Genomic DNA, 72,089 nt, shown 5'->3' on the forward strand with positions numbered 1-72,089 from the left:
AACTTTTCTTTATAGTGATATTGTGATTATTTAATCAGAACTTGTTCATGTTCAGGAATCTTCTGAATGCCACACGTACAAAGACATATACAAAGCTCAGCTAATCTTCCACTGACACTGTTCCCTGTTGAAAACCCTATTTAGGAGGACTTCTATGCTCAGTATGAAAGTAAAGAAAGTTGGACAGAGAAACAAAAAAACTATACAAATGCCTCATGTTTTGACCTTTTAAAAGAGCAGTAATGAGTAAATGCTTGAGGCATCAAATGATGAAAGATGGTGGCTGAAACATTTCAGGGACAAATTTGGAGTGTTCTACTCTCTTATATTAGCCCTGGGAGCTTTGTCTTGACGGCAATGCTCTGCAGTAACTTCACAGCATCTTTGTTACTGCTCTTTCCCTTGAGCTACTAGTCCTGCCTATAAGTAGAAATTGGCATTCTGACTCTGCTTTTTAGATTTTATTTATTTATTTGAGAGAGAATGATCATGCGTGGAGAGGGGCAATGGGGGAGGGAGAGAAAAGGAGAGAATCCCATGCTGATTCCGTACTTGCAGAGTTGGTCACAGGGTTCGATCTGACAACCCCGAGATCACTAGCTGAGTGAAACCAAGAGTCAGATGCTTAACCGACTGAGCCACCCAGGCGCCCTCTAACTTTTACTGTAAACCCTCTCATTACATTACAATGAGAGGACAATGGTTCTGGGTACATCACTTTACATCTTTGCAGACAGGTTGATCTGAATTGTCTGACTTAAAATTGGAGTGGGTGGGGCACCAGGGTGGCTCACCAGGGTGGCTCAGTTGGCTAAACGGCTACCTTTGACTCTAGTCATGATCCCAGGGCCCTGGGATTGAGTCTGCGTGGGGCTCCCTGCTCAGAAGCAGAGAAGTCTGGGGGCTCCTGGGTGGCTCAGCCGTTAACCATCTGCCTTCGGCTCAGGTCATGATCCCAGGGTCCTGGGATCAAGCCCCACATTGGGCTCCCTACTCAGCAGGAAGCCTGCTTCTCCCTCTCACACTCCCCTTGCTTATGTTCCTTTTCTTGCTGTCTCTCTGTCAAATAAATAGATAAAATCTTTAAAAAAAAAAAAGAAGCAGAGAGGTCTGCTTCTCTCTCTCCCTCACCCCTCCCCCACTCATGCTCGCATGCTCTCTCTCTCACACACTCTCTCTCACTCTCTCTCTCTCAAATAAATAAATAAAATCTTTAAAAAAAGAATAAAGTTGGAGTGGGTTTTTCTGAGAATTTTCTGACCATCATTTGTGTAGATATTGCCTGAAATTAAGTAACTCTCACCTCTGGCTTTGATGATGTCACCATTAATTTACCTACCGATTCTCAATTCACTTCATGGGAACTCCTTTCCTCACCTTTCTCTCAAACTTTGTTGTTACCAAACATCCTATCTCAGAAAGTTCCCCTTTTCCTACCACCTTTCTTTTCATTGTTTCTTTCTTTCTTTCCTCTTTATACTAAATATGTAATAGAAAATTCAGGAAAATAGAGGTAGTTCATAAAAATTGCTGAATTCAGCTATAGGCATTTTCATCTGAGTATCTGTTGTTGTTGTTGTTTTTCTTTGTTAGAGAGAGACAGAGGGAGAGAGAGAGTGTTTGAGAGTGGGGACAGAGGCAGTGGCAGAGGGAGAAAGAGAATCCCAAGCAGGCCCCATGCCCAGCACAGAGCCCAACATGGGGTTCCATTTCAGGACCCTGAGATCATGACCCTGAGCTCATGACCTGAGGCAAAATCAAGAGTTGAACGCTTAACCAACTGAGCCACCCAGGTGCCCTGTGTATTTGATGGTTTTTTAAGAAGAAAAACCTAAAATTCAGTGGGAGATGATAGTCTCATCTTTTAGGCTGTGCTGCTATGACCAACAGTAAAGTATTAAGTTTTGCTGGTGATGAAAGTTTAACTTGGTTACAGTTATTGTAGCTATCAAACAAGAGAAATAGGCATGGTGTAATCAGAGGCTCCAAACATCAGCAACTTTTATCAAATATGGCTGATATGGTGATGGTATCATTAGCACCTGACATTAAGTCAAGCAAAAAAAAAATGCTATTTCAAATGCAAAATATGAGGTAAGATTTAGTTATCCCTCAACTTGAGGCTCACAGCTAAGGAGAGAAACCAGAAAGGGGAAGCTAAGGGAGATAGATGGGCATAAGAAAGGGGAGAGGAATTGTGGAAGATTCTATAAAGAACTAGAAACTGCATCAGTACAAAGTCAGTGCTAAATTTTTCATTTCTCATCACTTTGAGATGGCCTGTCAGTTGGCAAATCCACACAAAAGGATTTGAAAGGTTTGTATCACTGTTACACCTGACACGTAGTAAATGGTGAACAAACGCTTGAAATTACTACTATCATTCCTATTGTACTAAAAATAAAACTTCTTTAAACAAAAGCAAACCTTTGTCAGTATCATTACAAAAACTGTCATTCTACTTTTCAAGAGCAGAAATGGATTACAGTGCTCACTGACTCTTGGAAGAAGTCAGCAGCTGTCACCTGTCAGTCTGGGGCTCAAGGATGGGGAGATTTTTGAGCATCATGCCACATAGTTCCTGACATCGGAGGCAGAACTCAGAGGCAGATGGTGGGTGAGCCACAATCCCAACTTCCAGATCACTGTTCCGCACAAGGACAATCTGACAATTGGAACATCTCACCGTGCAGCGGGTGAGAGTATTCTATTTGCACTGATATTAAATTTATCACTTCTGTGCTAAAAGTTTCCATTTTAAGTTTATAAATTATGTATAAACTTCAAACATATGCAAATATGCTTTAAGGTATTCGTAATGAAGGAAGGTAACAAATCTACAATGAGGTACCATTTTTATTAAACTGGTTGAGGGAGATCAAAAAGGTTCACAATATACTACGTGGTTGAGGTTACAGGGAATTCTTATATATTGTAGGTTTCTAAATCGATGTAACATTAAAACATTAAATAAATAAACACTGCTACACTGGCCCTGTAACTTCGCTACTAAGAATGTGACCCATTGGCACGTTCATATACGAAAGTAGCTATGTACGTACAAGTCAAATCATTACAGTTGGGTTTTTTTATTTTTGTTTGGTAATAGCAAAAGCTTAGAAGAGGCAAAAATGTTTTTTTTAATAGGAAACAGTGTATGAAACGTTTACATAAAGAAATACTGCACACAAAGAAATGTCACCTTAAATTACTGCTTTAGAAAAGTCTCCAAATAATATTTTAAGTGAATAAAGCAGGTTGTTGAAGAGTATGTAAAGCATGTTACTAATTTGATGAAGTAAGGAAAATCAGACACTGACGGAGAGATGATTGCACATATATGTATGTGTGTTTAAATATGCATATATATTTTGCGCATATACACACAACACACACACACATACACACAAAGAAGACATAAGAAATTGCTAATAGTAGTTGCCTTTTGGTGTAGGGGATTACATGGTTAGGAAACAGGGGAAGGAGAAATGCTTAATTTTATCCTTTTTGGATTTTGTACAAGGTATTAGGGCTACATATTAAAAATAATTTTTAAGGGGCGCCTGGGTGGCTCAATCAGTTAAGCAACTGCCTTCAGCTCAGGTCATGATCCTAGGGTCCTGGGATCGAGCCCTGCATGGGGCTCCCTGCTCAGGGGGGAGTCTGCATCTCCCTCTTTCTCTGCTGCTCCCCCTGCTTGTGCTCTCTCACTCTCTCTTTGATAAATAAATAAAATCTTTAAAAAAAATAAAAATAATTTTTAAAATAAAGATAAAATAAACAAATCATTTATTAACTACTTTGGGTATAGAGGCCAGAACTAGGGATTATAGAAAACAATTTCATATACTATGCTTCCTGCCTTCCTCTTTGCTTTAACTATTAGTATGGCCAAGATAACAGAAAGTGGGGACTTCTGTCAAGCATTTCACATGTATTAGAATCTCTTGGGCTCTTCAATGTAAAAAATTACTTTCAATTCAATTTAGGGCTTTAAAATGCTAGACTTAACAATGAATGCCATACTTCCTTAAACATTTCCGGCAAGCACTACACTAAAATCTGGGGTGAATGCTGGATAATCAGTGCTTCTAAGGATCCTATGTCCTATTTCTCATTTTTCTGAAGGAAGTTGCCAGCAGCTCGCAAAAAGAGTATTTGCTGTTTCGTTTAATACTGTGCCAGTGTTTGTTTTCATGTTATATATGTGTATACATACTTTCAAATGACATTGCAGAATTTGGCAACAAAATGGTTTACTTGTGTATAAAAGCAACATTAAGGTCTTTTTGCTGCTACACATACTGGTTTTTAAAAACAGAAAATAAGCATTAAGCAACTCTTCCTCAACATAGAAGCAGCAAAAGAATTTAAACAAACATGATAAAGAAAAATAAGATGGCAATATTAAAGGGGAAATTAGTCATGATACTTGTTGAAGACATTAAAGCAAACTTTATTCAAGGGGAGTCATGGGGTAGATGTAGGGACCACTGCGATGGGGCAGAGAGATTGGACTCACTTCTGAATACAGCATGGGCAAGTGGGAATTTATCATCAAGGAGCAGGGAGGGGTTCAACGGATGGAAAATTACTAAGAGGGAACATCAAGGGCAAGGAGAGATTCTGATTACACTGACCAAACAGGATTGTTGCTGAATACAGGCCGGGGTGATCAGACATCATGGGGAGGATGGAGGAGGAGGATAATCAGATATGGAAGATGGAGTTGGGGGTTTCTTACTAAAATGGCTTAGCAGGGTTCTTTCTAAAACTGGATTTTACCAGAGAAGTTTCAGGAACCTAAAGCAAAGAATCTTTGTCAAAACTTCTTTTTTGCAAGGTAGTAAAATTCTATGGTCTTTTTGATATTAAGGAATTAATTCCTACATATAAACAACTCTCTAAAAGCAGATAAATAACTAAAGATACTGGACTTTCTAGAACTTTTTTTTTCTTTTTAAGAGCAAAATAAGGAATGGTGTCTTCCATTTATTTATTAAATATAATTCAAGGAGTTTATGTAACTTTTCAAGGTCTTTTAAAATTTATTATATTTTTATGTCTTAGTGTTTTATGAGTCCCCAAATAAGTGTTAGCTATAATTGAGACTGTACTTCTAAGTACAATACGTTGAGCTTAATTTCCGTTTGACCAGCATCTCTTGCAATACTACCCATTGCTTCCTTCTTTGAATCACAGAGCTGTTTAACTAAATGTAATTGGAAGAATGAAACTTCAACCTACTTTGCTTCCCTAAGACAAGAGACAAGGTAAAAGAATGATGCCTTACCTAAAAGCTTAATGAAGTTTTTGAATTTTTTTGCAAGTTTTAAATTAATCATTTAAAAATTTATTACATTTTTAAAAACATGTTTCTTCTGTTTGGTTGTTTTTAAAGCTAGATCAAGGAGCAGGCATGAAGGTATGTATGGGCCAGCAGTTTCCAGTAGGGTATTGTTTTCCGGAATCAATTTTCCTCAGTAGTTGCACATCTGCTTAGGGGCGTGTGTGTGTGTGTGTGTGTGTGTGTGAGAGAGAGAGAGAGAGAGAGAGAGAGAGAGAGAGATAAAGGAGTTCTGGTCTGAACACCAAGCATTTTTTAAAGTGAATGAGTCCTACATAACAAAGGTGCTGCCTTGTGAAAAGAAGTGGATTTTGAACCAAAATGAACTTCTGTGGGTAAGAGTGGAAGGTCTCTCACAGTGAAGGTCTGAAGAAGGTGCACCTATAAGCAGGGCAGTGAGTGAAAGGGTGGGATAAACTTTACAGAACCATTTGTGAATAAGCTATAAAAAGCAATATTAGCAGCCAATTCTGAATATATTTTATGAATATGGTGGTTTTCTTTACTTTACCTCAACTATTCAGTATATCCAGGATACAACCATGGCAATAAAAGTAGACCTCAGGTCACAAAAAAACTTCAAGCTTTAATATAATATGTAGATTTGGCATTTCATTATTATTTTGAAGTAAAGCAGAATTACAAGAGGCAAAAGGCCAGTGCAAGAGATAGAGAGAGGATAAGTACTGCATAAAGTGAATAAATATAAATTGATATAATTTAACCACTCTTTGTGACTAAACTACCTAGGTATTTGTGGCAAAATAATATTTACTTTCTTACTTGTCAGGCAGTTCACATCCTGTGTTCTTCGACCACCTGATTTTGGGACTCTTTCTAGCAGTCTACACCTATCATACATTATTGCTAAACGGACGCAAAAATTTCCCACCAAATCCTTCTAAATTACCGTAGATCAAGTTACCACAAGGACATTTAAGAAGGACCAAATCTGAGGGTTGGACTTATCACTAGAAACAAAGATATAATTATTTTGACTACTTTGCTAATTGTAAGTATTCACACAAAAGCAAGTAAAAAATTAAGGAAACCATTTAGACGCATTCCACACCAAAGTGACACTTTCATTCTAAATCTCTCATTCCTTTTTTGTTGTAAAAACTTTTGGTTTGATTTAATTTGATTCATCAAGATAATTAAATTATTAGGCATGCTTTCTGGGGTCTTAAGGGGAGACAAAACAATTGGAAGCGCCCTGACACCTTCCACACTGAAAATGCAATGGTTGCTAGATAATTCGTATACAATCCATGAAAATAACATGACAACACTGATATACGATAATACAGAAAATTCACCAAAGAGTAACCTCAGGTTTTGGTTGCATATATTAATTTTTAGACTTTGCAAATGTTTACCTTTTTAAATTTGGCAAACCAAAAAATTATAACATACAGGTATCTTCAACATCTCAGGGAATCAGTCATTTTTTAACACTAATTTGTACCTGACACAGATAGTAAGGATGTCAATTTTATGCTGAAGACTTTGTTTTTCTGACTCCCTATGGATCAATACTGAGACTGTTCCTAATTTTACTTATGTACTATACATGGATTGTATCTTTCTTCTAGTCAAATACAACTTTCACTGACATTTCTGGGAATAAAAGAGTTAAAAACATTTCCTAATAGAACTACAGTGCTTGTGACTGCAAAGCCAAGGGCCCTGAGTAAAGTGGATAAGGGCAAGGGGAGCTATTTTGAAGGTAAATAGAGAGAAAAAAATTTTTTTTTTTTTTTTTGAGAACAGTCCTTTAATGGTCGTTTGGGGAAAGACTTTTCTTACTAAACAATTTTACTAAAGATGTGGGGTTATCTGCAAACATCAGATTTATACTTCTTCATGGTGTTCTTAGGGAGAAAATTTCTGGCAAGAGTCTGCATAGAACATGCCAATGACCCTTAAACATAGTGGCCAGACATCCAGAATGGTCAGGAGTATTCTTAGTCAATACAGACCCCACAGCCTATGGGCCATTTGCATCAGGGAGCAGCCTGAAAACACCAAGTGGGGCCACAAAGCAGAAGGTTCCCAAAAGTCTCATGTTGTGGGCAAGTAACATTCTGAAAATATTTAGAGGATTGTTAAAAAGTACATATTTTCTTTTGCCACCCAAGAGAATTAAAAAAGTAAATAATAAAATCTTAGAATCAGTTGGTGAAATATTGGGTAATAAAGAGAGCTTTTGGGATGGTTGCAGCATTTTCTTCCAGTTCTGCTAGCTCCCTCATCCTTCTTTCTTTGGTGTCCCCCAAATGCTTTCTTTTGGGAATTCCGTCCACACTCAGTGGCACTTGCAGAGCTGTAGTCATGTCCCCATAGCTCACCAATCACAGAGCACGGTACATGAAGCACGTAAGGCCACCTTGAACTCTACTCCCAAACTTTTCAAATTATAGGTAGACTCTTTCCCTACATCCTAGATGACAAATTCAAAGGGTTTGGAGTTTGGACCTGAACTTGTCAATGGCTGTTTCCTGCTACATGTGAGAATGATAAGTATAAAGAATTAGAGATTAGTAAAAGCTAGAGGTAGACTAGTGATGGCAATGAAATACTCTTTGAGGCCCCGATACCCTGATCTCTTTCATTCTATGAAGATTCCTCTCAACTAAACAAGCCAATAAAAACCCTTTTAGCTCAAGGCATATTGAAGAGAGCTTGTGTAATTTTCAACCGAAAGAATTCTGATTTATAGAAAGAACAGTGTGTCAGAAAAAAAGAAAAATTTTCCATAAAAAAGGAAGTTATCAAATTTACAAATATTTTATTATATATGAGAAAATCAGTTGGCCATAAAAGAATGTAGAGAAGCAAAACAAACAATGCTGTCATAAACTGTGTCACTTATTAAATTTAAAATAACCCAATAATGCAACTGCACATAATTGTTGTCTTGCAAATTATTTAAGTAGCACACATTCACAATCACATTATACTATAGAAGAGCCATTGCTATATGAAAATTGAGGTAGAATATGGCTACATTTGCTTCAATGATTGAGATGTGGGTGATTCGTATGTGAAACACAATTTATAAAATTTTTAGAGATTAAATTTTGAAAAATTTTAGAATTTAATATTGTTGATGAAAATATGTCCCATTTTATAATAGATTATCTAACCAAACCATATCAAACTAACTTAATAATAAGGAAGGCAACTAACAGCAGGATATGACAAGTAGAAAGAACAAAGCAAATATGATCCACAACATGTAAAATCCAAATTTCTGAAGCGCCATTCCTGAAATTGAGACTAACAATACTCAGTAGAAATGTTGCAACATTGCCAAGAATTGCAGATTGTAGAGCAGCCTGACTTTTTAGTAGGATATATAGAGTCCTCAACAAAACCTTCCAACTTGCTTCTTTTAGTTCACAGATAATTTATTATGACTTTTAATTGCTTACTAGATAACTATAAGATAACTATAAGATTTTTAATAGCTTATGTGGTAAATGTAGGCTCTTATTTAAAAATAAGAGCCTACAAAACCATTTGGTTATACAAACAAAAAAAGCATATATTATAATCAATTTCAATTCATTTGGTTAACATCAATTCTGATGGAACTAAAAAAATAATTTTAAAATATTATATTAAAAGATTCTCTTAGAGGGTAGAAGAATCAACTTAGCTCAGAACCGAACTTTTCCAACAAGGGCTTAATGTTCCTATCCTTTGGACAACACGAGCTATTCTTTGTTCTAAGAACTGACTCATCTAACCTTTTGCCAATCTGGGATGAGTTTCTCAGAATCACAATGAAGCAGACCTGACATAAAGTCTCCAGAAATATTTTCACTTGTGAAACCCTGCCTGGACAGTTTCAGTTAGAAGCTTTGAGGCTAATCGTTTTTCTAGTCTATGTCATTCTTGGTCCCCATCCAAAATATGAACCCACAGAACCTAAACCTACTTCATCTCCTACTCCCTTCCCTTAATGAAAACATCACTAAGGTTCCTACTAAAGCACTTTCCCCACCCTCCTTCTCTCATTTTAAGTTTAGTTATATATCTGATTTGTAACAAAGTCACCCTATTCTCTCCCTCTTTCCTCTCATGCTCTCATCTGCAAACTCTGCTTATGTAAATCTAATTTACTCTTGGATAATCAGATTCTGTATCAACTCTTGCAGAACTCCTTCTTTGATTCTCATTCCTTCATTGGCTAGGTTACTCTTTTAATAACTGTCTTAACAGTCCATGTCTACCATTTTTATACTTAGTAAAACTGTGTTGTAATTGCTTCTTAGGTTGCACTGTAGACTATAAGCTCAGTGAGGTTAATAACTATAATACCATATTCATCACAAAACTATTTTTAAAATAGTTTGAATAGAGTTGCTTCATAAATATTTGTTAATGGATAAATGGTGGAAGGAAGGGAATAAGAGAGGGAGGAAAGAAGGTGAAATTGAGCAAAAATAAAACAATGGACACAGAGGCAGAAGAAAGAAAATGCAATGTAGTTATGGCATTTGATAGTAACAAGACTCAGTACTAGCTTCATAACTGAAAAAAAATATCGAGAAAACGTGCAACTCTTTGCAATCGACCATTGAGAACTTATAAGGGATGTTGATCAGAAGAGGAAAAAATGATAAGGAAAGAAACTCAAACCATGATTAGAAAGGCACCAGTCTGAGGAAGGTGTCATATGTGCATTCTAATTAATTATGTTTCAAAAGCAAATTTGACTGAAAATAGATTGAAATGTATTCTTCTCACAGTATTGTTGTAGTAGTTACATATATAAAGTCCTGAGTCAAAGAACATGTTTAGCTAAAGAACACATTTTGAATTTATAAACCAGAAACATCTGAAACAGAAATATCTAAAATCTCCTTGTAAAACTCCCTGAGTGGTACTAAAACTTGTATTGCAATGCAATTGCTCCCACTTACATGGGTATTTGAAAAAATAACTCCAGTTGGGGAATGATCTTCACCTTGAATATGCTATGCAAGAATTGTTCATTTATTCCAGGGACTGTTTCTGTGATATAATGAGTTATTTAATCAATGTAACATTTTTTTCAAAACTTTATGTTAATATATATTAAGTTTTTTATTTTCCTCGTTCCAATTCTATTAACTATATTTTTTTATGATGTGAATTAAAAATACCACCTTAGGGTCCATGTATCCCAATGTTCATAGCAGCATTATCAACAATAGCGAGACTGTGGAAAGAGCCCAAATGTCCATTGACAGATGAATGGATAAAGAAGATATGGTATATGTATACAATGGAATATTACTCAGCCATCAAAAAGAATAAAATCTTGCCATTTGCAACCATGTGGATGGAGCTAGAGTGTATTATGCTAAGCGAAATAAGTCAGTCAGAGAAAGACAAATACCATATTATTTCACTTGTATGTGGAATTTAGGAAACCAAACGGATGAACATATGGGAAGGGCAAAAAAAAAAAAAAAAAAGAGAGAGAGAGAGAGGGAAGCAAACCACAAGAGGCTCTCAACAATAGAGCACAAACTGACGGTTGATGAAGGGAATTGGGTGGGGATGATCTAAATGCATGATGGGCCTTAAGGAGGTCACTTGTTATGATGAGAACTGGATATTATATGTAAGTGACAAATCACTAAATTCTACTCCTAAAGCCAATATTACACTATATGTTCACTAACTAGAATTTAAATAAAAAATTTGGAAGAAAATAAAAATAAAAATACCACTTTTAAAACTGACTTATTTATGCATTTTTATACTATCTATTTTCCAAAAGGCAACCTGCTATTTCTAGGGCATTATGGCAAACCTTTCACTGGAAAAACTCTAGTTTTAAAATACTAGAGTAGCTGAAACCATTGCTATATTTGGCTAGTGTTAAAAAATTTACTGCTGTCACTCAACCATTTACACTACTTACTATGGACTACTCAGGTTAATAATTTAATAGTTTATGGTTAATAAAATACAGTTACTTTAAAGAGGCAAATTAGTGCCAGAACAAGGTAATTTATCTTTCAGATATTAGACATGAGAAGATAGTTGTAAAATAAGGCACAATGAAAAGGTATTCACCTTATAAATACCTTCTTTTTTCAATATATTGTCTTTTCCTAGGACAGTACAAACTACCTTTTTGAGCAACTGGTATGAGTCTTGTTTCAACAGCACAACATACAAATTCCTAGAAGAACAAATATATCAATGTTTAAATACATATTTCAAGTATTTAATTCATACTGTTGGGGAGCAAAATTTTTTTCTGTATAAGGTTCTTCTAGCTAGACCAAGAATTACATTTACAGAAGACAGTTTAACAGGATGAAATCAAATTTAATTCCATACATAGGGGCAATCCACAGAGACATGAAATTCCAAGACAGACAGGCAAAATGAGGTACATATGTCATCCTGAGCTAAGAAGACTGGACTAGGAATTTAAAGGGGAGTTAGGCTATCAGCAGGAAGATGAGAGATGTTTGGAAAACAAAGGTTTCCCTTTCATGCAGTTAAGTTTCTTAGGGAAAAAGGAATCTCAGTTAATAGTTCTCTTCCCAAGTATGTGCTCTCCTTTCCAATGTGAATCTAAGCATTTGAGAGGACACTGAAGAACTTTCTCTAAAATTGCTGGGTTTTGACGACTTTTAACTCAGAATAATCAAGTGTCTCATCTTGGGGCAGCCTCCCTTGGCCCCTACAATGTGAATTTTATTTTCTCTTAATATAGTTGTTTTCTTAAAGTGTTGTTTTGTTCACAAATGAGAGGCTGTAGATGTAGCTAAATTTTCCCCAAATAAGAACATTTAACCAAACGTATGTTAAAACTATTTTAAACATTTCTGACACACCCACTTGCCATTTTTTAGGTTATTCTCTTTTTTAAAGATTTTATTTTTCTTTATTTGAAAGAGAGAGACAGAGAACATGAGCAAGAGGAGGGGCAGAGGGAAAAGCAGACTTCCCACTGCGCAGGGAAACTGACCTGGGGCTGGATCCCAGGACCCTGAGATCATGACCTGAGCAGAAGACAGTTGCTTAACTGACTGAGCCACCCAGGCGCCCCTTTTAGGCTATTCTCTTATGTTCAAATGGAGTCATATCTCTTCATTAGTAATTTCACTGTGTTTTGATAGGTTTTTCTTTTCCCCTCTAGGCCTTATTTTCTTTTACTTTAATTTAGTGATGAAATGTGATTCATGTGTTACTTATTATTGTCCCAGTGATATTCATAGGACATTAGGAATCTAAGCTCCTACTAGTTATTATCTGTGATAATCACATGTTATCATCATTTAATATACAGGAATACATAATTCTCACGATAGCCATATTGTAATCTGTAATGACAATGGAATGCTTATGTCTGATAGGAAGAAAAGAATAAAGTATCAGGGGTAGAATTTGCTGAAGCAGCAAGGATCATAAATCGAGGAGTACTCGCTTGTTAGTGGCATGGCCTATTAGGTGTCCTGACTGATCCAAACTTTTCATCTGAGTATAAACAACCAGTCATTTGGTTAAACTATATCTGTTTAAAAGTATCAGTGAGCTAGAAAGCAAATAACACTTAAGGGTCCAAAATGAAGAAAAAGCAGAAAACTAGAAATAAAATAGAGCATTAAAACTGTTATTGTCCTTGAGATGAAATTGGACTTGGATTCAGGGCCTCACAAGGCATAAAGAATCGGAGAAAAAGTCCAGGGCTTGCACAAGTTAAAAAATCTGCAGGAGACACTCTCTATGAAGTCAACCTCTCCCTGCACAAACTGGAATTCCAATGTAGTGCACACATGATATATGGGGAAACTATAGATAAATCCAATCTATTAAACCACTGCAAGGGAAATTGTCTGGCATATACTTTGGTGCCGAGTACGAGAGCTAAATGGGATTCAACATCAAGATTTCTAACCACATGGTGGTTCAGCAAATTTGCTAGGAAAACTTATCTAGGTGGTAAACAATCTAACAAAAACAAAATAAGATAAAACAAACTAAAAAAAAAAAATCAAAACAAGAATTTAAAGTGATCAAGGGGATCCACTTCCAACATGGTCAAGTAAGCTTCCCCCAAACACATCTCCCCTGCAGATAAAAACTATTAACTAGAAAAAAAAATTTGCAAAAACAAAAAATGAATTGAGGGCACTATAGAGCAAAACATAAGGCAAGTTAATTCTGGAGGGGAGTTAATATTCAGCAAAAGAGAATGACATGGGTGAGTTATTCATTTTTATCACCATTAGCCTTTAAGCTTTCCAAAGATGATACTGCAGAGAAGCTAAAATTGTGACTGAAAGCCCGCAGTCTTTCCAGCTTAAAGAACTAGAGGACAGAGTTCAGGGCAAGCAGAGCCAATGCAAAGTGAGGAAAGAATAGCCCCAAATGATTAACACTGATAGAATCTTTAGGTGACCCCTGAATCATGTGTAGACTCAAGCTGAGCCATGTGAGATAGACTCAAGCTAAGAAAAAATAATTTACCTGAGATTTGAGTTGTGGACTAAGAAATGGAGTTTGCAATTTGAGTCTGTCCAAATTAATTGTCTGCTACAAAAAGATTTCATCATTCTTTAAAAGAATATGAAATAATCCAAAATCTCCACCATGTAACATTTACAATGCCCAGAATTAAATTCAAAATGACACAACATATGAAGAACCTCTTTACAAGAAAAAAAAAAAATAATAATGGAGACCAACCACAAAATAACTTGGATTTGGGACTTGGTATACAAAGATCTTATAGAAGTTGTTATGGTAGGCTTGGTGACATAGGGGAAATGCTTATATAAATGAAAATCTGGGAAATTGTAGAAAATAGATATTGCAAAAACTTGGTGGGCTGACATTCATTTTGTTGGTGAATAGAGAACCTAAATTAAAAAAAAAAAAAAAAAAATCCAGGTCTCAGTAGCAGGAATACACCTAGCACCCAGATCTTGGTTTCAGTACCATTTTCCAATAAAAGGAACCAGAGCTCCTTGGAGAAATGGCTGATTCTAGGATTTGGAGAATCTTATAGTGTCTGAAAGCAAGGGTTAAAAAAACAAAAACAAAAACACCCACCCTTCAGTAATGTGGTATGTCAAGGGACACAGAAACCAACTGAAAGAGCTTCCAATGACTAAAGCAAGATCAATTTGAGCAACAAAATAAATAAAGTAGTATCAGATTGCAACTCAAATCATGAAATAAATATCTATGAGTTCATATGGATAAAAATACATGACTGGACAAATATATAAATGGGAACGAAGAGACAAACTTCCCATGCAGGAGAATTTCAAATAATTTTTTTAGATCTTCATCTTCAAAGAAGTAGAGCCCCTTAGTGTGGGCTGCATATAGTGTTTTCCTTCCAAAGAATGTAGTATGTGCATAGGTGAGGCGTTTACGAGGTACAAACTTCCAGTTATAAAATAAATAAATCATGAAAATGAAAAATACAACATGGAAATATAGTCAATAGTAATATAGTCAATAATAACATTGTATAGTGATAGGTGATGACTATACTTATTGTGGTGAGGGTTGAATAATAATGTATACAATTGTCAAATCACTATGGTGCATACCTGAAATTAATATAACACTGTGTGACAACTATCCTTACAATGCAGAAGACACTGTGTATTTCAATAAGAAAGATGAACAACATACTAAAAACTGAGATCATAAAATTATGTTCATTTTCACTGTATAGAAAAAGAAGAAATTAGATCTTCTCAGATCAGACCAAGTTGAAAAAAAAAAAAGGGAGACCCAGGGACAATATTTTAAAGTACTAAAATAGGCTCAATTCATTTAAGTTGTAATTTTTCTCATTTCCTCTCTTGAGATCATCAAATGTAAATGTTTTCATAATACCTTTTGTATTTCCTCTCCTTTTTACCATTACTGCCAACACATCATCTCATGAAGTTGATGTCAGTAACAATAATAATGATTAAACACTTAACCACAAACATGAAACAGTGCTACGCACTTCACATGCAATGTCACTGTTACTCGTCAAGGTATCTTTCTAAATAGATTTGGTTTTATACCCATTTTACAGGTATTCAAACACCTAAATAATACTTAGGTGTTAAGCATAGTTTTAAATACTTTTTAAAATTTTATTTTGTTTAGAGAGAGACAGGGAGAGTGTGAGCAAGGGGAAGGGCAAAGGGAGAGGGAGAGAACCTCAAGCAAACTCTGGGCTGAGCACAGAGCCTGAAGTGGGCTTGATTTCAGGACCCTGAGATCATGACCTGAGCAGAAACCAAGAGTAGGATGCTTAACTGACTGGGCCACCTAAACCAACCTGTGCCCCTAAACACTTTTAATAGATTAACTCATTAAACCTCACAACAATCCTATGATATATGTAGGGGTTTTTTTGCTTTGTTTTGTTTTTTGTTGGTTGGTTTTGCCATTTGACAAGCAAGGAAACAGTTACAATGATGCAAAATAACTGAACTAAGGTCATACAGTGGGTAAGTTCTAAGCTAGGTTAGAAGTATTTTTTTTTCTTTTGTTTTATAAAAAGTTATGTGTTCAAATTTGCTGACCTTTTCTGTGATGGTGAAAGACTATCAATAGAATGTGCCCTGGCAGATATTTAAAGAAAAACAAAACAAAACAGTTAATCTGTCCTTTCCAGAAAACAAAACAAAACAAAACAAAACAAAAAACATTTATTGATGGGAGAAAGAACAACCACTTTTGGTAGAATAAACTTCTGCTACGGAAATAACATTTTAAAAATATTGGAAGTATTTTCATTGATGTGTGATTCTATTGGGAAAAGAAGTCTGATTTTTGAAAACAATTATGTCTGCAAAGATAAACTTGAAAAACAAATTGTCTAACTTCCAGTCTTCCAAATGAAATAGTGGGATTTTGGACTCATCTGTTTTCTAAAAGCTAATTTTCAAAAAAGGTCAAGTCATGATTCTCATACACATATAAAAATGAATTTGTTTTTAAGCTTTTAAACACATCAGTGAGGAAACTGGTGAGATGTTGCAACCAATTCAAAGGAGAATCCAAGAAGGAAATACGTTTATAGATTAAGAACACAGAAAGGAATGTGCAAAAGGAGGGAATGCTGATTTTTCCATGGCAGCAACAGAGATAGGAGGCTTGGCACCACGCAAGTCAAAATTCATGCAGCATGTCTACAGACATACATTATTTTTGTATTGCTACCAATTATCTATAACTTAAGGAATTTCAAAATAGCTCCCATCAATCAGAATCAAATAACTTGGAAGTGTTCGCTATGGACAATGCATATTTTCCAATGAAGGACAAAATCTCCCCTACATTTTAGAGACAAATAAATAACTTTTCAGGGGCACCTGGGTGGCTCAGTCATTTAAGCATCTGCCTTCAGCTCAGGTCATGATCCCAAGGTCCTGGGAGCCCCACATCAGGCTCCCTGCTTGGTGGGGAGCCTGCTTCTGCCTTTCCCTCTGCCACTCTCCCTGCTTGTGCTCTCCCTCTGCCAAATAAATAAATAAAATCTTAAAAAAAAAAAAAGAAATAACTTTTTAAATAGTTTGCAACTGGACATGAAAGTAGATGGAAATACATCCCACACATTTTATCAATAATTTTTCAATGAATAGAAAGTGGGTATCATGATTTAGTAGGCTGTACCGATATTGAAATTCTTTCATTGTGTATACATTTCTTAGTGAGAAAATATAATTTTTGATGACAGCATTTAAAGCAATGCAATGAACTGAACCTAGTAGCTAAACCTCATATCTCTGGATCACAAAAATCTCAAATCAAATTTTAAAAAACTACACAATCACACACACTTTTGTAAGAACAAGATGTTGTTTGAACTGTTAAAATAACGTATAATACATTGTTTATTTCATGTATAAAACACACACACAAAAAAACCCAAGACTCAAACACTTCAGCTAAACTGATCGTATCACTGACTTAAAAATTCAGTAGTTGGAGGGAAGCCTGGGTGGCTCATTTGGCTAAGTGTCTGCCTTCAGCCCAGGTTATGATCCCAGGGTCCTGGGATGGAGTCCTGCAATGGGGGGGAGGGGTGGTCCCTGCTCAGTGGGGAGTCTGCTTCTCCCCTTTCTTCTGCCCCTCTGCCTGCTTGGGCTCTCTCTCTCTCTCTCTTTCTCTTGTTCATTCTCTTTCTTTCAAATGAATAAATAAAATCTTTAAAAAAAAATTCAGTAGTGGGGCACCGGGCGGCTCAGTCTATTAAATGTCTGACTCTTGGTTTTGGCTCAGGTCATGATCTCAGGGCTGTGAGATCAATCTCCACATGAGGATCGTGTTCAGTACAGAGTCTACTTAAGATTCTCTGTCCTCTTCCTCTGCCCCGCTCCCTGCTTGCACACACTCTCTCTCTCAAATAAATAAATGAATAAATAAATAAATAAATAAATAAATAAATAAATAAATAAAATTTAAAAAAAATTGGTGGTGCTCCCTGCTTTCTGCCACTTTCCTGCATCTGTCATGGCTCCTCATCTCTCTGTTGTGAAGTCAACACAAGCTTTCCCTCTGTGAAATCTTCCATGACTGCTCTAAGGTCTCTGAGGATTACTCGTCTCTCTGTAACCAGGAGCCCTTCTTGTCATTCAGCAATGAAACAAATATATGTTATGTTGTATCATCTATGCATCAACCAATTGTTCCTCCTTGCATTCAAATCATTGTTTGTGAGAAACCCGTGTGTGCATTAGTACCCCTTTGAAACATTGGGTTTAGTCATAGTTCTTTGATCAAAGGAAAGGTCTTAAATGTTGGTGATGATAATGCATTTGATGTCTAGATTTTTTTTTTTTAATTAAGGAAATATGTGGCACTGTTATTAGGCCTGATGAAATTAGCTTCAGGAAGTCCTAAAAAATGACCTCTCTTAAACTCACGTTTTATTTAGAAATGTCAGGTAATATTTTTCAGACAGGAACTAATGTTCCATATTATCTTGTTAGTGTTCACCATTAATCATAGTCTGCTTCCGTGATAGATTAAAAACTCAGTTATTAGCTGTCTGAAAGTGGATTAGTCAAACAAACTGACTTGAATCAATGTTAAATAATGTTTAACAAAAATAACAATGATAGCTAACAATTTACACATGAATATTATTACTCATAGCAAGGCTAAGATATGGGAGAATCTATAAGAAAACACACAATATGAATGAAACAAAAAGTATCTACAAAAATAGTTGGACTGTATAAAGTAGGTCATAATTATTCACTCTCCTTTATACCTTGATAAGTCATCTTTTTATCACTTCTGTATATATTTATATCTACTTCTGTACATACAACTGAGGCCAGGGATTTAAAATAAGATCACTTGCCCCCCTGGACAGTACTAACAAAACATTTTTCATTCTCCATTTCTACTAATTCTACTTTAATTATATCTATCTATCTATGTTTTTTTGCATTTTTCTACATTGCTAGATAGAGTACATATTTTTTTAAAAATATTTTATTTATTTTTCAGAGAAAGAGAACACAAGCAGGGAGAGTGGCAGGCAGAGGTTGAAGCAGGCTCCCTATTGAGCAAGGAGCCTGACAGGAACTCGATTCCAGGACCCTGGGATCATGACCTGAACCAAAGGCAGATGCTTAACCAACTGAGCCACCCAGGTGTCCTAAATAGAGTACATATTATTCCTATTGTAATCAGATATGATTCTCCATTTTTTGAGAGTTTATAAGAGCAAGACTACCGCTTCCTGTTTTACTCATTAATGGATTCATAGTTCCAAAAACAAAATTTCTGAACCCCTTACTTGACTCAGTCACAACTCAATCTTTTTAAAGTGAAGAAACATTTGCACCCAAAGACAGGATCTCATTTTTTAAATTGTGGCAGAATGCAGAAAGGATCTCAGAATTCTCGTGATTTTCAATTGTCACCTGTGAACATAAAGATTATTTCTTTCTGCACTGGGTATTCTTCTAGCCAATACCTCCAGGGTATAACAGAGGAAGAAGTAGCAGAGATCTTACTAGAAAACTAAAACATAATTGGAGAAAATCTAACCTATAGTTGTTTGGGATATGAGGGGTAGAGAAGAATTCAAAATAACTAAGTGAAGCTTTATAAATCACTTAATTTTCAATTTTAATTTCAGGATCGTAATAACCTTATTCCTAGCCTGATCCAGAGAGTTGAGAAATTGGGCTTCATAATGAGGTTTGGTTACTTTTTTGTGGATTGGACCCTGTCTTTCATTAGCTTGTTGAAGATAAATGAGTTAAGGTTTAGTTTGTTTAAGATGAAATTAATGTCCTTCTCTATAATTGCAAGGGACGGTGAAGTAGAGTTAAAAATTTATATTCCTTAAAAATACGCCAAGTCCCACAGTTTTTTAAATGAAAGAATGAATTTGGCAAGACAGAAACATATGTAACTTCGTGATATGAAAGTGTTAAGGACATTTTTAAAAATGCCTAATTACATCACAGTAGCTTAGGCTCTGAAATTATCTGGCTCATTAAAAAATTAAGTCTTTTTAATGGAAGCCCAAGACCAACCAAATGGTCTTTTTTTGTGTATCTTTATTCATTCATCTGGCATAAAATTAAGAACAAAAGAAACTTCTTTGATTAATGACCTCTGCTAATCATTTCAGTAGAACATATGAAGACATTTTTTAAATTTTATTTCACTAACAAATTAAGTTTGTGTTAATCATAAGTGTCACTCACATGCAAATTATGCATAAATATTCAGGGTGATCTATATTTTATCAGTAGTAACAGAAAGCTTGCCAGTCAGTGTGGCTTTAAACAAGCAATTAGTGCATAAGTTATTAAACATTTTAAACAAATGGGCTGCATCAAACCCAAATTAGGAGAGTTCAAAGAAATTTCACAGCATCATGATTGCACAGGTGTCTGAACTGCTGAGAATTTCTGCATCCATAAAAGATAAAATATGTTAGTTTTACATATGTTATAATCCTTTTTTTCAACCCTGGTCTCTTCGTAATCGTTTTTGAAGACTATTATCATTACTGAAGACTTTGCTGTCATCCCTTTTCTGATGTTTGTGACTTCTGGGAATTCAGGTAAATAAGGAAAGTCCAAGGGGGTTCAACTTCTGAACCAGAAGGTATAAAGCAGGATTCCTCAGACCTTCCAATTAAACCAAGGTTATTTCTCTCAGCTGAACCTGTAGGACTCAAGGGAGGCTGGAGTTTGTTGAATGGTAGTACTGTATCAAAATCTCACAATCTGAGGTTTTATTTATAGTTTCCTTTAAAAAAGAAAAAAAAGCTCGATTCAAGACATCGGCTTCTTGTAATTCCTTGGGAACTCTTACTTTTAAGAGTTGCTCATCTACTAAGAAAGGACCACCAAGGACTTGGGCTGAGAAATAGCTAATTGAGTCAGTTCCTCTAATAGCTGTGGTAATCATATAATTTATTACTCCAAAATGGGACAGTTTTGAAAAATCACTGACAAAATGCAAGAACTCACTGCAGTGTGTGTATTAGTTGACAATAGAATGAAATCAAGACAATGTGGACCAAAAGCAAACAAATAATTCAGAATAAACAACAAGAATGATGAGAGGGCAAGGATCTAGGAGTAGGACCAAGAAGCTGCACTTGTCATTATTGGCATATTGCTTTAATAATATTCTGGTGAAGAAGAACAAACAAAAAACAAAGCAAATTGCAGCCATGGTTACATATTGTATGAAATTTGCTCCATTATATTAGTAATCACTCTCATTTATGATATATATTCTTCTAGTTCATAGTTTTCTCACTTCGTCGTCAAAACCACCCTGTGGGGTGGGTATTAACATCCCTATTTCAGAGCCTACAAGGTTTAAGTAACTTCCCCAGAATCATATGCAGATACCTGTCCTCCTCAAAGCCTATGTGGTTATTCTCTGTATTTGTTTTTAATCCTATTGTTGTCCTTGTCAAATCCCAAGTGAAAAATCTCTAAATACTGATAAAGAGAGGCACCAAAACAAAGTGGATGCAACCTTGTCATCACTTGTCCAGTAACCAAAAACCAAAAAAGGCCAAGCAAATGTTCTCTCTCTCTCTGTATATGTATGTGTGTGCATATATATATATTAGCCCGAATTAATCCGTTTTGTGATTTTTTTTCTTGGACAAATTCTAAAAAATGTTATCTAAGTGTTCTTTCTCTTTCTTTCATGGCTATAAGAGACATCAACTATTTTTCTCTTCAATACTTTTTCAAAATTTTTCAATATTGTTTCCTTTTTCAAAGATTCCTTTATTCATTTGACATTTTCTGACATATTGGGTATTTCTTTCCTACCTTCCTTCCTATGTGGGTTACTTTCTTCTTGTCAGTTTCCATTATATATCCTCCCACCAAAGAATCATTTAAAGTTGCTCTCATTTTTTTAAATTTTAATAGGTAGTAATAATTCAATTACCTATCACAGGATTATTGTAAAAATAATATTAAATAAATACAATAAAACCTAAGCTAGATGCCTAATATATAATAGATATTTAATAGTTAATAATTTTTCAAACCTTAATTCAGAACTGCAAGAGCTATGTGGGAAATGCAAAGGACTTCCCACACAGCCACATTTTCCTAGAGAATCTGACTTGTCTAAAGCCCTAAAAGAGGAGACCTCAATATTTAATCTGCCTCCATTCCCAGCCAGGGCTAACCAGCTATGGACACCTGATTGAAATTGAAGTAATTATATTACCAGTTCAAAATTTGAAGCAAGGCCTGAAAATACATCAGTTAACTATGAAGTGTTGAACTGAAAGATCGTTGAGTCTTGGGGACTAAGCTTACAGCTTTAGGTTGGCCATCACGAAGTATCGACAACGGGATGAGAGAGGAGAAGACTGAATATGAAAACAAATGAAAGCAGTGGAGACCATAAAGGAGAAAAGATGTTGGAAGGAAGGAAAAGAGAGAGAGAGATCCAGTTGCTATAAAGTCTAGCTATATCTGCTTCATTTGGATTCCTTAAGACTCTGCTATATTTATACATAATAACCTCTTTCCCCTTTTTACTGAGTTTCTCTCAGTGGGTTTCAGCTCTTTACAACCAAATTATCCTTGACTAAGACAGGTTAGGGCCTTAAAATTAAATAAAACTACTAACAATAAGTTTCCAGCTGCTACTCTTATTCTCTCCTAAGAATCAAGCAGTTTCTTTACCTCTGATAGATAAATGGTTTGTGAAGATGCCCAAGCCGTGATATATAGGATAAGAAACAGAGTTACATAGTTAGCATCAAATAGAATCATTTCAACTTGGAAAAGGAAAAAAAAAAAAAAAAAAAAAAAAACCAAAAAAACCCTCAAACAAACTAGTAAAGGAAAAATTAATCCTAAGCCTCTGTATATGTACTTCAATTGTCTGAGTGGTCTTTAATTACAAAGGAGGATACTGATGATCAAATTTCTATCTCATAAGAGATAAATTTCCAGAGGGCAGAGGTGGTCTGATTACCCAGACACGCATCCAGTGTGCGGACCTCTTATATGTTTAAGCTGTAACTTCGAAAACCAAAATTTGTGTTGTTTTGGTTTTAGGTGAGTGACAGTAGAACACAACATGATCACTAATGGGTACAGTGTGGATTGAGATGAAGAGAAAGATACTAGGTGTAGAACCATATTGATTTATGGCATGTCTAATAATAGCTGAAAGCTTATGTGAGAAAATGCCCAGATATCAGTTTATTTCCAACTGCGGCCACTATGTTTTGAATTACCACAATAGATTCACTGATATTTTGTACCCCAAGGCTATTTTGTAACTCTATTATACTATTTTTTTTTTTACTAGCACACCTGATGAAACCATTTCTCCTCTCAAAGACCTCGTTTCGACTATCTTAGAAACTTACACACTTCTGTTGAATTCTGCAGGTGCTATTATTTTAAAAAATTACATTTCATGAGCAAGATTATTTTAGGTGCCATCCAAACTAAAGCATGGTATAAATCAGACGAAATGTAGACAGTTCAGAGCAAAATGATTAAATTTTCTGAATCTAGTAACCTATGACTACCGCTTCTTTATGACCCTTTTACAGAGAACTTTCAACATTGGACAGGAAACAATAGCCCTTGATGTGACCTGACCCTACTCCCAGTCATGGGTAATAGATGGCTAGCCAAGGATGGTTTCCTGATCTAAGCTGCATCCATCATATTTTCCCTCCTGGGAATTAAAATTTAGAATGTAGACTCCAGTTTACCAGTATTGAGCTGGAAGTTAGCAGAGAAGGATGCACATAAGAAAGAAAATAAAATTTTGAACCATTTCTTGGGGGACAAAAAGGAGGTAACAAACCCTGAAATGCTAGAAAACAGAAGACAGTTGCATTTATTTTGATGTTTCCAATTTCTGGTTCTAGTCTCTTTTCAGGCCATGTGGTACTTTCAGAATTTAAGTTTCTAAAATTTTGTGAAATTTCTAGTGTATTTTCTTATTTAAAACTAGCACAGATGAGATTATTTTCTCTATCAAAATCGTTCTCAGTTAGGGAACCCAAGACTTGTGTGGTCTGATGCTTTTGTTTTTTCAATTATGTAGATTAATATCCTCGGCACAATCTAAACTGTAGTAGGAATTAAAAACATATTAATTAAATATATTTGTTTTTCCAATATCTGTGTTTTAAGGTTTTATTTAAAGCTATTAAAAAAAAAGTAAAGTAAAAAATGCACATTATCCACCAAGTTACAATTACTTTTCCCTTTGTCCATAGTTTTTTGTACCACCATTCAGCACCGATATCAACCATTGCATTGACCTTTACATTCCTCTGAGGCAAAGCAGAGTGCCTTGCGCAGTCTCTCTCAAAGAGAAGATTCTATGTGGATATTTGTTTAATTCAAAGATGAAAGAAGAAAAACAAAGGGAACAAATTTATTTAGAATAATAATACCACAAAAAATAACTCTCATGAAGTATATAAAAAACCTGTGCCAACTTTTAGTGCAGTGGTGACATCATTCTCAACCCAAGTCTACAGAAAATATAAGACTAACAACAAACTTACCAATCAGAAAAGAGAATTAATTTGGTTAATTCTCAAAATAGATAGGAGCTAATTTTGTCTCTCCAAGAAATATAGTGTCTGTTATCACCTAAAGTGTTTACATTAGAGATTTAATGTACCTTTGGAATGAAGTACAAAAAAGAGAAAGAATAGAATTAATTACCTGTCAGCAAAAATGGCACATGCTTTGAGACCAATACTATCCCACTAGCTTTATATACTATGTGTAACCTAATTTTTCTTAATAAATATAAACGCTATCACATACAACACTTTGGAGGGGCTACCTAGCACACTGGCTCTTGAACAAAAATCATAACTCAAAAAAAATGTTCTCTCTCTTCTGATATTTTCTTGTAAGACTATTATTCCTAGGGGCACCTGGGTAACTCTGCCGGTTAAGCATCTGCCTTCGGCTCAGGTCTTGATCCCAGGGTCCTGGGATCAAGCTTGGAATCGAATCTGGCTCCCTGATCAGCAGGGAGACTGCTTCTCCCTCTCCCTCTGCCTGCCACTCTCCCTGCTTGTGCTCACGTGTGGTCTCCCGCTCTGTCAAATAAATAAATAAAATATTTTTTAAAATTATTATTCCTAAATAATTTTAAACATAGCATGTTTTGTTAATATTGTATCCCCCCCCAAAAAAACCCTTGGTAACATGTAATTTGTTCTTAGTATTTTTTTCAGTTTAATATATCATTTGGAAAATGGAATTCTAAGGTCAATTGAGAATTCACTGCTCTCATATGTACCCATAACTATGTTGTGACCAATAAAAGTTAACTACCACATCACTTCTCTCTCTCTCATGCATGCATACACACATACACGTTCTCATAAAATTAAGAAAACTTCAGTAAGAATAGCATCAATGAAGTGTCTGGCTCCATGCTGAGTACTGGTTGTATTGGTTGTAGTGGAAGTAAGTTTTGAGAAAGATGCATTTAAGTCTAATATTAGAAGTTCACATTGTCTACTCATGGTCACTACACTCACTACACAAGGGAAAATTTGGCTTAAAAGTTTTTTCAAGATCAACAGGGTATCTAATACATGCTAGTGTTTCATCAAGTGAAAAAAATATTTTTGGATAACTGTATAAGTGATTTAGGGGATAAGTGAATGACATTGAGTAATGAATGACTATATATATGAAGAGATAAATTAGCTCTACTACTCACTTGATGCTAAAGTGTGCATTTATCAAGAGTACTGGTAGAGTACATATAGCTCATAATTAGTGGTGCACATAAATGGTCATTAAAAGAAGATTTCAGTGAGAGCAAATTTAGTCAAATTTAGTCTGAACCAAATAAGTGAAACACTATATAAAAGAAGATTTGTATAAGAGGGCAAATATTTTAATGGGAAAATCTAAATTAGAGTATTTTAAAGAAGAATTTAGACTTCACAAAATGAACTCTGTGGAAGAGTTTATCTAGGTTGCTATTAAGCAAACGTGGTTTACTGAATTTGTTTTCCCATATGAAATATGTAGCTTTTTCATATTCTGAAACATTTAAGAATATTGGCAGGCTTATTTCAAGTTATTAAATGTCAGAAAAGTGTCCATGACCGACATGAGAAAACAGGCTCTTCATGCTTTTCAACGCTCAAAACATATTCAAATGTAAAAATCCAATAATTTAATTGCAATAACAAACTCAGTGATGTGTGTTTATCTTGCTTTTACACACAGGGATTTACTAGAAATCACCTTATGGAAAAGTAGTTCTATGTGTTAAAGCCCAAATTCAATGGAGCACTACACATAAAAGTTATTAAAATCAAATGGTTCTTTTAAACTTTAAATTTAAATCCGGAGAGCTAGATAATCCAAAAGGAAATTAAAGGAAATGTCCTTCTGGGAAATAGTCAAACTGCAGTTGGGAAAAAAATGTTAAGTGATAGGACACCTCCTCCAAACAGAGGGAAATCCCAATTTCAGTAAAAGGAATTATATTTATTCGTGTGCATTGGAACTGCACAAATAAATTTATTTTTAAAAATTAACTTAAAAGGCTTATATAATGTACTTAACTGAAAGGAGAAATAATTTTACTTATGTTCTGTATTTGTACCTTACTAATATCAACTTTCAGCAGGAAACAATTCTCAATACTAACAGTTTCTTACAGTGATAAATAGGAATATTATAAAATGCCTCTATCACACTGAACAAGTGCTCAAGAGGTTTGTAGTCTCTAATTTATAGTTTCCATAATTTATTTTCTACAAGCATATCTTTTTAGCAATTAACAATGAATAGATCACAAAATGTAACTTAACATGTTACTCTTTCATATATTAAAATAGCATTTTTGCATATTTACCTATCTGTTCATCTATCTATGTATGTATACTTATACACATTTATGGAGCATTCAACATTTGAAGCAGGCTTGGAATATTTTAAAAATATTTTTTGATATGATAATATAATAATATCAATAATATCAATGATAACCAATAATAAAAATATGATAATATGCTAAGCCACTAAGGAAACCACCACCAATTCTTAAAAAAAGCCATTCCCAAACCACAAGTATTAATATTATATATTAAGTAAACAAACAAAATCACAAAAGTTGAATGTTAAATTTCACGTACCTACAGTGTAGAAGAGAAACTCATACACTCTAAAAATACATCAAAATCCTTGAATATGAACTAAACTCAGAGCATCAAAAGTTACAAAATTTATCTAAATGATTAAGACCTTGGTTTTTATTCAACATAATAAATAGATTATTGCGTATTAAATTTTGAAAAAAAGTTTAATTTATATATATGATATATAAATAGTATGTAGTTTATAAGCAAAATATTTATCTTAAAAACTAAGTATACAATTGCATAAATTAGAAATAATTATATACAATTATATATTTTACATACTTACCTAATGTATTACATATGAATTATATATAACATGGTCATTTATACATTGACTATGAATAAAATATTAAAATTAGAAACACATGCAGCAGAGTAACTCATGATAATTAGGTTTGATAAATGGAAGCATGAACTAATTCTTTTGAAAAAATTCAACAATATATTCAAAGCTTCACAAATATAATTAATTAGAAAGAAAATACATTTTAAAATTTTGAACTAAAATTTAGAATAAAGTATGCCTGGATAATTTTAGAAAGTACTATATAAAACTACCAGGATAAACTTCAAAATCAGTTAAATGGTCATTTTTCTGAATAAGTTATAAATTGCCTAAATTACCTAAGTAAAATGAACATTCCAAATATATGTATAAATTCTTCAAAAATTTATCAGAAAATTATCTTCTCTTGCCCTGAAAGATGACAATTCATGAAGTTTTAAGAAACAATTTTTCTCAAGCAGACAAATAATTCTCATGCTAATATGCTTGTTTGTACATAAAAACATTAAAAACTGTTAAATTCATGTTATGATGTTTATTTAACTTTTTAAAACACTTGAGCAAACAAGAGTGGCAAAGAAAATTTGAAAAGCAAGGCTTTTGTTCAGGAGGAAACAGAGGACAAACACTACCAGGTATTTAAACATATGTATGAGGAAGAATCATGAAAATATGACACCAGTGAAAGTGTCTACAGTATTACATACCTACAATAGCAGAAACAAGTGAATGAACAAACAAAAAGCAGAACCAGACATACAAATACAGAGCACAAACTGATGGTTGCCAGTAGCAGGGGAGGGTGTTTGGACAAAATGGGTGAGGGGCAAAGGGAGATACATAGGCCTCCAATTATGGAATCAGTAAGTCACAGGAATAAGGAATATAGTCAGTATTGTTGTCACAGGAATAAGGAATATAGTCAACAGTATTGTAATAACCATGTAACAGAACAGACAGTAGCTGGTGGTAAGTCAAATCACTAACTTGTATGCCTAAAACTAAAGTAACATTGTGCGTCAACTATATTCAAATTTTTAAAACCAATTAATTAATGGATTAAATTTTAAAGAGAAACACATGCTAAAGGAGACCTCATTCATTTTAATAACTTAGAAAAGGATATATGACCTTACAAATTGTTGCGGGAGCAAGTAACTCTTTGCCTTAGGTCTCATGAAAGAAGTATCATCTGAGATCCCCACTTTATACCAAAATAAACTCTAGAGAGGTGAAAATGTAAGATTTTTAAAAACCTGTAAAACTTCCAAATAAAATATAATTGAATATTTTGTCATATAATGGGATAGGTGAGAACTTTCTATATGTCAGATCGATGGAAGAAATCATGGAGGAAACGATCTATTGTTTTGAACATAGTTCTTTTAAATCTCCTTGCATCAAAGATACCCACTTAAAAAAGAAACAAACAGAATCACAAGACAAACTAAAAAAAAAAAGAAAAAGAAAAATATTTACAAAATTGTTGTCAAGAAATAAAAATCCTTAAAAAATGTATAGCTCATATGAGTTAATAAGGATAACAATAAGAGTCCAAATATAAGCTGAATGGGGCTTCATATTTAACTTTTTAAAAGTCAGATAAATATATAAAAATATAAATAAACTATGTGATACATGTAAATATAAGAACATATAAAAAGTCTAATCTCATTAATAACTTAAAAAATTTAAATCTAATCAACAAAGAAAATCCATTTTTATCTAATAAGTGATTGAAGTCTGTTGAAATGCACCAACAAGCACTGATTGAGCATAACTCTTCTTGGCAATAATATAGGCTCTACTGTTGCCATGAACTGAACATGTCTTCCCAGAATTCCTATGCTGAAACCCAATCCTCAATGTGATTGCATTTGGAGTCTCTCCTAAAGAAATTAACAAACTATGGTATATTAGCCTGACAAGTATATTATCATTGATAGAGTCAAGATACAAAACGTCTATCACCACAAGGATTCCTTAATATTGCCCTTTTATAGCCATACTACTCCACTCCCATCTTGGCCCCCTTCTTAATCCCTGCAACCACTAATCTGTTCTCCATTTCTCTCATATACTACATATATGTATTTTGTTTAATTTCAAAAATATTATATAAATGGTCATACAGTATATATTCTTTTGAGATTGTTTTTTGGGTTTTTTTGGGGGGGGTTGTTGTTTTGTATTTTCTGTTCCCCATAATTCTCTGGAGATTCATCCAGGTCACACCAGTCTTTTGCTATAGTCCCACAGGTCCCTGAGGCTCTGTTCATATTTTTTTAAGTCTATTTTTTGTCTGTTGTTCATATTGGGTAATTTCTATTGTTCTACAGCTTCCAGTTCACTCATTCTTTCATCTTCTTCTTCATTCCACTATTGAGCCTGTACACTGAGTTTTTAATTTTGGTTATTGTTCTAAAATTTTTATTTGCTTATTATGTTTTTATTATTATGTTTATATTTTATTATTTTTTATTATTGTTTATTATGTTTTCATTTATTCCTAATGCTCATTGACACATTTTTTTTTTATAATGGCTGCTTTAAAATCATTGTTAAATAATGCTAACATTTCTTGTCATCCCAGTGTTGACATGTATTGATTGTCCTTTTCCATTCACTTTGAGATCTTTCTGGTTCTTTGTATACCAGATGATTTTCTACTGAAACTTAGACTTTTTAAAAGCATTATGTTATCAAACTAGGGCCTTATCAAACCTATTTTAGTTGCCTTCCTCTGACACCTGTCTGTTGGAAGGGGGAAGGGTACTCTGCCCTGTTAGTGTTAGGTGGGGGTAGAAGCCCAGGTTTTCCACTCAGATTCCATCCACACCCAAGGCAGAGGCTCCTTATTACTGCTGGACAGAAGTAGACTTCTGACTCTCCACTAACCTCCTTTTATACTTCCATGGCTGGAGGAGTTGGAGTGCTTCATTACTACTGCCCAAGTGGCCTCTACTGACATCATAGAGGAGTGGCCTCACTACATCTGGGAAGCAGTGATAGTCCTGACTCTCCACTAGTCTTCTTTGATACCACCCTAGTGAGTAGGAGAGAGGTGCCTTGTTACTTTTGGGTGAGATGGAACTCTAGGCAACCTATGTGGTCTCCACTGGCACCACAGGCTCGTGATCACCCAAAGGGAAGGAAATTCCTGGCTCCCTTTCACCCAGCAACATTACATATGAGTAGGTATCAGAAGGAGGGAGATGTACAAAAATGTTTATTGTAATTGTCAGGTTTTTTAAATATTTAAAAAATGAAAAATTAATGATTCATATCTTGAGGAAAGTTTTATTCCCACTATAGAATATAAAATACTAGTTAAGATGAATGAGCTAGGTTGATACAGGACAACATGGAGATATTGCAAAATTACAACACTGAGTGAAAATAACCAATTGAAAAAAATGCATATACTATAATATTTATGTACTCTAAAATACGCAAAATACTACATGATCTTGTGTGTGTGTGAAATAACACAAGATATGCATAAGAATGATATACACCAAACTCATGATATTCACTGTATCTGGGAAAAGAGTGAAGGTCAAAATATGAGGGAGGAATAGGGGCTTAGCAGAAGCTTAACTTTTTTTTCCCTAAAAAAATAAAGAAATCTGAGGAAAACATCAACATATGAATTTTAGTCATAAGTTTCTTTGTCACATGCAAAAGCAATATCAAGCTATTTTTTTAAAGAAATGTCCATTATAGCAGAATCCTGGATGCAATCATGCAATATCTTTCTATGGCCAGCCACCTCCATGAGATATCTGCCTCTTTTTGGACTCAGCATGCTTTTCCAAATGTGTAACCAAATACTGATCTATTTGGAATGTAGCAAGATTTTCCCAAATACCATTTTGTTAAAAATGTCTTATTGTGTTTTAAAAATACAAATAAAAATTTTTCCTCTATAATGACTGACAAACATTATAGTGAAAGAAAGGTATATTATATGAAATTTTGCTATTAAAAACCAAGAGATATTCTAACATTAGCTAGAAAGACTTTCCCTGTGGTTTGCCTGCAGTCCCCTATCGTTGGACACTTAGATTGTTCCTATTATTTCATTATTGTCAATAATATTTCTATGCATATATTTGAGGGTAGCTTTTCCTGTATTTTGGATTATTTGTTTAGTATTCCTCATAGAGGAATTATTGTGCCTGTGTGTAAAAAGCATTCTTAGCCTTTAAAAAAAAGTGTCTAAATTTCTTCCCTGAAGCTTGTATAATGAGACATCCTGTGGAGCCTGGCAGGAAAAACTGCCAATTTCAAAGTCATAAGTATTTTCTACCATCTAAAAAGAAGATTGGAATTTACCTTTTCAAGCTAACAGCTTCTTTATATGGGGAGAATCACTTTATCAGGTCATTTAATCAAGCAGATGTAAAGTAAATACCCTCTATTGTCCTTGGAAAAGACTTGAGTGGTTTGAAAGTAAACAAAATGGAGAATTTGTAAATGAATATGTTAAAAGTTCTGCTTAGTAACGAAAATAGGTGAATATTTATAATTAAGACTCCTTAGATTATATAAAACAAATATTCAGTATTATTGTTGTTGCTCTGGATTTGAGCTATCTAGGCCTGATCATTTTTGCTTATCCTAAAGGATGAGATGTGTGCTGAAAGGAGATGGTCAGACCATCACAGGCAGGCTGGATCAAGCTGACTTTCTCCCCTCACAAGGAAGAAGTAACGGCTACAGGGCAAGGGATCATGATTATGGGTGTTCATGTTAGGTGATTTAACACCCATACTCTTGGATGTAGTCTCTGGCTATTGAAATCGTCCCCAGTGGGTCAAGTAAGATGCCTCTTTTTGAGTAGAAAGCAACATTTATCCTGAAAAGAATGGATAAAGTTTTCTGCCCACCGGTTTTGGACAGGAATTAGGTGGGAACTGGATTGGGCAGGGTGGGAGTGGGGTATGTTGGAGGAAAAATAAAAGAAAATTCTTCTTTCTTTAGGATCCAAGGGTCAAGTTTTCCCCCTGAAATCCAAGGCACTCAGGAGCTTTAGAACAGTGATTAATGAACCCAAATGTGCATCAGAATCATCAGAGAGGAAAAATCTGCAAAACTCATAAGACATTTCTTTTCACATCAGAGTAAGGCTTTGGTGTAAGGTTATGATTATATCATTTTATATTAATATTAAAAGTGTGTAAGGGTGCTTATTTCATTTGCCACATTGCTCTTTTTTATTTAAAAACAAAACAAAATAATTTTAGAGTGCAGACGTCAATTAGTATGAAAAAAACGTACAATATTTCTCACAAATAGAAAATCAATAGAGTGAATAATAATAATTAAATATTAAGAGATTTATGAACTTTGGCTCTCGAGATATATAAAACTCATATTTAATCCACAGGTCGAGAGAACTTATTTTTAAATTATACTATTTTAAGGACTATGCTTCACATAGGAATTATATGGCTCTATGTTAATAATGATTGTAGATGTGTCTCTTGAGTCACATTATTCTAGTATTGCTATTTTAGAATATGCAAAATGATTATTAATATTGATGATGAAAAGCACCTCTGTATTATACAGTCTTACATATTATCACTGAGAGATGTAGAAAATTAATATTCAATAAATTCCAAAATATCACGTCAATGCATTTCTTGACGAAGAAAGAATAATATTCCCTCAAAAACGTGATATATTTCCCGGAATGTCTGATTTTAGGAACAAATGGTTAGAATGGAAGTCTTGTAACAAGGTATTTAATGATGGATTAAAATTTAGCCAAAAGAGTGAATGTTTTTTTAAATGAAGCCCTCTCCAAAGTAAGCACTCTATGCAGCTACTAGAAGTCTTCCTGGATTCTATTCTACACAGCGCCATCTTTGGGGTAATATATCATCTCAGCACCTTTTTCTGATGATGTATTACTCAAATGCATCATCAGCCAGATCGGTGTTTCTAATGATTTATAAGTCCACTAAATCATTAGAGTGAGGCATAGCAATGATATAGTATTCAAAGATGGTTCCAGATGGACAAGAAAGATTCTGGAGCAAATTTTAGAGATCTGCAATACAAAATCAGACAAAACAGGAAAAGTACAAATATGCTGAATATCAGTCCCCCTATTTTTAAGGAAGCCTATTTTTAGTTGTTTAGTCAGTAGTAATAACTGACTAATGTGTTCTTTGGTTCCATCATTATTTTGTTTGAGTCAGTAAATATAGGATAATTCTTTAAGGGCTAATGATTTGAAATGATTAACAAAAAATTTGAATGATTATGTTATTTAAAATCTATAATTAAAAACAAGAGAGATAGAACCTACAATTTCTCATACTTCTAACCTTAGAGAATGTACATTATAAGCAGTCTTAGATTTTAGAAATTATATAGTTATTGTGCAGCATTGCTTATACATTTGAGGAAAAACCAATTTGATGTGTGTATGTTTTTTTTTAGATTTTATTTATTTATTTGACAGAGATAGAGACAGCCAGCGAGAGAGGGAACACAGCAGGGGGAGTGGGAGAGGAAGAAGCAGGCTCCCAGCGGAGGAGCCTGATGTGGGGCTTGATCCCAGAATGCCAGGATCACGCCCTGAGCCGAAGGCAGACGCTTAACGACTGAGCCATCCAGGCGCCCCACTGAGCCACCCAGGTGCCCCTGATGTGTTTTTAAGATAGTTAACTTTTGAAAATACAATTCCTATTTTGAAGAAATGTATACAATATATGCCAATAATAAAATCCAAAGAATATGAAAATACACAGATTATAAGTAACACTTCCCTTTCAACCCTCAATCTCATTTACATGCTTAAGTAATCATAGTAAACAGTTTTGTGTGTGTCTTTATGGGTTGATGCATATTGTATATATTTTTATATACACATAGCAGTATGTGTATGTATGTGTATGTATATGTATATGACATGTTTTAAACATGAACTATTATTTTGTAGGAGGAGATGATACAGCTCTAATACGTAAGATACCATGGATTAACTTTATGAAACCAAATGCACCACATAATTTTATAAAATGTTGTAACGGTAGAAAAATAGTTCATATGAAATGTATCACACCTTAGATCCTAGAGAAATTAGGTTGAAATAAGCTTCTTTTCCTTCATTCTTCCTGTTTTTCTTTCCCTCTTTTACCAAAAATCTCAGGGCCTCATCTATGAATAATATGTTTAAGAAAGCTAGGAAATTTCTCCTACCTAACTTACAAAAATGTTTAGGTTAGTAGTTCACACAGAAGGAGCATGATACCAGACAGACGATGAAATCTATACAAATATGTGAGCACTACTAGAAATCCAATAAAGTCAAAATAAATCATTTATTTTCATTTTCTCTTAGTTTAATTGCTTTCAAGGTGAACTGAATGTTTAAAGCAAAATTAGTACTGACATATTATGTGGCTATAGCTGATATAAAAGCAAAATATATGAAAAAAGTAGAATAATGGGTAGGAGGAAGAAATGTGGAGTATAGTGTCACACGCTTTTTTCACCACAATTGAAATGGAAATCATTATTGATTTAACTGGTTAATTAAAAATAGATATTGTAAACCCTAGGGCATAATCCCTCAAAAGTGGAAACCAACCACATGTCTTTCAGTAAGTGAGTGAATAAACTGTGGTGTGTGTGATAAACTGTGTGTGTGCTGGAGTACTATCAACAATAAGAAGGAACAAACTATTGATTCACAAAATCACATGAGTGATTTTTAATTGCTCTTATTAACTGAAAGAAGTTAGGCCTGAAAAGTTACATATTGATGATTTAATTTACATTATATCCTGAAAAATACAAAATTATGGGGAAGAAAAACAAATGCATGGCTTCCACGGGTAAGAGGTAGGATGTAGGATTAAGTACAAATGAACAGGATAAGGAAATACTGAGGCTATGTAACCCTTATATATTGTATCTGTGTCGGAAGATACTTGACCCTATACATTTATCAATACCCATTTATGTATACCGTAAGTAGTGAATTTTACTGAATGTGAAATTAATAAAATGTCAACCAAGATGGGAGGTGGAAACTAAAATAAATAATATGTAAATTATAGTAAGTAAATCTAAATAAGAATATGTAAATAAATAATTTAACAACTGAAGGAGGTGGAGAAGAAAATAATGTAATTTGCTTTGGAAAACAGTATTTTGACTGGAGGATAAAAGGCTAAGTACAAAGTACACTATACATAAATGATGTACTCTAGTTAGTGAAAGGGTTTCATACAGAGGTATGGGTTAGAAATTCTGACACTAATTTATGTGCATAGTAGAGTTGAACATATAAGTCAATATACTATAGACAGTGATAGATAGGTTTCTCATTGTTGGAGAAAGAATTTACAAATAAGGAAAGGAGAAAGGCATGATTGAACCCTGGTTTGTTAGATCAGAACTGAAAAAATCAGTAGGAACTCATTGTTATTGCTATAACCAATAACCACAAATTTAGTGGCTTAAAACAACACAGATTTATTATTTTGTAGTTCTGGAGGTTATAAGTACAAAAGGGGGAGCACTGGACTAAAATCAAAGTGTTGGGAGTATTGCATTCTCCTCTGGAAGCTCTAGAGGAAAATCCATTTCCCTGCCTTTTCTAGATTTCTACAGGCTGTCTACATTCCTAGGTTTGTGGCCTCCTTCCCAAAGTCAGCAGCACAGCATCTTTAAATTTCTCTGATTCTGATCTTTCCTGCCCCCTTCTTTCACTTCTAAGAATCTTTATGATTACATTGGGACCACCCAGATCATCTCTCCATCTCAAGATCCCTAACTTAATCACACCTGCAAATTCCCTTTTGCCATGTAAGGTAACAAATTCAGAGGCTCTGGGTATTAAGACATGGGCATTTTTAGGGGGACAATATTGTACCCACCACATATAGGGAGGTCAGAAATAAATCTAATGTATGTGTCTATGCATGTGTAATATGCATATATACATTTCCAAGCTCTGACTGCTTAATGGTCCTTGAAATAATGATAGCCCAATAGCAATGAACACACCTTCAGCCCAGATCTTGATTCCTAAATACCATTCTTCATCAAAAGGAATTAGGACTCTGAAAATACAAGATAAGCCTAGAGCATTTTATGATGTCAGACAATAAAAAAGGGATCCAAAAAAATGGGGACTTGGTGAAAGGGTATCGAAACCAGTATGAAAGAATGTCCAATGGTCAATCGAAGCTGGAATAATTTGAGCAGCAAAATAAAAAATGACAGTATTAGATTACAACCCATAGGACATACTACATACTTATGTGTCTATACTGAATAGAATTGCCAGATAAAATACAGGACACACAATCAAATTTGAATTTAAGATAAACAATGAATATTTTGTATATAAGTATGTTTCAAATATACATGGAACATATACAAGAACATTTTCATTGTTTAGCTGAAATTAAAATTTAACTGCATATTCTGTATTTTTCTTTGTAAAATCTGGTGACCACAATACTGATAGATAGATGATAGATGATAGACAGATTCGTAGGTAGATAGATAGAGTGAGTGAGCTTTCTTTTTTACCTGAGAATTCTAACTAATGTATGCAGAAAGAATGAGAAGAGTAGAAAATGGCTATTAGATGAAAAGAGTAGAAAATTGCTATTGGAACAACAGGCAAGATCAACTAATGGCTGAAAAATTAGTAGGTGGAAAGTCTGTGGAGAAATAAGATAGTTACATAGTCTCAATAGTTACATAGTCTCAAAATATCTCCCTCAAGGTATTTATTTATTAGAAATGAAAGAATAGTAACTTTAGGTGAGATTTCTTCCCCCTGCCTTTAAAATATATCCAATTCCTAACCTAAGGTACCTGTGAATACGACCTCATTTCAAAATAGGGTTTCATAGGTTTAATTAAGTATCTTTAAGATGAGAACCTCCTTGGATTCAGGATGGACCCCAAATTCAATTACTGGTATCCTTAAAATGAGCGGAAGATAAAGCCATAGACACAGAAGAGGACCATATGAAGACCAACATGGTGACAGGACTGATTCAGCTACAAGCCAAGGAACATCAAGGATGGATGGCTATCACCAGATTCTCCCTCAGAGCCTCCAGAGGGAATGAATACTTGATTTTGGATTTCTGGCCTCCAGAACTGTGAGACACTCACTTTCTATTGTTTCAAGCCCCCAAGTTTATGGTAAATTAATATAGCAGCCCTAGAAACCTAATATACCAAATGATCAAGATTAATACTACCAGTAATGCGGCATATGGATATCACGGACTCCTTGTTATGACAGAATGAAAAGCAAGCATCACTTCTGTGGTATTCTTGCCATAATACATAACCTAATATATAACCCCAGTCTAATAATTAGAAAATAAAAGATAAACTTTGAAGGGCATTTTACATATTATCTCATCTAAAATATTAGAAATTGTTAAGGCTATAAAAGACAAGGAAAGACTGTTATATGGCCCAAGATAAGGAGACATGACTGGAGGCAATATGGGATCCTGGTGCGCAGTCTGGAACAGAAAGGGACATCAAAACTGGAGTGGGAATGGAAAAACTCATGAAATCTGAAAAAAAAAAGGTTATAAATTAGTTTATACTATTACAACAGTGTGAATTTCTTCATTTTGAAAATACATTATGATACATAAGATGCCAACCTTAGGGGAAGCTGGATAAGAGGTATAAGAGAAGTCTCTCCACTATTTTTGTAACTCTCCTATAAGTGTAAAGTTATTTCAAAATAAAAAAAGTATTAAATAAAAACCTCATTGATAAGCCCAACTGAGCAGTTTTCTTTGGGTATTATTGGCAGAAGAGAAACAGGCTAGTGTTTGCTTTTAACTGGGATACAGAGTAGGGGAGTCAGGTTGTTATGGACTGAATTGTGCCTCCCTCCCCAAATTCATATGTCGAAGCCCTAAACTGAGGACCTCAGTATGTGGCAGTATTTGGAGATAGGACCTTTAAAGAGGTAACTAAATGAACATGAGGTCATTAGGGTGTGCCCTACTCCAAAGTGACTGGCATCCTAGGAAGAAGAGATTAGGACACAGGAGAGATAACCAAGGATGAATGTGCACCCAAAAAAGGCTGCAGGAGGACACAGAGAGAAAGTGGCTGTCTGCAAGCCAAGGAGAGACGCCTCAGGAGAAACCAAACCTGCCAACACCTTGATCACAACCTCCGGAACTGTGAGACAATAAATTTCTGTCGTTTAGCCGCCAGTCTGTGGTTTCGTTATGGCAGCCTTTGTGAACTAGCCCACAGGGAAGATGAACGGTTGCCGACGGAGGTTGTGGTGGCAACTCTGCAGGCTTTGGATAAGTGAGTATCTCCAAATTTCCAGTTCCTTTTCTCGATATGAGTATTAATACTTATCTTTCAAGCTGTTATGATTATTCAGAACCATACAGCTAAAAACATTGGTTTTCTTTGTGAGGAGAGAAGCAAATTCTTTGCTGAGTGTGAAAGAAGAGTTGTAGTTGAGGGCTTACAGGGAGGTGAACGTTTAGAAGAATCGTCATGGGAAAGGAGAGATCCAAGTATAGCAAAGAAATAAGGATAATCCCAGTGAACTGTGTGACTAAATAACATCCCTGAGTAGTTAATTTGCTTGCATCGAAACCTAATTATAAATGCCCTTTCTGCCATTTGTAATTCAAGTTTCTTTTGTCCTCTTATAAAATCGAAATCAAATATGCAATATAGTATTTATGATAGGATGGTTTCCAAAAGTTAGACAATAAAAGCCTTCAAATATTTGACACTGAGTTATCTAATTAGTGTCAGTAAGACTTAAAATATACACATTTCACATGAGATGATATCCGTTAAGAGATAATTTTCAGGAGAAGGCTAAATTATAACTCTCATGTATATAAAAGAACACACATTAAAGATTGTATTTAACTCACAAGGGAACCAGGCAGATGTTATCAGTGGTTTAAAAAGGAATCCAAAAAACAGAAACATTTATAGATCAGGAATATTGAAGTAAATATGCAAATGGAGGGAAAACTAGTTTTTCCACAAGGTGTAAGGAAGACAACGGAACCTCAGCCAGACGGGATAAAATTTACATGTCTATCAGTTACTTACATACAAAGAGGATTAAAATCTCGCAAAGACATTGAAAGACTAGAATCAGATAACCTGAATCTGTTCTCCAGACACTGCATACACATTTTGTTTTTGAGACACAAGCTTTTTGTCTACATATATAACTAGACAGCCTAATAAGCTTATCTTTCTATGAAATGTTAGTATTTTGGGGCCAGGATATTTAGTGTATTCATAGGCCGAAAATGCTGACAATAGTTCCAATGTTGCATATTCCTATGACTTCCAGAGAAGCCTCACAGGTGGGTGCTAACTTCGTCAGAGTCAAGGTTATTTTCTTTCCTGTAAAATGCATAACACTTTGGGTATTGGTGGTGCGACTTCTATAAAGCCCTGTTGTTAATTTCATTAACATCTATAAAATAGGCTTACACTGAAACATCTAAGTATAAAACTGTATATCAAAACATTAATTGTTCAACCACAAAATCAACATGTATTCTTGCTCTTTGAGTGACCTTCTCAAGTGAGCAAAGAAGAAGACTTGGAGAATAGACCCTAATGGTAAGGTTAAAATAATTACATTTTTTTGAGGGGAAGGGTGCAAAAAAGAGTAGACCTAAGGTAGGTCTCTGAAAGATGGCAAAAGGAGCATTGTAATAAATTATTTTCCATAGCTATTAAGAGCAGAAAAAAATCAGTTAATTTTCCTTATAAGAAGGTGCACATTAGAATACGTAGATGTGCCGATGCTAATTTTTAAAATGCTTACCGAAGGGAGTTATTGATACCTTTTCCGCCTTAGCATCTAAAAGAGAAATGGTTCTCATTTACCTGAAATGGCCTAAAAGTAAATAGAAAATGGGCTAGAAAATGAGAATCACTTGGGAAATTATATAAATATTGCAAAGACCCATCTCAGCCTACTCAGACACAAAAGATCACTGGTAAAGAGTAGGAGTCTAAATTTCTGCAACATTTCTCAGGTGGTTTTATTGTACCTCTACTTGTGAAATCTATTTTACAAGGTATCTTCAACCTTTTTTTTCTGATTTATCATCCTATTAAACTCTTGTATCATATGATTTAAATAATTCTGTGCAATATAGTTTCCTGTTAACAGTAAAGTGGAAAAGGCACAACTATGTCAGTAATTCCTGGATTTTCAAGTTTCAGAAACCTATTACAACCCAAAATCCAATATTTCTGTCTCTGGGATGAAGGATAAGGGTGTCTTTAGCCAGGTTTCTTCTCCCATTTTGGCTATGGATTACAAAAAAAAAAAAAAGAAAAAAAAAATCGATCCTTAGTCCCCTGAGTTCCCAGCAATTGCTTTGGGATATTTGCAATCTGGCTCTGTCTTGCTATATTCTATTTCTACAATGTTCTTACTTTATTCATTAGTTTTAGCAGGTCACAATAATTTGTTTTGCTATTCATAGTCCCAAAGTATTCATTCACCTACTTTGCTGATAACGAAGTGGTTTGTTTCTGTGTTACCAATAGCTATCTGCCTCCTGTATTTGAAATGTTAGTCAATATTCCTCCTTAAGTACTTTTTTCTTTGCTCTTAAAGTGATTTTCTTTTTAAAATGTATCTTAAAAAGACACATATCCACTGTTATAGTTGCTAGTTGATGAAGTCACTGTGATAGGTAAGTATCTTCTATCTCGGTTTTACTTGAATAGTATCTTTTTTTTTTTTTCTAAAATCTGCAGTCAATGAGAAGTAATTCAACATTTCATTTAAGTTTTTGTCATTTTATATCAGCTGAAGTTATAGAATCACAGTTCAACATTTAAAAATAAAGATTAGATAATCTGAAAATACTTTTCGAAATTTACCATGCAAACTGAAATACTTTGTTATGTTTTGCATTTTCTAAATGTGCCCGTACTCCTGGGTTGTGACAGCATACTTGCAATGAGCTGTTAGTAGGTAGTTACGTAGCTGATGTGAGATTTCTAGTTTATCTAAAGAGAGGTAATCTGGATTGCTCCAGAATAAAGACCAGAGTGTGTGGGAATGTCTTCAGGAGCCCAGACCTAGTATGCAAGTGCTTGGCATGTTAAGTACTACCTGGAGGTCAGGATGGGGAATGTCTAAAGGTTAGTCTAGCAAGATATTCTAAGGCAGCGTTGTTAACCATTTTGAGTACCACGAATGAGGTTTTTTAAAAAATATTTCTTGTTATGGAAATTTTCAAGCATATACAAAAGTGGAGATTAGTGAAATGAGCACTCGTACTGATCATCCAGCTTCATCAATTACCACCACATAAATTTTACTTCATCTCTCCCCTTCTTTCCACCCTTGTCTCTGGAATATTTTAAAGTAAATTCATTATTCATGCTTCAGAATGCATACCTGATGGAAAAGAACTTAAACAAAATCTTTACACTTCATGTGTATGTCTAATAAACTTAATGATAATTCCTTAATATATCATCTAATACTCAGCCACATTGCCTCTAAAACCTCCATATGGTACATTTGTTGACATGTGTCTTTAGTCTATTTTCATACACAACAGTTTTTCTCTGTCTCTTGCTTTTCTAAAATGCTATTTATCTCTTCAGGTAATGTGGTCGTTTGTTTTGTAGAATTCTGACTTTGGATCTGGTTGATGCAGCTCTGACGTGTCACTTAACACACTCCTCTTTTGCCACGTAGCCTGTAAACTAATTAGAGCTGGAGGTTTGAGTAAATTCAGCTTCAGTTGTTTTGGCAAGAAGATTTTGTGTGTTATTTTTGTGGAGTAGTTTTTCTGGAGGCAATGAAGAGCCACCAAGTCCTTTTAAACATACGCTTTTTAGGCTCTGACATGATCACATTTTGCTTTAGAAAGCAGAGACTGGGCAACGTGAAAGACAGAATCAAGTTAGAAGAAACTAGGGGCAACCATGATGAGATATCACTTCACACCTGTCAGAACGGCTAAAGTTAACAACTCAGGAGACAGCAGATGTTGGCAAGGATGTGGAGAAAGGGGAACCCTCTTGCACTGTTGGTGGGAATGCAAATGTTGCAGCAACTCTGAAAAACAGTATGGAGCCCCTCGAAATGTTAAAAATAGAACTACCCTATAATCCAGCAATTGCACTACTAGGTATTTACCAAAAGGATATAAAAATACAGATTCGAAGGGGTACATGGACCCCAATGTTTATAGCAGTATTAACAACAGACAAATTATGAAAAGAATCCGAATGTCCACCAACTGATGAATGAATAGAGAAGATATGGTACATATATACAATGGAATATTACTCAGCCATCAAACAGAATGAAATCATGCCATTTTCAATGACGTGGATGAAGCTAGAGTGTATTATGCTAAGCAAAAAAGAAATACCATATGATTTCACTCATATGTGGAATTTAAGAAACGAAATAGATGAACAAAGGGGAAGGGGAAAAAAAAGAGAGAGGGAAGTAAACCATAGGAGACTCTTAACTATAGAGAACAAACTGAGGGTAGATGGAGGGAGTGGGTGGGGGATGGGCTAAACTGGTGATGAGTATTAAGGAGGACACCTGTGTGATGAGCACTGAGTGTTATATGTAAGTGATGAATCACTAAATTCTACTCCTGAAACCAATATTACCCTATATGCTAACTCACCAGAATTTAAATAAAAACTTGAAATTAACAGAAAAAAAAAGGAAATGTCATGAAGGTGGTGTCAGTGGGAGCAGTAGAAGGAGATAGCTCTTAAGAGATATTTTTGTGGTGGACTCAGCAGAGCTTGAGAACTGGTTCAGTTGGGGAGGTGAAAGTGAAGATGATGATGGTGTCTTAGATAGTGTTTTTGAATTTGGATAGCTGGATGCTGATACTGCTGACACCAAAAGTATAGGGCACATGCATGTTTTAGAAAAAAAGTTTGAGTTTAGAAATAATGAGTTAGAGGAGTTTCTAGAATATATAATGGTAGCCTCTATCCAGCAGTAAGAAATATGGACCTGGTCTGAGGACAGAGGTGAGACCAAAGATAGCTGTGTGGGACTTGAATCCCTGTGCAGTGAGTGAGTAATAAGTGGGGGACAGAGAAATGTAAGGTAGGAAAATAGACTACTATTTTTTTAATTTATTAATTTTTTTAAATTTTAATTCCAGTATAGTTAACATACAGTGTTATATTAGTTTCTGATGTACAATATAGTGATTCAACAATTCAATACAATACTTAGTTCTCATCATGACAAGTGTACTCTTTAATCCCCATTCACCTATTTCGCCCAACCTTCTGACACCCCTCCCCTCCGGTAACCATTAGTTTATTTTACTTGAATAGTTATTTAATTTTAAAATATAATGAGTGGATTGCTGACCTGAGAAAGTGAATGTTTTAATTGTAGATTTCTCCTTTTTATATGTATTCAGGAAAACAAAATTATTAGAGGAAACTAATTTTTTTTTTTGACTTAGTGAATTTGGAAGGTGTTTTCTGCCTCATTGTTTGTCAGTCTCCCTTAAAAGATGGAAAATAAAATAGGGCCAGAAGGACAGCCAAATTAAAGGGAATGAGTAGTTCTGGCAATAATAATAGATAAGCGTTTTGTGAAAATAGGTTATAGCCTTATTATTAATATTAAAGCTGCAATTCAAAATAAATAGGCACAATTTACAATAATCATTTACCACAATTACATATACATAATTTTTTTTTTTACTGTCTCCAATAATCTCAGACTGGAGTATATTGGAGTTAACATTAAAATGAGAACAAACTTCAATTTGGGCCACTGCAATTGTGAATGATCTAGACTTAAATGAGATTCAACAGAACGGTTGTTACTCCTTCCAGAGCAGTGGCTTCACCTTGAATCCTCCCTGGAAATGCAAGAATTCTTTGGAAAAAAATGAAATCTTAGCAAAGTGAGATAGAACTATTGTACTCAGAATGGCTTTCCTGGCTTTAAATTTGGTACCCTTTAGAACTTGGAAGCAAAAGGATCCCAGAGAGGCAAAGGGCAGATTTGAGTGTGAATATGGATTCTGAAAGTAGGCCAGGCAATTTATCTAACTAAACCTCAGATTCTTCATATATAAACTAGTATTATTAATACCTACCTCAAAGGATACTAGAGGAAAGACATGAGCTAATTCATATAAAGTGCTTAGCTCAGGGCTTGGATTACAACAAGCAAATCCTTTCATGGTAGCTACCATTAATATTTATTAGTATTCTCCTCCCTTTACTCCGCTAGAAATTTTCTTGAGTAAACAAGCAAACAAACAAAACCTAACTATCCATAGTTTAATGAAGCTAATCTGTGGTATTACTGCTTCAGCACGTGTTTTATTTGGCTAAGTGGCTCTTGGGGGGCCTTATCCCAATACTAGTCCCTCATGCAAGTGCATGTCCCTGATGACAGCCTGCAGACTCACAAGCATGACATGGGAACGTAAGTTCCTAATATGACTCCCCAACTGCCCTTGCGATGAACAGTTTCCCCCATCTCCTACGGTCTTCCTCTTGTTCATCCTTTAGATAAGACCCTTGAGAAATTACCAAAACCCTGCTCTTCTAGGTTTGAATTAACCATTCTGGACTTAGCCCTAGAGCCCCAAACACTCTACCTACTGACCCTAATAAAGGCATGTACTCCAGGACCTGTCACTGTCTCTGCCTCACTCTGACTTGACCTACCCGTGTGACCCCTCAAGACATGCTTGCCATGTACTTTACTTCCATCAGTATGAGTAATAAACCTCTATCTCAACTTTTCCTGTGGTCTTTTATCCAACTGTGATGGATCACTATCTGGCACCTGGGACTTAACAAATGTTAATTTAACAAGATTATAACATTTTCATACAAACGAACAAAACAAAAGAAAAAATACTTTCCTGGATGAATCCTCTGAGAAGCCCTACCACTGGGATTGTATTTTCCTTGCACCCACCTTGCATTTCAGAAAAGCATAGATGATTCACATATAAGTATGAATTTTATATTTAAAAATTGGTATCTGTGCAAAAATATAAGTAGATTTTAATTGAAAAAAAATTTTAAATGTATGGGGAAAAGTGTCTGGACAATGGCTAGAAAGAATTACATACATATGCAAAACAAAAATATCCTTAGTAAGAGAGTGAATGTACAGATAATTAAATCTTATTTTGGTTTTTCTTTTTGTTAAATTTCTTGATGTATTTTTTTTATGCTGGTTTATCAAATTACAACACACTAAGTGGCAGGAAAAATATTTATTATTTTACAATCCTGAAGACCAAAAATTTGGATATGCATGGGGTTGCTGGACAAAAATCAAGGTATTGGCAGGGCTATATGCCTTTTGAAGGTTCTAGGGGAGATTCCCTCTACTGATCTTGGGTTGTTGGCAGAATTTAGTTCCTCACTGAGATTACCGTTTTCTTGCTGTCTGTAAACTGAAGGCTGTCCCCACCTTCTAGAGGCTGCTCACATTCCTTGGTTTGTGGATTCCTTCTTCCGTCTTCAAAGCCAGCAAAGTGAGAAAGAGAATCAAGCCCTTTTCAACTTGCATTCTCTCTCACCCACTCTTCTGCCTTCCTCTTCCACTTTTGAGAATTCATGTGATTACACTGGGCCCATGTGGTTAATCCAGGATCAGGGTAATCTGCCTATTTTAAGGTCAGTTGTAAGCAATCTTACTTGTGTTCACAAATTCCAATTCCTTTATCATTTAGCTTAATATATTCACAGATTCTGGAGTATAGGGAGGTGGACATCTTTAGGAATCATTATACTGCCCACCATGACAAACTTTTAGAGAAAGAGAACCCAAATTTGGCTTGTCCAATATTGCTCCCAGTTTTAGTCATTCGTCTCTCTTCCTTATTTCTTCTACCAAAATCTCAACCCATAAATCACTTTTAATTTGTCACACATTACTGACCACTAAATTCATTTTGGCAATGAATCTTGTAAATAATATTTTCTTTTAGTATCCCTTGGACTCATCCCTTACTTTTAATCTTACAGTCACTGCCTTAATACAAACTCATTTTTTTAACATTCTTACTACAAATTTCTACACAACAGCCATGCACTTACTCTAAAATGCTAGTGCCATAGCATCATTTTCCTGGTGAAAACTTTTCATCAATTTATCATTTCCGTAGGGGAATGTCATGATTTCATACCTCCTAAACCATCCACTTTTCCTTCCATTCAACACTTGGCTCTGTCCTATTCAACAAACAAGAGTTGGTTCATCTGCCATTTCTTTGAGTAGGAGTCTCATTTCTCCACTCTGGTTGAGGTGTTTCTCCCTATCTTTTCATACTTATCTCTCTCACCACATTTATCACACAGTTACCATTATCATTTTTCTTGTCTTTTTCTCCCAATAGATTGTAAAATCCTGGCACAAAAGGATTATGCCTTTTATCTTGAGCCCTCGAGTTCAGTTACCATCATGGCACCCAGTATGTACTCATTAAATATGTGCTAAATGAATGAATAATAGTGAAGAAAATAATCTCTGCCCTGTCTGGTCCCCAAATTTCTTAAGGTTCCAAAGAGGCAAGGCATGAAGAAGTTATTGTAAAATGCATACTACATGCGTTCATAGTTGTATAGTTTTTTTAAGTTACAAAATAAAATATTTATAGTAAATGTTATATATTAGCAATCAACTTTATTGCCTTCTTTTTTGGCAAATCTGTACTTCATTAAAAATTCATTATTTTAGAAGCTATTTTTAGAAACTTTATACTGGCCAATCTATATACACTATATAACGGTATTAAATTTCAAAAAAGGCAGGGAGGTCTACCATGGTTAACCTACTTTCACATCTATCCAGAATCACAAGTCTCCTCCAGTACAGAAGCATAGACCATGTAGTAAGAATCCTGACATGCTGACAACTCATCCCTATTAATTTAATAGTTGAATGAACAACAGTTTAGAAATCAATGGATACTTCCTCCCCTGTATTTTAAACAACTGCTCCTCTGTAAGTGTTGGACATGGGGTTAAAATGGAATCTGTGCAGCAATACAAATAGTATAAGGGACCTGTCTTTATTTAAGCCTTGGTCACAGCTGAGCAGGAAGTTTAGTTGCTTATAATCTGACAGTATCTGAGTACTCAGTAGGCAGCAGAAAATTAACTATTTGAGCTTATGCCTGAATTTCATGAGTGTTTCAATAGGGTCCTTTTCAGATTAGAGGAAAGGTGTTCTGGAGGACAACCTATCCAAATGTAATGTACTTGTTTATAAAATAAATACTCCAAAAAATAGCTTTCCAAAACACTAATAACTATTAGAAAAAAACAATGAAAATAAATTCTCATCCTCATTATCAATCAAGATACACATTTCCTAAAAATAAACTTGAAAAATGACAATACTTAAAAAAAAAAATCACCTAACAATATCTGTATACGTGGAAAGAAATAACATGTTGATAGATGAGGATTTCCAATTTTTTGGATTCCAATTATCCCTAAATTCATTTATAATATTCATCAAAATATCAAAGTAATTTATTAACATTACAAAATAATGTTAAATTTCATTTGTAAAGATAAATAGGCAATGATAGAAAATAAAATATTTTAAAATAATAACAATGAGAATGTATCTGTATTATAAGATATTAAACTAGAATTAAATTCTCCAAAGGTTAAGATAATGATGGTATTAGAAAAGTAGTTACAATTAATGGAATTGAATATAAAATTCTGAAACTGATATAATCATGAAAAAATTTATTATGTCATTAAGATAAAATTTCAAAGCATTGGGGAGGAAAGAATGATTCAATAAGTGGTGCTAGAAAATTGAGGGAGGGAGGTTACGTTTAGATCTTTATCTTGTGGTTTGTAAAGAAAGACTAGATGGAATAATGAGTTAAGAAAGAATGGAAGGGGGGAGGAAGGAAAGGTAATAAGTATCTAAAAGCAAATTCACATGAGTATGAATACAATATGAAGTGAAGGAAAGACAGAGTCTTTAGAAAATGAGAAAAATTGAATTTCTATTTCTATCAACAGTCAGCCACTATGATAGCTAGACCCTATCATGTAATTTCAGGAAGTCCATTCTTCTACAATTGTTATCAACTATATGACTTTTTCACAAACACACAAGTTGCTTACTTAGTTCTAAGTGCTTAGTAGAGGTAAATCTGGGGCTAACAATATAAGAAATGAGCCTGAAATGTCTTGCCATACTACAAGCAAGAAAGCTCTCAAAGACTACCAACATCAAGGATTGTGTCCAAAGAATGATGGAGCCAATTTGAAGTGATTCGTGATGGCCAAAGATGAGACTGGTTGAGTATAACTACCAATAAGAATTATAGTGATAATAAATTATATAGTTCAATCCATAATGTCATTATAATACTAAATAAAATAATATAAAAGTACTCATGGGTTTTTGTTTTGTTTTGTTTTTAGTTTGTTTTGTTCTTTGCTGTTGTTGTTTTGGTCACTAATAGAGAATGTCAGGTAAACAACCACAATAAAGATATTTTACAAGTAAAAGATACTTGTAAATGTATTTTGAAAATGGCTATATGTAATAATTAGAATTCACTCCATTTTTTCTATACAAATTCTGTCTCAGGGTAATCAAATAGCTGGCCAGAAGTTTCCCTGTACAGAAATATCGTAACGAATATATAAAGAAGAAATGATTGAATTAGAATATCACCATTTTGCATGCATACTAAAGTAATGAATCCTAACAACTATTACCATTGGCTATTAACATTCCCAAAAGATGTGCTTTCTGATGAAAGTACTTAACACCACGTATGAAGTATTCTTCTCCAATATTTGTGAAACTGTTCATGACAGAGAGCATGAAAACTGTCACATGAGGACGCAGTGAACAAAATCTTGATTATGTGAAACTGTAGAACAAATGACCTGGTTTCTCCCCGCTCCCAAAAAAATAAACAAATAAATAAATTGCAAGGAAAAATAAAGAGGTAGAGAGAAACTTTCAGGCTAAAAGAGTCTTAACTGTAATGTATGGAGCTTCTTTAGATTCTAAATTGAATAAACAATATAAATCTAGTGAGACAATCACGGTGTTTTGAATACTGACTGAATATGGGATTACGGGGATTCATTTGTTGGATGATGGGTATATAGAGGTTTATTATTCTATTTTCCCATTTTTATATGTTTGAAGTTTTCTATAATAAAAGTTAAAGAACATGTTGTCTTAGAATAATGATTATTATTCCTTTGTGTTAAAACAAAGGCAAAGATAAAAGAAGCTCTATGATCATTCAAATTCCATATTAATTGTTTTAATCATTAATTTTGAAACAAATAATAAAAAGACTAATTCTCTAACAGAACTAATATCTACTAAAAAACAGTACTAGTGAATCTGTAAATAAGCACAACTCCCCAATGGGTTGGCAGACACAAAAATGGAAACATATAACTAATGCAAATATTTGAAAATTATTATGAAAGTGTCCATGAATAAAACATCTCTAGAAAATTTTCTTCTCTACAAATAGCCATTTCAAAGGGCCAAGTGCGACATAAGATGATTAAATCCAATAAAGAAACAATGCATATTTTACAAGTATCTTTAGTATGACAAGAAAGGTGAAGTTGTTAACAGTAGACCAGGGCTTAAAAACAGTGCTAAATTGTGAATATGGTGTCTGAACTTGTTGACATGTTACATCTAAAACTGATTTTATACTATCTCTTAATTAGTATGTTTACTTATAAAACATTAAAAATATCCTTCTCATTCCTCTAGATCACTGGTTATCGACCACGGGAGATTTTGTGTCCCTTCTCCCTGGAGATATTTGGCAATGTCTGGAGACATTTTTGGTTCTCATAAATGAAAATGTGGCTATTGGCATCAAGTCGGCAGAGGCCAGGGATACTGTTTAACATCCTCTATAACAAAAATTATCCAACTGAAATGTTAATGGCAACCTGGTTTAGAAACCATGCTTTAGGCATACTAATATTTTTCTGGGCAAATCATGACTTTTTAAAGTTATAAATAAATGGAAAGTTTACTTTTTATACATTTATCTACTCATTCATTTACTTCTTCCTACCCTTAGAAATGTATTTTCTTTTCTTTTTGATTTAAGAATATAAAAAACAAGTTTATCCATGTTAGCTTTGTTTTTTAAATGTATTTTTCATTAGATTACAGTTACAGTGAACTGATGTATATCAGACTTAAGGTCACGATTGTATTAAATTTGCTCTGATATTTGAAGAGGCAAACAAAAATCGTTTGAAGACATAAGATACACTAACTGATAGAGATAATAGCACTTCTTTATATCATAACATTGATTCACTGTGGACACATATGAAAGGTACAGTGTGTTAAGTACAATATAGTAGGAGAAAAATACACTGGTTACAAAGACATTATCTTAAAGATACTACTATGTAACTAACTCCAATATCAGGACTTTCGAAATAAGATGAAATGATATTTGAGATGTGTATTATTAAATAGATTATATAAGCCTAAAATAGGACAAGTTTTAAAAAAAGATACTTCTATTTAAGGTCAAATAGATGTCCTAGCCCTAAGTTCACATCAGAGGTAGAATGTAATTTTTTTAAACATTAAACATTTAAACATCAAAAACTATTTTAAACATTAAAAATTAAATTTTTGTTGTTTTTATATCAAAAAGACTGTTCTCTATTGAAATTATACCCTTAAACCAAGAGAAGAAATGCCCTTTGTTATGTTTTATTAACTTTATGCTATGTATTTTCTTCTGAACCACAGTATATGCCCCAAGTCTAAAATTTTATTATTACAAACTTAATGTTTTTATTGTTAAATGCTGTTAAATAAAATATGCTGAGTCAAATCTGGAACTAGAATTCCAATATTTAACTTTTAAGAATATTTATAGCAGATTATTTGAATATGACTGTTAAAGCAGTAATGGAAACACCTTTATGTTTTAATGTGATGGATATATTTTGAAAACAGATGTTTATCAAATAATGTTCTTAAACAAAATGAAAGACTAGAAGACTTATTTTTTGAGTATCATTTTTCTAGAGTTCTCAGATTGGTGTTTTTGCTACCAACAAGGAATATAATTAATTTTACTTTAAATTTTAATTTGGTCCCAGAAATTAACTTTGAGGTTGGGTTGTTAATTTTTAATCCCTGACCCAGATTTTAGTAAATCATTTACTGTGTGTTTGTGGAGGCAATCTAATCAGGTGATATAGATTCTATCATTACATCTAAACAAAAATTATTTTTATCACATGATATATTTATATAAAAGAGAAAAGGAGAATAAGAGAAGTCAAGGATTTTAAAGACAGCCTAACTAAATCAGGATGTAGCTACAAATCCCCAAATGCAGATAAGTGACTAATTAGGTAGTTAAAATTAACAAATATTTCTTTTTGTGAGATTAATTGTAAGGGGTGAGTGACCACTGGAGATGATCTAAGCTATTCTAATTTTCAATATCTCTGAATCTAGTTAAAACCAATGGAAAATATTCAAAGCATTCATAAATTATTTTACACTTTCAGATTTTTATGTTTCTGAAGGTGTTCCTCAAAGTGTTAACTGTTTTACTCAGAGTCTGGAATTGTCATGTACCAGCTAAAACAAGACATGAATGCAGCTTCTGATGAGGAAATAATAATTTAATGATTATTAATAACAATACTCATATGGAACTAAAAACTAAGATATGAATCCAACATGGACATAGAGTTCAACTCATTTATTAATGCATCCAATAATTGTTGTTTTTGTTGCCAGCCTGAAGTACATTATCACTTAGAGATTCACACAGGAGCTAGTGACAGAACCAGAAATAACAGCGAGTTAAGAAGATGGAAACGTAAATGTCTCTTAAGTAAAAGGAGTTCTGAGGAAGGCACTCCAGACTATCTGACAACTCCACTGAGTCCTCAGAACCCAGGATCAATTTTTTTCTATTTAATTCTCCTTAGTACTTATTCTCTATCTTCAAGTTAGCCTCGTGCTCTAAAATGTCTGGACTCCCAAGCAACACACCTAGACTCAAGCAAAGAAGCAGGAGGATGAAAAGGAACAGTCTGAAAGAGCTTATGTTTAAGTGCGTATCCCAGTCTGGGAGAGCATTCTTGGAAGTTCCACTCTGCACCTTCTGCTTATATCCATCTCATTGGTCACTGTATCTATGAAGTAGCTTATACAGTCTTTGCATGAGATATCTTACTATTTTGTTTTATTTTGGTTTTGGTTTTCAGTGGAGGAAGAAGAAGGTAAAGCCTATGGACTAGGAAACTAGCTATACATTTCTTCACTCTGAAAAGCACATCATTATTAGATATGCCTACTAAACATCCAAAGCTCAAAGACTCAAATACACATTACGCTGTTTCAAAAATTTTAATTTTGGCCATTTTATTTAATACAAAATTTTCATACCTTTGTGCTCAAGTACTTTGAGAAAGCCATTAACATGATACTCAACACTGGGAAGTGTACTTTGTTTTTGTTTTTACTCTTTTTACCATTAAGAAGGTGCACAGCATAGTAGGTTGTATTAAAGCACATTTTTACATTTTTTCCTTGATTTTTTTAAGTTGTAAGGGTCATGGAAATTTCTTTTTTTTTTTAAGATTTTATTTATTTATTTGACAGACAGAGACCGAGAGGGATAGCAGCAGAGGGAGAGGGAGAAGCAGACTCCCCGCTGAGCAGGAGCCTGAGGTGGGACCTATCCCAGGCCCCTGGAAGCATGACCAGAACCGAAGGCAGACACTGAACCAACCGAGACACCCAGGGGCCCCGGGTCATGGAAATTTCTTTGGCCAATTACATGTAGCCTGTGCAATAAATCTATTAGACTTAGGCTACATATTCCTACTAATAAATGTGTCTGCAATTAAATTTGGCTATGCATCAGACAAATTTCTCTATAGAAGTGGCTCTTGGGAAAGTAATCCTCCTATTGCCTCCTTCCCTTATGCGGAAGTCCGAGGGACTAGTTAAGTAGAAGGGGATTATGTGAAGAGTTAGCCACTTGCATCAGTCCCTACTCATGACAGAGACTCAGTTCTCTTGTGGAGCCCAATCTAGTTCTACATCCCAGTCTCATAGAACAACTCTTTCTCTTCAGGGTCCTTTTCATGCACAATTTTTACAACTGAAATGGTGGCTTGCTTTTCCTCAGCTTATTTACTCTTTATAGTTGTTAATAAAATAGAGACTTAATTACTTTTGATTCAGGTACTATCTTCTTAGGGATTAAATCTAATGTCAGGAATCAAAACATCTTGTGACAAGGTTTCGATGTAGCACAAGGTGAGTCTCATAAACTGTATTCTTCACAGGAGAATGCGCAGATGGAGACTGGAGTACAAGATGTTTATCAAATAATGCCTGTAAAGTGAAGGCTTTGGAATTGAGAAGAACTTGGACAGTGAAGGAGAAATAACACAGCCTTGAGGAAATTAGTGAGGAGCTCTAGAGCAGGAATTGCTCATCAGGCCAAAAGAGCTGTACCTTTGTATCTCTGTTTCACTTAGTCACTGGATTCAGGATTCCCAGGAAAGATTTGACCTCAGGAAAACAGTTCTCTGCAGCTCAGGCAGACCCCAAAAGAGTAAGAAATGAAAGCTGACTTCTGAACACACAATCCACAGCTGGAAGAAAATCCGTTTGAAAGGGGATCAGGACAGTGAATCTATATGTCTATCAAAATCCATTCTGAAACAGATCCTCCAGGATTCTGGACAGCTTCTTTTCCTAAGGATAAACTTAAAAAGGAAGCTAGAGGGACAAACTGTAACAACTGTCCCTGTAGTTGGTATCAGGCTGTTGATACCATCTCTCTCTTCAACTATCCATTCTATATTCCCTTCACTCTCAACTACCACCTTGGCTGGGCTCAACGGCTTATCCCAGTGGTGCAATAGAGCCTCATCCATGAGGAGCCCGAACCCCTGGTTTTGCCCTACTTGAGCAGGCTTAACTTTACCTGTACATTCACAGTCACAACAGAGCAAGAGAGTACAAAGACGCATCAAACTGGCTCAACTGGGATTCTCACGTGTTCCTCTCTTCCTCTTATATAACAACATCTCTACCTCAGTCCAGTCATCTGGACTGAGATGCATCATGATATTTTAGCTTTTACAATAGAAAGGTAATGATCATTTTGACCCAGATCCATTAAGGAGGGGATACTCTATGATCCTTAAGAGTGGAATTTGATTTAAAGAGGGAAGAAAGAAGGATGAGGGAGAATGGGAGAGAGGAAGAAATTCTTCTTTACAGATGCAAACTCAGGGTGGAGGTACAGAATGAGATAATGCTCAAGAAGATGGCAGATCAGACTATTTAAGATATTAAATGCTTATATTCCAGAGGCAAAGCATAGGTACTGATATAAAGGGTTTACATAAAATAGGAAGGTGACACTGGGAAGAAACATGCTATTAGATTGGGAGGACTTATGTTAAGTTTCATTGAACCTGAATCTTACAGAAATATTCATGCACAGATTATTTTTTCAGATAGAAGTTTTCATGTATCTTAACTTCAGTTCCCAGGTTGCAGTCCTTATAGCACAGGCCTAGCCACGATGCTGACCAATACCTGTTTCTTGAATTGGATAGGAATGAACAGGAGACATTCTTGAGTTGAGTTCCCTCACACAAATTGTATTTACTTAGAATTGTCCTATAGTAAAGATAATATTCCATTTCCAGATTCTAGCAAGTGGATATTCTTGAGCAGAGATTGCCCGAGCAGAACAAGCTAAACCAGAGCCTGAATGGCAGTTCACGCTGCTGGAGAACCCCATTTCTCTTCTGATAACATTGGGTTGAGTCTCTATAAGAAGTACATTCCAACTTGGTAGCTTATTCAAGCAGAATCCAGGTGGGTGAAAATTCCTGCTCTAGGAAACCTGGACAATATTCTGTATTTCCTAGAAGTTACTTTGGGCTCATTCTTTCCAGTACGCACTATGTGAAAAGTAATTCATCTTGCCTTGAGCTGTTGCTGTACCCATACACCCGAGCATAATCCACCTCTGCCTCTTTCTCCTAAATACCTGTCCCCATGTTTGTCTTTAGCTACAATCCTCTGAATCTTTGCTTTGGCCAGGGCAGTCAGCCTAATCATTTCTCCTTGGATTAGACACTACTGAGCCATGTCCACTCAAGAGACCGCTGGTAATTCTCAGCTTGCTTCTCTCAGCATCATTGAGCAAAGCTGTTCTTACAGGCTGGGCAAACTTAACCACCTTAAGCATGAAGCTTTGGGTGGTAGGATAATCACATTCCTTCTTCTTTTGAGCTTATCACCTGATCTTTGGCAGCCCTCACTTTCATTCCAACTTCAGATTTAAAACCTTAAGTTTTACTGTACCATTAACTGCTGTGTATATCCTCCTACGGTGACTCTATCCCTGTTCTTAAACCTCAAATTATATATTAAACTATTTTAAGGGAAACTTTTGCAAGGTAAGTACAAAGTAAGTAAAGTTGCATAATGATAAATACTGAGAAGTAAATCTAATAATTTTTAACTTATATATATAAAGACAAATCTCTAAAGGTTAGCCTTTTATTTTCCCTGTCACAATAGCCCTCAAATTAATCTGAATTGTTCCTGGAAAAGTAATTTAAAGAGCTGTCTCATGGTATAGACCATACTGACTTCCTTCATGTGAGTGTTAACACAGAGTGGAGGATTTTCATCAAGAGACAAACTGGGTAATCATTATCATTTGTTGATGGAAAGAATATTGGTCTCTAAACTAGGAGACCTGAATTCTAGTTCTGTCTGACTCTCACTAAGTGTAACACACCAGTTAACATTTCTGTTAAATTACTTAATATTTCTGTTAAGTTTGTGCATAATTTATTAAAATAGTTGCTGTATAGCTTATTTTCATAAACTATAAAAAAATTACTAAGTGGTTCAAATAGACTTGCAGGCCAATCTTAAGTAGTGTGGAAGTGTCTAAGTGGGTGAAGAAAGGGAAGGATGTATTGATACAAACAAAGCAAACACGCTTTGGTGTGTTCTGGAATTTTTCAGGTGATTGATGGGTGGGTGCTGGGATGTCCCTATAGATTAATTCCAGAATGGGGTGTCTGTCTATACTTATTGATAGGCACATTTGATTCTTCTAAAGGGACAATAGTAGCTGCTGTAGGTCCTGTTTGGAAACCCCACGTACAATTCCCAGTTTTTTGTGTCAGTGTGGAAGACACTTGGCTCTTGGATATATATCTCCTTTTTATGATTGCTGTATTAACCCATGTCTTTTGGGAAAGGGTGAAAAGAGATTTGAATAAAAATGTTTGGAAATTCTTATTTATTAAATAAAGGGATTTAACAAAATTACTTCAAAAGTCCTTTCTGAATCTAAAATTATAGCTTCTATTCAATGGAACATTCTTATAACAGACCATTAATACTTTATGATAATTTTCATTGGGCAATGATTCCTGCTAAGTAACTATTTGCATACCAGCAGGGGGATGAGGATTCTGTGAAATCAGAACGAATTTTTTCCCACAATGCAAAAGCAATTGCTTTTATAATTAGATGGGTTTTATGTTATTGCAAGTAAAAGCATTAAGAACTCTAATTTTGAACTGTACTGCATTCTTGTTGTATGGTAAATAAATTAAATATAAAGCTTCTAAAAGTTTGTCCTCAGATTTCTTCCTACTTCTTGAATCTATTCTACGTTCACTTGGTAAGACTGATAAATATACCTGGTTGGAGAAAGAGTAAACACAGGAGAATATTCACATATGATAGCTACTCAAGGCAAATCCAAAATGCTAAGATAGATTTGAGCAACATATCACCATTAATTAAAAAATGGAAAAAAATTCTTTATACCTCTCTTCTATATAAATCTGATAAAAAAATGTTCAACGTCAAAACTGTTCATTAGTACCTGTGTTCTTGATGATAATTTAAATTGATTAAGTATTGTGTGAAGAAAGTATACCACCCTTTAATCTACTTGGGATATAAAACACCTTTTAAATGATCATCTAAAACTATCATCTTTGGATATTGAGTTTTTCAAGCAGTAGTAGTTCTGATATAAGTCTAGAAATTAGATTCTTTTTACCATTTCATAACAACTTTTCATCGTGATATTTTATGCTTAGCACTGTGCTAGCTGTTATGAGAGCATGAGATCTTACTAGAGATTATACTTTCAGGCCCCTTTATACAGTTTAAAAGGAGATCACAGTATCCTTATATTATATATTTTAATATTGTGTTCTGATAAACTATACTTTTCAGGCTCTATATTTTTATATTTTATTTCCTATTCACATCTGATGATATCAACAAGGCAAAAAAAGACAACACGTCCTTATGTTTTTATAGATTTCCTGAGTATGCACTATTGACTATGCAATATTACAAAATAAAGATCTAGCTGATTTTTTCCCTTTGCTAATGTATTTTGTACCTATTCAATAGGAAAAGTTTTATTTAAAACTAGAGTCAAGGGCTTTAGTGAACTGCATCCATTTTAACCTGCTGAGTTTATCACATCTTGGAAGATGACATTTTATAATTGCTGATGAAACCAGGCATGATGTGTTATACTGATAGTGCATAAAGCTTATGATCACTAAAAAGAAATCGTTTACTGAAAATGCATGTAAGGAAACCTTTCTTAAAATTAATATTGCTTTTCTTCAATTGAAACCAGCCATCCATGTTTATAACTATGTTAGCAAGGAAAACCCAAGGACTGATAAACTATAAGGTATTTTTCACCTTAGCCCTACATGCTCAACACTGATAAATGACTTTATTAAAACACACACATTACACACACACTCACATACATACTGAATCTTTTATGCTATTACACTTTTGATGTTTTTATTTATATATTTTTTATTAAATCCAAAACATGAATCTCTCAAAAGTCCTCTAATATAAAGAATATTTTTCAAATCTCCCCTCAAAAAATAGTTTAGAGAGAAATTAACATTAGACAAAAATGAAACTGTAGTATAATGTGGTTATTGATATAAGATTTCATAAGTCTTAAGGATTTAGAAATAATTTTTAGTTGTTATTACACAGAATGCTTCTGTCAAACAAGTCAATACTATCATCTTCTGCTAAGGAAAACACTGCTAAAAGAGCTATTAAGGTCCTCTTACTGAATGTTCTGAAAGTTTAATGTGGTAAAAACCTCACTTTGTACAAAGAAATTGATTCTTTTAAAAATAAGAATATAACAGTGAACTGTGTATGTAGGTTCACTCTTAATTTTTCCTGTAAAGTCTGTAATGTCATAGTTTCTTAAGATTAGCAGTACAAAATGTTTAGCTTGGCTCTCCCGAGTACATAGGGAAAGACATCTTAGGAAACAGCTATCAAAAGCTGTCAACAGCTCTTACACTTAGCAACTACTCTGTTAATTTTCGACAACCACACTTTGTTATCAGGAATTTAGACTGAAAGAGTAGGAGATGAATTTGTGTGCTTAAAATTTTTTCATATTTTTCAAAATGTATTAATTTGCATTTATTTATATTTAAAACACTCAACAACAGGTTGGTTAAAGAAGTAACTATTGCATGGAGTTGCATTTTGGTATATATGCATGAGTTTCAATAAAAAATTCAATTGGCTAAAAGAAATAATATAATAATTTTAAAAATCCTTTGGCTAATTTAAATCTTCTAATTTCTGCTATGTAAAAAACTACCATACTAGGTACTGGGGTAAGTAGAATGGAAAAGAGAGAAGAAATGTCAGAAAGAAGAAAGAAAGAAAGAAGGAAAGAAAGAAAGAAAGAAAGAAAGAAAGAAAGAAAGAAAGAAAGAAAGAAAGAAATGTATTTCCTTACCATAGGCTTTAAAGCACATATTTATTTGAGTAAATGTTAGCGTACTTGAGTATTTAATAAGACATTCATGTGAAACAAATAAAAAGAGACAATTTCAGAGTAATGTTCTAATAAATAGAACTTAATGTTTAAACTAAATTTAAAATAAATTTCTTCTAGGTACTGAGGCATTACTGACAGAGGGATAAACTGAGCCAAATTGCTTAATAATGAAGTGCTTCCTAGATGAGCCAAGTTCTATTTCTTCTGAACTTAATATGAATGAGAAACAAATCCTAAAGTTCTATACTTTGTGAGATTTACTGCCACACTTTTGCCACCTGTTGGAGGAGAAACCATTCCAAATTAATGTGCCAGTATATACTTAGTTCGGTTCAGTATTAGTCTGGTTCAATATACCTGCCCCTTTAAATCACTAAAGGATTTTGCTTCTGCTCAAGGTCCTATCCAATCCATGTTGTTCCCTTCATCTAGCGTCTTTGGATTGCTTTTCCTTTCCTGTCATTTTCAAACACTAATACCGTAGCATATCTTTTTTTTTTTTTTTAAGATTTTATTTAGTTACTTGAGAGAGAGCAAGAGCAAGAGAAAGCACACAGAAGAGGGAGAAGCAAACTCTTCACTGAGCAGGGAGCCGGATTTGGAGCTCCATCCCAGATCCCAAGACTCTGAGACCATGACCTGAGGCGAAGGCAGCCGCTTAACCAACAGAGCCACCCAGGCGTCCGTACCTTATCATATCTTAATCAATCCTAGATTTGATCTCTTTCTTTTTCCCAAGTCTTATTTGTTCTGCAATTATTGGATGCTAGTCTGCAAATTAAATCATTGTTCTATTTTTTTCACAATCCTACATTTGGACATATTTTCATGCTACAATTAACCATATTTCCCAGGTGATTTTACTTAAGCAAGGGGATGAGAGGAATTATGCAAGCATCTGGGATTCTGCCACACCTGACAAATTTTATTAATGATTAAGATTCTCATCTCACTTTATTAAAAAGTAATCACTTATCTACAGCTACACAGCAATCACTGTGTATACATCTTTATTCTTTCCATTTAAAGGAAAAAATATTTTAACTGAGAATAACGTCTGCTTTTAAGACCCAAGAAAAGAGAGATAAGTGATGGAAAGTTATCATTTTAGAAATCCTCTTTTTGAGTGAAATCAAGTTTTTTAAAAACCTTTTTCTTCTATGAATTAGAACTTTCTTTTTTTGTAAGCACCTATCAATTTGAAGACTGAGAACTTTCCATAAGCTTGGAAGGAATCAGTAAAAACAATTCAGAAAATAAGATGACAGAAGATAGGAGAATATTGATTTGCTCCTTTTCTCCTTGCTAACTAACCTAGCATTAATATTTATTTATTAATGGAAAATATAGACTAACTGTGCACACTCCTACCATCAACCTTCACCCACCTGAGCCCACTACCATGCTTTATTTTAGTCTCTTAATTTGTCTTAAGCAATACAAACATTTATTTTCCCACATTGCAAGAAGCCCAAAGGAACCTAAAGGAAGACACATGAGGAAAGAAGAATGGGTGTTGGACAAACACACCCCTTTGTCACCTGAGCTAAGTAGTTTTGGTTACAATCTCATTGCCAGACTTGTTGGGGAAAGGCAAAAATGGATGGATTGAGAGGTGATGAAGATGATCTTGGGGGGGGGCTGGTAAATGGAATGTAATTTTTCAAGGATGTGTTTATGATAGTGCTGGAATCTTCCTCAGAAAAAAAAAAATTGTTTGCAGCTTAAACAGTCTTTCAGTCAAAGATTATCCCCTATAGGAGAATGGCATGCATGCACAGGGAAGGAGGAAATCTAAAACTATCTGAGAGAGCAGCTATCACACCATTGCCTGCCAGGAGATAAATGGAATCTCAATACTTGATTAGCCCTGAAACTTGCATCCTACTTTGTCAAGCCTTTTCATTAGTCGGAGCTTGAAAGCAGCCTACTTTCCTTAGTTTGACATCATTAATCTGGCCCTGACCATCTCCTCTATTATTCACTTTTTTATTGTGGTAAAATATATGTAACATATATTTTGCCACTTTAATCATCTTCAAGTAGTAAGTGTAAATTCAGTGGCATGAAGTACATTCACATTATTGTGCAACTATCACCACCATCCATCTCCATAACTATTTTCCACCTGCGTAACTAAAACTCAGTACACATTAAATAATAATTCCCAACTCCCTCTCCCTCTAGCCCATGGCAACCACTATTCTACTTTCTATGTCGATGAATTGGACTACCCTAGGTACCTCAGAAAAGTGATTTCATATAGTATTTGTCCTTTTGTGACTGGCTTATTTCACTTAGCATGATGTTCTCAGGGTTCATCCATGGTGTAGCATGTGTAAGACTGTCCTTCCTCTTTAAGGCTGAGTAATATTCTGTTGTATGTATCATATTTGTTCATCCACTCACCTGTAAACGAACTCTTGGGTGGTTTCTATATTTTGGCTATTGCAAATAATGCTTATATAAATCTGAGTGTACAAATATCCTTTCAAGTCCTTGCTTTCAATTTCTCTGGTTATATATTCCGAAGTAGTAATCCATTTTTAATGTTTTAAGGAACTGCCATACTGTGATCCATAGTGGTTACACCATTTTACGATTCCCCCCAGGAGTGCACAAAGGTTCCAATTTCTCCACAGCCTCGCTAGTGCTTGTCACTTTCTATTTTTGGTGGTGGTGGTGGTGGTGGTGGTGGTGGTGAATTATTTTTATGTTTGTTTGATAGTAGTCATCCTCATGGCCCTGAACCTGTATGTCATCATACTTTTGATTTGTGTTTCCCTAATGATTAGTCATGTTGAGCAACTCTTCAAATACCACCTGTCACTTTTAAATCATTTTTCTTCATTTTGTTCTACGAATGTTTTAACATAATTTTATCTCTGTTCTATTTACGATAAAAATATACCTTATTTGCCTGGAATAAGATCAAGTTTCAGGTCAAATCTATCTTTGTAAAATCTTCATGATTACTGTCATCATTTAAATATGTCTTTTTCTGGACCTCTACTGTCCTTTTTAAATAACTATTATTATAACTTATACAGATGGATATTGTTATAATTTAGATATATATGGGATTTTTTTTCTACTCGACAGAACTTTTTTCTTATTCATCTTGTTTTTCCCACATTTCTAAATTCTGAATTGACTCATTAAAAAAGAAGAAACTTTATTTAGAATATTTATTTAATCTTTTGTATATTAAAGGTAGTTTTATGTGTGGTTATATCATAAAATACAAATTGTATTATTTAATTGGTGTATCTAAGAATCAAGGTAGAATATCTAGGTTCACAGACATTCTGGACCTAGATTGCTTGATGAAAAAAAATTATATCTTTTATGAGAATATAAGATACATACAGACATACTTTAGAGAAATTGTGGGTTTGGCTCCAGACCAGGCAATCAAGCAAATATCATAAGAAAGCTAATCAAATGATTTTTTAAAATTTTCCAGTGTATATAAAAGTAATGCTTATACTATATCATAATCTATTAATTGTAATAGCATTATGCCTAAATAAACAATGTACATACCTTAATTTAAAAATGTTTTATTGCTAAAAAATTCTAACCAACATCTGAGGTTTCAATGAGTCATAATCACTGATTGCAGGTCACTAGAACAATAATATAATAATAATAGTAACGATAATGATGATGTTGATGATGATGAACAAGTGTGAATATTGTGAGAATTACCAAAATGTGACAGAAAGACACAAAGAAAGCAAATGGTATTGGAAAACTGACACCAACAGACTTGCTCCATATGGGGTTATCATAAACCTTCAATCTGTAAAAAATACAATAAAGTGAAGCACAAGAAATGAGGTATGTCTGTACCCTTTTTGAATAGTTGCCTGGATGTGTAATTAAATAGAAATTTGGTTACTGTTTTATTCTCCTGATATTGGTAGTATTTATACCCTTGTAGCTGAAGTAGATATCCAAAAGTAGAAAGCTTTTCTAAGCTTCATTTGCCCTGACTTTCCAGTAAACATAAATTTAATTAACTGTATTATTTTCTTTTGTCAGACTCAAGTAGTACACACAGAAGATTTGATTGTAAAGAACAACTTGTCATTGATATGTTCCTGTGACAACGGGCACTATAAAATATTGGACACATTTACACTGAACCCGGAACCCAAAGGAAGAGTTACAATATCACACCTTTGTGATAGCTCTACTGCACAATTGTGTGCACTCCTCTTGGTAACTTAACCAACTGGCAAGTACTCTCAACAGCAGCTTCAAGAAAGGACAGGGTATTGCTAAAAACAAACAGCATTTTCTTACATTGGGACCAAGAACATCTTGCAACTATTGAAGGTATGTAGAGAAAAAAATTGAACTACTGCTTAGAAATCTAAGGCCTTGTTCCAAACCTAATGTCTTGTTCTCTGTAAAGTATTTAAGAACAGAGTCAAAATCAAGAAATAAAATTAGATTTCCCTCATTCCCTCTCTGGAACTAAAGACAAATTCTGAGTTAAATAAACCATTTCCATTTGGTATTATATTAACAAAGACTTCATGATTAACTTATTGTGATACTGAATAATTGTAATTGGAAAAGAATTGACAAGGAATCTGCTCTTCTCCAACTTGATTTGGTTAGTAAATAACAACACACTATGTATAAGAGATCCGTTTCCAAGAACTGATCCTAAGATGTCATATACAATCAGACCTTGAAATAGCAAAGATCACTTAGCTTAAGGGCAGCAATGTATTTTGTGGCAGACACATCAAATATATAGACTCTTTAAGTGGAAATGTCTTTAGTTTTAGTTTTATCTGAGACCCAAAGATGGTAAGCATCACCTTCTCCCATATTCCAGAATGGTATGCCAGACCCCCTAAGGTGGACCTGCAAAGGAGTTGATTGAAACCTAATGCTGCAATCCATAGATTACAACCCAATTTCCACCCCTCAATGAGATTAAAGAGACCAAGGAAAGAGTAAATGATGTAATTCTTTCGAAAAACCATGACAACTATTTTGAATTTATTTAAAAGACATGGGTCTGGCTAAAGCAACGCATGCCAGCAGATTAGAGCGGGTGTAAGGCCACACATGAGGAAGAAACAGTGTATAATTGTTTTATGGTCTTCCAAAGAAAGCCATCTGCAAGACAAAGGCTGTGCAGGTCTACTCACTCACTACTGGTTTGCCAGAGGCTATTGGAATCTGATCTGCCAAGAAGAGGATGGTGCAGGGGGAAACTATAAAGTCCCCAATTCCCCAAGAAAGAAAGAAAGAAAGAAAGAAAGAAAGAAAGAAAGAAAGAAAGAAAGAAAGAATGACTTTAGTCATATGCCCAACAAGAAAGTGCCAGATCCAATTTACAGTCAGAAGGTTAAATGAGAATTTCCTGACCAATTGCCTCTTATTCCTCCCCCCCCCCCCCCCCCCGCCACGTGTGATGCTGGATATGTCAGAAGTACAATAAGCAAGCTAGGAAGAAGGGTGTGAGTAGATTTGAAGAGATGGAATGACCTGATCACTTTTCCCTTTTCCATTGCAATCTTGTTACGTGAAGCTGGCTCAAACTGGGAAGGGGATTAAAATTAAAATAAAAGTTAGAATACTGATAATTACACTGAACTAGACATTATTATTGAACAGACTGGTACCTTTTTAAAATGACTAGAGAACTTTTTATTATCTGAGAATGATGAGTAAATTATGCTCTGTACTAAGATTATATCCAGAGCCAGAGAAAGAATTATCCACACAGAGTGGGTCCTATTGGACAATGAATATCTGGGCACATGGGTATGCTCATTGCTGCTGGAATAACATTGCTTCTATTGAGTAACAAAATAAATTTGAGTTAATACTGATATTTCCAATTCCATGTTCCAATTCATGCTAATATTTCCATGTTCCAAAATTAGGGATAGGACTTTTTCATGTCTCCTTGATTTTATAATTGTGTCTTTTTTAAACTGAAAGAAGATAGTAACATTAAAATATCTATTTGATTTTTCCTAGAATTTATGTAAATAAAAATCCCAGAATTACTACAAATAATAAGAGTCCTGAAGACGCAGTTATTTTCTTTCCTCTTTTTTCTTTTTTTAAGTAATCTCTACATCCAACGTAGGGCTTAAACTCACAGCCCTGAGATCAAGAGTTGCACGTTCTACTGACTGAGCCAGCCAGGTGTCCCAAAATTGCAGTTACTTTCAAGTTTAGAATATATCTAACTAAGATCGTGCAAAATACTGTATCCAAAAATCCTTTGAAATAATTCTCTATGCTTATTTTATATACAAGTAGATATGTGTTTTCATTCCTTCATAATTTTGAGGTTTTTCCTCCTCTCCATTTTAATTTAATTTTATGTGGTATTATTTTTAATATATAGAAATGTACATTTCAAAAGTCAAAATTATATAAACAGGTATAATAGTCTCTCTACCCCATTTTAGTTGTTATTTTGGATTATTGACTTTCTATTCCAAGGTATTAGATGCATTTGTTTAATTATATTTTAAAAATTGTACTGTGTTCAAACATCTTCTGCTTCATTGTTTTCTTCTGTGTGTGTTTGCTGAAAAGTTTTGATTTTCATTTGCTTTATAAAATAGTCACACTTTCCTTCCTTATATTTGTTTTAAAGGATGTTCCAATGTTGCCTTGAGCATAGTTGCTGTCCAGGTGTTGGATAACGAATTGATTCTTTTTTCCCCTGTATAAATGACTTTTTCCCCCCTTAACTTAATATCTGGTATTATCCTGGCTCAATAATCCCAGAAAAGACTCCCAATGGAGTCTTTCAGAAGTGAGGTCCACTTTAATATCATGAAAGTTTCCTTGAATTATAATTGTAAATTTTAGTTAAGATTCATCACTGAATTTTTTTTAACCAATTATAACTAAAATTTTGGGTCTTCTATGCCTGTTGTCTCTATCACTTTTTCTCAGATTCTCTCTACATTGTTCTTTACTTTTATTCTTGGTTCTTTTAATTTCTATTTGATATTTGAATTCAGGGGTAAGACTAAAAGCAAAATAGGGATATGATTAGAAGACTAGAATAAATATTGTATGCATGGCCTTAAATACATATATTGGTAAAAATTAAATTATTAAAATAATGAATTGACAATGACCTTAAAAAGGTACAAAAATAACAAGTAGAAAGAAGGAAAGAATGAACGTAAAAACAGAAAATAATAACAAAAAGGAGAAATACAGATCTAATACTAAGTAATCTGATTCTTAAAAACAATAACAAAAAAGCCACAGGTAAATTTCATTTGAGAAATAGAAAGCACAAATATACATAATAAGAAATGAAAAATGTAATAACTGTTAAAATAAAAAATCTTGTAAGAAATTACATTGTGCAAATCTATGAAAATAAAGTTGAAAATCCAGATGAATTGGATACTTTTTTTGAAATACATGAAAATCCCATTGGAGATCAAATATCTAAAATAACAATGTCCAAAAAAGAAATAGAGAAAGTTTTTAAGGACTCCTCCTCTCCACAAAATAACCAATCTCTGGTAGTTTCTGGGAATTCTTCCAAATATCTAAAAATTTATATAGTGTTGCGGCTACTTAATTATTTCTGTGAAATGCAATACAAGAAAAATTTATGGAGCAACTATAAATTGATACCCAACAATGGTGGTACAAAAGAAAGAAAAACACTACTTATGAATATTGATGTAAAATATCGAATAAATTATTTGCAAGTCAAATAAATGTATATTATAAAGATAACACCAAGTGAGGTTTACTTCAGAATGCAAGGTAGGAATTTAAAAATTTTACATGAGGAAATTGATTAATATTATTCACCATATTAGCATATTTAAGGGAAAAATTATAACATCACCTCTTTAGATTCCAGAAAATTCTCCACAAATATTACTAAAACACTTAACAAAATGGGAATCAATGTGTACATTCTTAATCTCAATATATAATATATATATATTATACACACACACACACACACACACACAGGCACATTTACAAAGCACACACATACGTACAGACAAAAAGCTAGTATCTTACCTACTGCGAAAATACTATATTCCCTATTTAAATCTGATATTACTATTATGATTTTTTTAAAGTAACGTCACTATTATCAAAAGAAATTAAAGAGAAAGCAATTGGATTGGGGGAATAAAAAGATTAGAAAGGAAAAGTTTATGTTGTAGTTGTTGGTTTTTATGTTGAAGTTCTTGGGTTTTCTGGATATGCAATCTTATCAAATGCAAATAGATGTACTTAGAACCAGTCCCTATCCAGGAGCCATCCAGGAGTCCACCCAGAGTCAACTCACTTGAACAAAAGAATTGAGGAGCTCTATGCTGGAAACTGGGATCAAAGACTAAATACTAGAATAAAAGATTCTCCTAGCCTCCTATTTACAAGGATTTCAGGAGCCCTGTGTTGGGAACCAGGGGCAGAGACCAATATATATTTCTTATTTCACAAGAAGTTTCTTGCCATCTCTTTTCTCAGGGAGAGGTTGAAGGCAATCACCAGGTTGCATCCCACCTCCTTTCTTACTGCTTGAAGAGCTCCAATCTTCGGTAAACATTTAAATTATAGTCTGGCAGTCTTTCTCACCATATGAACTATATATTTTCTCAGTGTCAGTGAATTTTGGAACTAAATATTGAAATTATTATATAAATATAGAACTTCATTTAAACCCAGTAAAACTAAGCAAAATAACACTTAAAAAAAGAGATTTTATTTATTTACTTTAGAGAGAGACAGAGAGTGCATGCAAGTGGGGGGATAAGGGAGAGGGAGAGAATCTCAAGCAGACTCTGAGGGAGCACAGAGCCTTCTGGGGGGGCTCAATCCCAGGACCCCGAGGTCATGACCTGAGCTGAAACCAAGAGTCGAAAAATTTTTAAAGAGTTTTATTTCTATAAGGAAAAATGTTTTCATGTAATATTTTTATTATTAAAATTATGATATATTGTTTTTATATTTAGTTGAAAATTTTTAATATGTTTTGGTTTATTGCATTATTTTAATGTTTACTTCCATGGAGGACAATTGAGAACCCTTTTTTTCATTAATGACAAATGTACTAGGTGTTCTTAAAAAAATGTGAATCAATTTAAAGATGAGAATTAAGTAAATTATAGTACAGATGTTGAGATTTCACAAGAATTATAAAGAAATATTCAAATGACCGAAGTGTCAAAAATATTAGGATATTTGAATATATATTCTTAGCTAGACCACATTTTCAATAGATACATAATGAAGTCATTCTCTTCATCCCCAGTCTGTTCTTGTTGCCGTATTTCTTAACTTGGTTATTGACATTATTATTACATTATTATTATTATTATTATTATTATTATTATTATTATATTTATTCTAACAGTGATTCTCCTCTGTCCCTTTCCATTTTATCCCCCATTCATTGTGCTAATAAGTCATAATTTGATCTCTTTCTATATCTATAATATTATATTTGATCTCTGTATTTACAGTATTATATCTATCATGTCACTGGAACATGGACATGTTTTACATATTAATTTCCATTTCTATATCCTCAGTTCACCCTCATTAGTTTATTTAAAGTAATTAATAAAACCCTTCCATCTCATTGCTTTGTAACTCATGCTGAGCCTCTAAGCCACCCTCACTCCCAGAATTGTCACTCTAAAACATAACTCTGATCACATAACTTTCTAGATCATTTTTTTCAAGATTTTATTTATTTTATTTGACAGAGAGAGAGCATAAGCAAAGGGAGCGACAGGCAGAGGGAGAAGGAGAAGCAGGCTCCCTGCTGAGCAAGGAGCCAGATGAGGGACCCGATCCCGGACCCCATCCCAGGACCCTGGAATCATGACCTGAGTCAAAGGCAGACACTTAACTGACTGAGCCACCCAGGTGCCCCCATAACTCTCTAGATTTAAAAGTTTTCATCAATTTTTCATTGTCTATAAAGCAGAACTCGAACTCTTAATATGGTAAATGATATCTTTTATATTCCAGTCCCAAACTAAATGTCCAACATCATCACTCTCTCACACAAATCCTAGTTTGGCATTTAGGCACACCAGGCCTTTATAATAATTTATCTTTGAAAAAATTGTGACTTCTGACAGAATTGACTTTCTCCTGTACTTTACCTGTTAAATTCCTGTATCCCCTTTAAGAGGTAACTCATTTATCATCCCTTCTCTATAACCTTCCCAAATTCTTGAAAGTACATTTCATTATTCATTCCTCTATAATACCAGTTAGTTCTTTGCCCTATTATAGAATATCCTGCATTGTATTGTGTGATTCACGTATATTTTCTTTCTTATTATTATAGACCATGTCTTATTCATGAGAGGCAATATAATACATAGTTTTCAGATTTGATGTTCTGTGGTCAAGCAGACCTGGGTTAAAGTCCAAGGATAAGTGGATTTCTGGTAAATGTCAGATGAATGAATGGATAAATAAATTAAATGAGCTGAGAACCATCCCATGCATCAATGTACTCTTTAGCCCAAGAACTTCCTCTCCTTTCATAGGACTATTGCATTCCTTCAAGATCTTATTCCCTTTAATTTTTTAAAGAAACTAATCTCATTTGGTGTATAGAGAAGAAAAATAAGTTTAGAAAGATGCCATGCAAATTCCCATTTTGCACTCGTTGGTAAAATACTACTTCCTAAATGAGTGGGTTGAGCTTGACAAAATATGGTCCCTTCCACTCACTTCCCACGGTCTCTGACCTCAAGGGGCACGACCCTGCCATGTGGTAAGCTTATGTTTAGCCATGCCTTATAAAGATTTTATGACATCATTAAAATTATAATTGTGCATCATCTAATTATGTCATTAACACATACAAATTATGTGATTAAAGTTATTTACATTAACATGCAATTAGATCAAATTATGCTAATAGGCAAATACAGGATAATTAACTAAAATTAATTTTAAAAGCAGAGAAATTAACTCAGATAAACTACATTCAAATATCATTACATATTTAGAAATAAGCAAGTAAATATTCCTGTTTTATCTGTACTAGTTCAGGCTCTGATCAACACATCTGCCTGCTTCCTTCTTTCCTCTCCAATCCAAATTCCATATATAACATAGTTACTGGTCCAAAATACAGATCCAGCATGTGACTTCTCTGCTTAAAAATCTTTAATGGCAGCTTTTCCTTGTTAGAAACAATCCACATTTTTACTCCTCAAAAGTAGGATTGACCTTAGTTTTCAGTGAGTTTTCGGAGTCTTCCTAGTAAATTATCAAAGGTTGGGATGATTTGTTAAACCCCTGAACTCGTAGTTGGTGTCAGAAGGGAGTGTGGTCTTACGTGGACTCTTCCCTCTGTCTTTGTAGTTAGGCCTTAACTCTTTTATTTGGACTCAAAAGTCTTAGGCAGACTTGGTGGTCTGGAAGATTGTGACTTTACCCTCAAATTTGGCTAGCTCCTGGTAGTAGCTGTTCAATATTTGCAACTGTTTCAATTAATTCATTTTGTTCTTCCTTATGTCTTTTATTTCTTTGCTGCTACTTTCCATTTTAACTTACTGAAAGTTATTTGACATTTTTGTAATTACTGCTTTAAAAACATTGTCAGGGGACACCTGGGTGGCTCAGTTGGTTAAGTGCCTGCCTTCCACTCAGGTCATAATCCCAGGGTCCTGGGATCAAGTTCTGTATTGGGCTCCTTGCTCAGTGGGGAGCCTGCTTCTCATTCTGCCTGCCGCTCCCCCTGCTTGTGCTGTCTGTCTCTTTCTCTCTCTCTGACGAATAAATAAATAAAATGTTAAAAAATTTTAAAAAATGAAAATAAAAACATTATCAGATAATTCTAACATTTATGTCATTTCATTTTGGGGAATTGTTGGTTTTCTTTTTATTTTTTTTTTTAAAGATTTTGTTTATTTATTTGAGAGAGAGAGAGCATGAGTGGGAGGAGGGGCAGAGGGAGAGGGAGAAGCAGACTCCTCACTGAGCAGGGAGCCTGATGCAGGGGCTCGATCCCAGGACCCTGAGATCATGACCTGAGCCAAAGGCAGACACAAACTGACTGAGCCACCCAGGCACCCCTTGATTTTCTTTTTTATTGAAAGTTGAGATTCTCATGACTTTACTCATTCCAAGTAAGGTTAGATTGCATCTTGGCCATTCTAAACATTAAGTTTTAAGCCTCTGGGTCTTGTATAAGTCCTATGGATAATGTTGATAATTTCTTGTTTTGATGGGTCAGGTTGTTTTGACAGAAAATCAAGCTGCAAGTTCTTACCCACCTTCTCTATGCTATGGTTCCAACGTCAGTTCAGTTTCGTAGATTTTGCAACACTCTTCAGATTCATTCCATGTATGCACCACTTGGTGGTTCAATCTGACATCTGCATAAAGTCTGTGCATTGACTCAGTCTTGAAGTCTTTAGTGTATAAATTAGGTCCACGTTCCAGAATGTATATATTGAAGTTTATTAACAACTTTATGGGTCATTTTCCTGAGCTTCTCACTTTCTGCAATCATTCTCATAATTTCTGGTTCTCTGAAATTCCTTTTTTTTCCCCCCTGAAATTCCTCTGGCTAGTAACTATTCACTTCCACAATTGTGTCATGGCCAGGACCAAGTGGCAGGAGAACAGAGACTAAGAAACAAACAAAATGCGATGAGACTCTGCCATGCCTATAGCTTCATCACACAAAGAAGTTCCACACCCTCAGGGCTGGGGACCTGCGGGCTCACAGCGATGCTACTCTTACTGCTGTCAAAGCTGCCACCATAAAACTGCTTTGGGGTTGGGGTGAAGACAGTAGAGGAAAAAGAATGAAAGAAAAACAAA

This window comes from Ursus arctos, unplaced genomic scaffold (genome assembly GCF_023065955.2).
Source record: "Ursus arctos isolate Adak ecotype North America unplaced genomic scaffold, UrsArc2.0 scaffold_3, whole genome shotgun sequence".
Classification (NCBI taxonomy): Eukaryota; Metazoa; Chordata; class Mammalia; order Carnivora; family Ursidae; genus Ursus; species Ursus arctos.